At 41.6% G+C, this 68376-nt stretch overlaps 3 protein-coding genes across 3 annotated transcripts; 1 reads left to right on the top strand and 2 right to left on the bottom strand.

Annotated features, from left to right (window-relative positions):
- Positions 1 to 25225: 25225 nt before the first annotated feature.
- Positions 25226 to 31369, bottom strand: LOC135543504 (zinc finger protein 723-like). Its single transcript, XM_064970820.1, has 2 exons — positions 31100 to 31369; positions 25226 to 27325 (listed from the first exon to the last, which is right to left on the bottom strand). The coding sequence occupies exons 1-2, from the start codon at positions 31290 to 31292 to the stop codon at positions 26328 to 26330; spliced, it is 1191 nt and encodes a 396-aa protein (XP_064826892.1). The 5' UTR covers positions 31293 to 31369; the 3' UTR covers positions 25226 to 26327.
- A 606-nt stretch (positions 31370 to 31975) lies between these two features.
- LOC135543505 (zinc finger protein OZF-like) lies at positions 31976 to 40040 on the bottom strand. The gene is made up of 2 exons (XM_064970821.1): positions 39579 to 40040; positions 31976 to 34049 (listed from the first exon to the last, which is right to left on the bottom strand). The coding sequence occupies exons 1-2, from the start codon at positions 39874 to 39876 to the stop codon at positions 33211 to 33213; spliced, it is 1137 nt and encodes a 378-aa protein (XP_064826893.1). The 5' UTR covers positions 39877 to 40040; the 3' UTR covers positions 31976 to 33210.
- Positions 40041 to 44186: 4146 nt separating this feature from the next.
- LOC135543506 (gastrula zinc finger protein XlCGF46.1-like) lies at positions 44187 to 58412 on the top strand. Its single transcript, XM_064970822.1, has 2 exons — positions 44187 to 44441; positions 47989 to 58412. Exons 1-2 carry the CDS (start codon positions 44303 to 44305, stop codon positions 49110 to 49112), a joined length of 1263 nt encoding a protein of 420 aa, XP_064826894.1. The 5' UTR covers positions 44187 to 44302; the 3' UTR covers positions 49113 to 58412.
- Positions 58413 to 68376: the final 9964 nt, after the last annotated feature.

The following is a 68376-nucleotide window of genomic DNA, read 5'->3' on the forward strand; positions in this document are numbered from 1 at the left end:
GCTGGCTGGCCTATCTTCAAAGAATCATCTTCCAGAGCGAATGGAAGAATAACAGTAGAAGAGACAGGTGGGGACTCCTTTTGGACAAATGCCCAGCACCCTATCCAAGAAGGCCTGATACCGACAGAAATCCATGAAAAACCAAGACATTTACACGTAAATACATTCATGATTTCTTACTTCAAAATGGGCGGCGGTTCATGTGCAAAGTATATGATAACTGTGAGAGTAGTTTCTAAATGTACCAAAGTATTATGTCTCTGACCCCCCCCAATCTCTTTTGTAACAAGCCACCATATTGCGTCACTCCGCTAGGGACCTGCTTTAATGTATTAAGTGTGTATGTTTATCCTGTGTTACCATTTAGTTAGTTAGTAAATACATAATTAAACCCATTTGTGTAGTACTGAATCATAAGTAAGGCTCGGGTTTTTGCAGATGCAGGAGGTTACAACTGTTCAGAATTGTGAAATTATATGATTACTGGTTATGGTTATGGTTATGATTAATACGTTGACTGTTTTTATGGATGTGATAGGTTTAATTCAGGAGATGGTAACTGTTTAAACAACCCCAAATCCTAATGAGTTTGTTGTGTAGCCTAGTGGTTAGAGCATTGGACTAGTAACCAGAAGGTTGCGAGTTCAAACCCCCGAGCAGACAAGGTACAAATCTGTCGTTCTGCCCCTGAACAGGCAGATAACCCACTGTTCCCAGACCATCATTGAAAATAAGAATTTGTTCTTAACTGACTTGCCTGGTTAAATAAAGGTAAAATTAAAAAATATATATTTTAAAACATGAATCATTTAAAAATCGGGTAACAATTAAACATAGTTAGTTGATTTGATAAATAACAGCCATCAGATTAATGAAAGTAAAGTCACGACAGCCAATTAAATCATTGTGAATGACCTTGGTCCAAGAGTAGACCCATGTCAGGATTTGGGGAAAAATAAATAAATAAATAAATAAAATAAAATAAAAAAAATCGCCAGTTTGGGACAATTTATATTTAACTTTGGGACAATTCTGGGACGGTGGAAGAAAAAAGTCAGTCTTGAGCCCTGCATGTCACAACCTAGCTAGCATTGGCCAGAAAGTCAGAGGAAAGAGAGAACTGTGTACAGTGGAGCCGAGGTGAGGACAGAGAGGAACCTATTAACGCCATTACTGACTGTTCAGAGGGATGGAAGTCTGCAGCCACACATGAATTTAAAAACAATTATGAAATAAAAGACAAAAAGGAAACTGTTGGAGCTTTTGGATTTCTATACTCTAGTTGAAAATAAGATTATTTTAGAGCAATGTGCCTTGTATTAATACCATTTTAAACGAATGTTCTTAAGAAAAGAAACATACATTTTAACCATTCACTATCACGAACCAATAACAAAGGGCGAAATGCAGCAAACAAGGTAAAGCAATTGGATTTAGATTGTCATTATGGAGACACACATTAGATAAAGGTGGCAACTCCTCTCTTGCTGCTGGAGCTAGTTTTCAGTAGTCAATAAAGTGCTAATGGCCTCAAAGACGGTGTTTTGGAGGATATATTGGCACGGTGTTGCAAACCATTATCACCTTTATACAACGGGTTACCCAACATATTCAAATAATGATTGACGTATTTTCATTAAAACTTTACTTTTAGAGACACGACCCAGTCGATCAGTCTTTTTGTTCTGCATCTATGGACGTGACCCAGTTGTTTGTTCTAAATGTTCCATTGCCATATGTTCTTATCCCTTACTTGCTAGCTAACCAACTAAGGCTAATTTACAGTCATGTCAAAAAAAGTGCAGCCAGATTAACAATAAAGTAGCAAAATTTGCATTTGTTTAAGCTGTTTTCTTGTGACATTTATTTGGATGCAGCCATAATAATTAGCTGAGGCACAATTTCGCCTGGCATAGAAAATATACTCACTTGTCAAGACACTTGTTCAGAGATGCTAGCCAACAACACAGCAAACACAATCACTTCAAACTGAAGCTGGAAAGACTGCAAACTAGCCGCCCTTGTTTTGTTTTATATTTTTTCATTTTATATTGTTTTGTATATTTATCCAGAAAAATGATGCCAGCTGATTCATGATTTCGACTGACTGAGAAACACTGCCTGCCTGTCTGTCTCATCCCAACATGCTCATTACTATGGGACAGCAGGAGATCAAATTTGAATATTGAAACAATTTTGCAAATGTGGAGAGAGGTATATACAAATATCCGCTGTTCAAAACTAAATGTTAGTCTAAAAGAAATGTGAGATAATGTCTAGATGCTTTTTATAGTGTAGATCAAGTTAATAAATTGCCTGGCTGGGCTAATGAGACAGTGGATTGCGCAGTCAGATGGAACAGAGTAACAGAGTAGGCATTTTAATGTCATATATTTAGCCGGTGACAATTTGTGGATTGGTGTAAACCCTGAATGCTGATTGGCTGACAGCCGTGATATATCAGACAGTATACCATAGGTATGACAACATGTATTGTTACTGCTCTAATTACATTGGTAACCAGTTTATAATAACAATAACGCACCTCAGGGGTTTGTGGTATATGGCCAGTATACCACGGCTAAGGGCTGTATCCTTGCACTCCGTGTTGCGTCGAGCGTAAGAACAGCCCTTAGACGTGGCCCTCTGGCTTTATTGCTTAAATAGACACCGGCCGGAATGCACTTTTAACCAATCAGGATTCAAGATTATACACACCCGTTGTATAATCTGGCAACCCTGAAGACAGTTACAAATCGATAGCCCACCTTCGTCTTCAGCATCAGCCGCGGGGGAATTGCCCGAAGGACTGTTGGTTCTCAATGAACCACAGGTAACAAACGTCTGCCCTTCTATGCCACTCACCGACCTGTACCTCGACTCAGTCAGGCTGAGTTGCTTCTCTAGCATTTTGATTTGCTCTTTGCTTTGAAAGACTTCTACACTTAACGCTCCACAGCAATCCTCTACTAATTTGCAAATCTCTGTCACGGCAGCGGAGGCTAGAATGTCCATGACGGAGCTTATCCGTTGATGCAAAACGCTCGTCTCCGACATTTTTTCAACCGGTCACAATTACTTAATCTATTTAGATTCTAAACTGTTTTTTTTCCAGCAGTTTATTCACGAAATAATACTATTTGCAAAGAATATATGGCTTTTTGTTATCAGTGTTTCGCCATCTTTGATAACTGTGTTCTTGCGAGCGCATCCGGTCAGATTTTAGATGGACAAAAAGCTAGAAAGCGCCACCTACCGCGTGGAGAATAGAAGGCGCCTTACTCCGAATTAAATCTTTGAACACTGATTGGATTTGGTGTATCCTCTGACTGCATGATTTATTCCTATGGTTTACAGAATCATTGTTTAATAATTGAGTAAATCATGGTTTTTATTATGGTTGTTGGTTATCAACTTGAATACAGGATTTAGCACTGGAGTAATCTTAACCTCAGACAAACTGAGGTTGTAATCGTCTCAAGATCTTGAGAAAAACGTAATTAATATTGTTCATTTCTAGTACATATGCTTGTTTTTACCATAGATATAGAATATGGTCCGTTTTTTTGTACACCATATCTTACTGGAAACCCTCTTATCCAAATAAGGCTGTAAAAACATTCCATGTAAAATGCCTCCTCTAAACACACCCCTATATCCAGTCCACACCCATTACTGTATTTAACAGAGCCTTAGCCGAGCCAAAGACCGGTCTCGGTAAACAGGTAAATTGAGGCTCAATAAATAAATGGAGGTTTCTATAGACTTTCTGTTCTCATCCCATTTTATGCTGTCAACCAAAAGCACCATATCCAATGTTTTTTGTTGTCATATTGTTCCAAAGATGATCGTAGACATTAGTTATCTTCCTGAAAGTACTAACCCGTACAATGTTTATATATATATATATATATATATATATATATACACATATACACACACTTAAAAAATGTTTTACTTGAAAACAATACCAGTTTAAGTATATAGAAATACATTTTTATTAGAAATTACAACATATTTAACCCATTGGTGAACACTTATTTAAAGTAACATACAGTAAAATAATGCAAATGTTCAAAGCAGTTAGAAATCTTATTGCACTGAATTGTGTGTTGCTAAGAAGATAGTCAACATTGTGAAGCATCTTATGGTCTAACATTGCTCAAATGAATGGGTACGACTTGATTAGTGTAGTGTCAACATCGCAGCCACTGCCAGCTAGCCTACTCCAGCAGTACTGTATCATTTCAATCATTTTAGTCAATAAGATTCTTGTTACGTAAGCTTAACTTTCTGAACATTCGAGACGTGTAGTCCACTTGTCATTCCAATCTCCTTTGCATTAGCGTAGCCTCTTCTGTAGCCTGTCAACTATGTGTATATCTATCCCTGTTCTCTCCTCTCTGCACAGACCATACAAACGCTCCACACCGCGTGGCCACCCTAATCTGGTGGTCCCAGCGCGCACGACCCACGTGGAGTTCCAGGTCTCAGGTAGCCTCTGGAACTGCCGATCTGCGGCCAACAAGGCAGAGTTCATCTCAGCCTATGCCTCCCTCCAGTCCCTCGACTTCTTGGCACTGACGGAAACATGGATCACCACAGATAACACTGCTACTCCTACTGCTCTCTCTTCGTCCGCCCACGTGTTCTCGCACACCCCGAGAGCTTCTGGTCAGCGGGGTGGTGGCACCGGGATCCTCATCTCTCCCAAGTGGTCATTCTCTCTTTCTCCCCTTACCCATCTGTCTATCGCCTCCTTTGAATTCCATGCTGTCACAGTTACCAGCCCTTTCAAGCTTAACATCCTTATCATTTATCGCCCTCCAGGTTCCCTCGGAGAGTTCATCAATGAGCTTGATGCCTTGATAAGCTCCTTTCCTGAGGACGGCTCACCTCTCACAGTCCTGGGCGACTTTAAACTCCCCACGTCTACCTTTGACTCATTCCTCTCTGCCTCCTTCTTTCCACTCCTCTCCTCTTTTGACCTCACCCTCTCACCTTCCCCCTACTCACAAGGCAGGCAATACGCTCGACCTCATCTTTACTAGATGCTGTTCTTCCACTAACCTCATTGCAACTCCCCTCCAAGTCTCCGACCACTACCTTGTATCCTTTTCCCTCTCGCTCTCATCCAACACTTCCCACACTGCCCCTACTCGGATGGTATCGCGCCGTCCCAACCTTCGCTCTCTCTCCCCCGCTACTCTCTCCTCTTCCATCCTATCATCTCTTCCCTCTGCTCATACCTTCTCCAACCTATCTCCTGATTCTGCCTCCTCAACCCTCCTCTCTTCCCTTTCTGCATCCTTTGACTCTCTATGTCCCCTATCCTCCAGGCCGGCTTGGTCCTCCCCTCCCGCTCCGTGGCTCGACGATTCATTGCGAGCTCACAGAACAGAGCTCCGGGCAGCCGAGCGGAAATGGAGGAAAACTCGCCTCCCTGCGGACCTGGCATCCTTTCACTCCCTCCTCTCTACATTTTCCTCCTCTGTCTCCGCTGCTAAAGCCACTTTCTACCACTCTAAATTCCAAGCATCTGCCTCTAACCCTAGGAAGCTCTTTGCCACCTTCTCCTCCCTCCTGAATCCTCCTCCCCCTCCCCCCCCCTCCTCCCTCTCTGCAGATGACTTCGTCAACCATTTTGAAAAGAAGGTTGACGACATCCGATCCTCGTTTGCTAAGTCAAACGACACCGCTGGTTCTGCTCACACTGCCCTACCCTGTGCTCTGACCTCTTTCTCCCCTCTCTCTCCAGATGAAATCTCGCTTCTTGTGACGGCCGGCCGCCCAACAACCTGCCCGCTTGACCCTATCCCCTCCTCTCTTCTCCAGACCATTTCCGGAGACCTTCTCCCTTACCTCACCTCGCTCATCAACTCATCCCTGACCGCTGGCTACGTCCCTTCCGTCTTCAAGAGAGCGAGAGTTGCACCCCTTCTGAAAAAACCTACACTCGATCCCTCCGATGTCAACAACTACAGACCAGTATCCCTTCTTTCTTTTCTCTCCAAAACTCTTGAACGTGCCGTCCTTGGCCAGCTCTCCCGCTATCTCTCTCAGAATGACCTTCTTGATCCAAATCAGTCAGGTTTCAAGACTAGTCATTCAACTGAGACGGCTCTTCTCTGTATCACGGAGGCGCTCCGCACTGCTAAAGCTAACTCTCTCTCCTCTGCTCTCATCCTTCTAGACCTATCGGCTGCCTTCGATACTGTGAACCATCAGATCCTCCTCTCCACCCTCTCCGAGTTGGGCATCTCCGGCGCGGCCCACGCTTGGATTGCGTCCTACCTGACAGGTCGCTCCTACCAGGTGGCGTGGCGAGAATCTGTCTCCTCGCCACGCGCTCTCACCACTGGTGTCCCCCAGGGCTCTGTTCTAGGCCCTCTCCTATTCTCGCTATACACCAAGTCACTTGGCTCTGTCATAACCTCACATGGTCTCTCCTATCATTGCTATGCAGACGACACACAATTAATCTTCTCCTTTCCCCCTCTGATGACCAGGTGGCGAATCGCATCTCTGCATGTCTGGCAGACATATCAGTGTGGATGACGGATCACCACCTCAAGCTGAACCTCGGCAAGACGGAGCTGCTCTTCCTCCCGGGGAAGGACTGCCCGTTCCATGATCTCGCCATCACGGTTGACAACTCCATTGTGTCCTCCTCCCAGAGCGCTAAGAACCTTGGCGTGATCCTGGACAACACCCTGTCGTTCTCAACCAACATCATGGCGGTGGCCCGTTCCTGTAGGTTCATGCTCTACAACATCCGCAGAGTACGACCCTGCCTCACACAGGAAGCGGCGCAGGTCCTAATCCAGGCACTTGTCATCTCCCGTCTGGATTACTGCAACTCGCTGTTGGCTGGGCTCCCTGCCTGTACAATTAAACCCCTACAACTCATCCAGAACGCCGCAGCCCGTCTGGTGTTCAACCTTCCCAAGTTCTCTCACGTCACCCCGCTCCTCCGCTCTCTCCACTGGCTTCCAGTTGAAGCTCGCATCCGCTACAAGACCATGGTGCTTGCCTACGGAGCTGTGAGGGGAACGGCACCGCAGTACCTCCAGGCTCTGATCAGGCCCTACACCCAAACAAGGGCACTGCGTTCATCCACCTCTGGCCTGCTCGCCTCCCTACCACTGAGGAAGTACAGTTCCCGCTCAGCCCAGTCAAAACTGTTCGCTGCTCTGGCCCCCCAATGGTGGAACAAACTCCCTCACGACGCCAGGACAGCTGTGTCAATCACCACCTTCCGGAGACACCTGAAACCCCACCTCTTCAAGGAATACCTAGGATAGGATAAGTAATCCTTCTCACCCCCCCTTAAATGATTTAGATGCACTATTGTAAGTGGCTGTTCCACTGGATGTCAGAAGGTGAATTCACCAATTTGTAAGTCGCTCTGGATAAGAGCGTCTGCTAAATGACTTAAATGTAAATGTAAATGGGTATTGTGTGCCACATGCGAGGTTCCTCCAGCCCTGGCCCACTACAAAAGGAAAAACAAAAATGTGCTATCTTAGTAGTTTAATCTGCCATATTTGAATCTGTCATACAGTTCTGGGACCAGGATACCTGCCATTCATTTCCAGGTAACATAAATAAAGGTTAAATAAATAAAGTAGTTGCAGTGCTCTGGCTGTGGTTGTAAATTCCTGAACGGTCGACCCACTTTTTTTTGTTGTCATTTAGCAGATGACTTACAGGAGCAATTAGGGTTAAGTGCCTTGCTCAAATGCACAACGGCATATTCTTCACTTAGTCAGCTCGGGGTTTTGAACCATCTACCTTTCAGTTGCTGTTACTGGCCAAATGTTCTGAACTGTCCGTTCTTAACCACTTGGTTACTTACAGCTGCACTACTGTTCCTTACCACTTACAGATCTAATGTCATGCCTAGCTGCATGAGTAAAATATCAGAACTATTTTTGCATGTGACCTGAGTGAAAAACTCTGGGTTAAAAACGTTCTGCTCACGCCACGTTGTCAGGGGAGCTTTTCTCTCACCTCGAGGTCGAATCCAGCGATCCAGGCGGTGGCTCTGTTGGCTGTTCTTGTTATCTGTTGCAGGTAACAATATTCAGACGAAGAGCCGGCGAAGGCCAGGCTGGCGCCCAGTTCGTTGCAGTGTTACTGAAAGGAGAGGGGGAGATGAGACGTGTGTGTGTGTGTGTGTGTGTGTGTGTGTGTGTGTGTGTGTGTGTGCACATGAAAAAAAGGTTGAGCACCCTCATAGTGACTATTTCAGTAAATACCAACAACAACAAAAACGCACAGACATTTTGAAAGTCCACAATTTGCTATCATATTAATAAATTCATGTCAAGCGCTCAGACACTAAATTGGGAAGTGCATTATATAGATGACTACACTCAACTCCATGGTGAATGAAGTTTCTGATTAACTCCAACAACGGAGTTGAGCAGAGACCAGGCTTTGTGGAATTCAGCTCCGACAAAATCGATTAGCCTGAGGTCAATGCTTTAAAAAAAAAAATGTAAATTATGAAACGCTTGCCTTGTTTGTCCTCGTGTAGTTCTTCGTTTCCTGAAATCTATACTTTTTCAATAAACGTTAATCAAATACAACCACCAAATGTTTGCTCATTGCTGTTGCTCTAAGATGTCAACTCAGAGCAAATGCATGTGCCAATCGTTTAAAACCGGATGTTCTGTCATGGTCCCCTGGAGGTTTTTGTTTATTTTCCAGCATGTTTCTGGGACGTCTTTGTTTTTTAGGCTGTCACCTGATGGTTCCAAAGAAATGTTGTCTCCTCAAAAAAACAACATTTATTTCCACACCATCCATTGTTACTGTGGCCGAGCCAATCAAGGCCCTAATTGGTGTACCACTGATCTATTTAAAGCTCTTTGTCTGTTGGCAAGGTTAGGGACACCCACACACACAGTGCTTTGAACATACAATGTTTTCAACTTACAAATTTGACACACATGATTACATTGTGGGTGTTCATTTATACAGTAATTATAATTAATTATGTCCTGACCTGGAATTTGAACTCGCAACCTCTTGGTCCACAGCGTTCCGATCTTCCTGCTACACATTTGATGAAGTTTTGACCTTGGGAGAATCAATGTAGTTGATGGAGTTCATCAGAAACTTCCTTCACCATGGAGTTGAGTTTAGTCAGCAAGAAACGGGAGTGTTCACAAACATGAAACACTTGGACTGGTAGCTGAACCATCCGTCAGGGCAGAACCTGCGTGGTGCTGTGAAGGCGACGATCAAACATAAAAATGAGTTGATATCTTAATACCAAGGAATTGATATTGGCAGGAGCATGACCTTGCTGAAGTACAACGTTTGATCTCATAATGTAAAATATGAATATTTATTTAGTCTTTGGTGTTTTTTTGCCCCCTACATGTTGACAGATCCAAATTACACTTGTCTTTCGTTATGTGGCCATGTATTGCAGCACGTACCAAATCAGTAATAGTAGAACAAGTAACAGTAGAACCAGTAACAGTGATAGTTGTGACTTTTATATCATTCACAATGAAGTGTCAATATACCTATAGGTTTAGGTTCAACAGCCTCAGCCTGTACTTCCTCCTCTGGAAAAGCACAAACAATACACGTAATCAGAGAACAACATCATTATTTTGCCACCAGCAAATCACTATGACAGGGAGTTATAGATACCATATAAATATATGTTTGTTTTCATGCCTTTAGTATTTTATAGTTTACATGTAGTTTAATGCATTTGTTTCATACCAATGTGAAGTCTCACTAAAGGGAATCCCTAAACTATAATTGATCAGGAAAAAGGTACATAATAGACAGTGATGCTCCTGCTTGATGAAAGCCCATAGAGACTAACTACCTGCCCTCCAGGACACCTACAGCACCCGATGTCACAGGAAGGGCGTTAAAGATCATTAAGGACAACAACCACCCGAGCCACTGCCTGTTCACCCCGCTATCATCCAGAAGGCGAGGTCCGTACAGGTGCATCAAAGCTGGGACCGATAGACTGAAAAACAGCTTCTATTTCAAGGCTATCAGACTGTTAAACAGCCACCACTAACATTGAGGTGCTGCTGCCAACACACTGACTCAACTCCAGCCACTTTAATAATGGGAATGGATGGAAATTGATGTAAAATATATCACTATCCACTTTAAACAATGCTACTTAATATAATGTTTACATACCCTACATTATTCATCTCATATGTATATGTATATACTGTACTCTATCATCTACTGCATCTTTATGTAATACATGTATCACTAGCCACTTTAAACTATGCCACTTTGTTTACATACCCTACATTACTCATCTCATATGTATATACTGTACTCGATACCATCTACTGCATCTTGCCTATGCCGCTCTGTACCATCACTCATTCCTATATCTTTAAGTACATATTCTTTATCCCTTTACACTTGTGTGTATAAGGTAGTAGTTTTGGAATTGTTAGGTTAGATTACTCGTTGGTTATTACTGCATTGTTGGACTAGAAGCACAAGCATTTCGCGACACTTGCATTAACATCTGCTAACCATGTGTATGTGACAAATAAATTTGATTTGATTTGAGACTTAACTGACCTGGGGCTTCACCCAGCTTCTCTCTGGTGCAGGAGCCTCAACCCTTTGGTATTTTAGGGACTCTAGTCAGTAGACTGGACCCTGGTTTTACAGTAAGCATCATAAGTATTCACCCCCCCCCCTGGATTGTTTTCACATTTTGTTGTTACAAAGTAGGATTTAAATGAATTTAATTGTGATTTTTTTTTTGTCATTGATCCACACAACATAGTCCATAATGTCAAAGTGAAAAGACAATTTTACAAATGTTTACAAATTAAATAACAAAGATAATGTAATTGCATAAGTATTCACCTCCTTTATTTAGGCAAGCCTAAATTAGCTCAGGGATTAAATTTGGTTCAACAAATCACATATTAAGTTACATGGACTCATTCTGTCTGAACTAATAGGGATTGACATGATTTTTGAATGACTACCCCTTCCTCTGTCCCCCCATACGTATAACATCTGTAAGGTACCTCCGTCAAGTATTGAATTTCAAGAACAGATTCAACTACAAAGACCAGGGAGCTCATAAAGCCTCATAAAAGAAGGGCAGTGATTGGTATATGGGTAACATAAAAAATTAGACATTGAATATATATTTAAACATGGTCACGGTAATGGTAATTATGCTGTGGATGATGTATTAAACCACCCAGACGCAACAAAGACACAGTCGTACTTCTGAACTGAGCTGCAGGAAACTACTCAGGGATGTCACCATGAGGCAATTAGTGGTTTTAAAACAGCCACAGAGTTCAATGGCTGTGATGGGAGACAAATGAGGATGTTTTTTCCACAATAATGACCTAAATGACTGTGAAAAGAAGAATACAAATATATATTTAAAAATGTGCATCCTGTATGAAACAAGGCACTAAAGTAATACTGCAAGAAAACACGACAAAGGAATCAACCTTTTTGGACTAAATGCAAAGCCTTACGTTTGTGGAAAATCCAACAAAACCCATCACTGAGTAACTGCCTCCTTATTTTCAAGCATGGTGGTGGCTGCATCATGTTATGGGTGTGTTTCCCAATCCTGGAAGAGGGGCCTGAGTGAAAAGGTTTGGACACAAGGCCAAATCTACACTGCCCACTGGGCAAAAACTGGTTGAGTCAAATTTCATTTCAACAACAATAATTAAATGTGATAACGTTGAATCAACATGGAAAACTGATTGGATTTGCAATAAGGCATCAACGTAAGATATATTTTTTTACATAACCTTTAACCTAAATCCAATGACATGGTGACAATATTTGTTGATTTCACGTTAGTTGACAACTCAACCAAACCAGACATTGAACTGACGTCTGATACCAATGACATCTATAGTGCCACCAACTGGTCTGGTGCCACCTAAGGTTGGTTCTCATGAAATATACATAAGGTTTATATACCAAATATATATACCAACTTATCATTCTCAAATTCATTAGAGGTTGAATTCATTGAGTCTTTATAAAATAAAATCTGGAGTCAATCTGACTTCTGGTTCATGAGAGTATTTTTAGCATTAGCATATGTGCTAACGTGCATCTATAGGAACAGGGTGGGCATATTTGAAAGCAGCAACAATTGTTTTATCAAAACCATTAAAGATGGATATAATGAGTCAAAATACAACATTTTGGAGTGAATCTGAAGTGAGGTTCATGAGGAAATTATTTTGGGCATTAGCGTTACATGCAAACAATGAGGTGTTACTAGTTTCCTTGTTTTTTTATATATCAGTAACAAATTCAATGTGGTTCATGTTAGTTATGTCCATGATAGTGATGACAAGTTTCAAGTTCATAGATGACTGCGGAGTGGATTTACAGTGGTTTAAATAGGCACATAAAATTGGACTCAGACATCTTTTGACCAATCCCTTAACTTTTCTCAAACTAAGTTAAGACATGTACCATGGCCTCCCGAGTGGCGCATTGCATAGCAGTGCCGCTAGAGATTCTGGGTTCGAGTCCAGGCTCTCTACCAATTGGATACCATGATATTGGAGACATAAAGGGGTAAAAAAAAGACATGTACCATGGGCCTACATTCCAAATATTTTTTTAAATATATTTTGCATATTAGCGTATGTACTAATATGCATCTACTGGCTTTCTTTGAATACATCAAAAGATTGTCATCTTTTGTTTCCACGTCATTTCAACCAAAAAATGAAATGTGATGATGGGGATAAAATACGCATTTCTTCAGTAAAAAGACAACTCTGGTCAAGCAGAAAAGGCAGAGAACACCTGAAGGGTAAGAGTGGCTTGACCGTGGCCCGACCTGACTCGCCAGTCCACTGACCACCCATAACCCATAGCCTGAAGAGGAGACGACGGACTGCAGGCCTTGAGGCGAGTAGAGTGCGGCCAGGGTCAAGCCTTATTCCCTCTACCCTTGGCCTGCAGCCATCCTCATCTGCCATTTTTTACCCATCTGCCCTCCTCAGGCCACCAACACCAACCAGACCAGGACCAGCTGACCGCCAACCACCCAGAGCAAACCAGACAGCATCTCTTCCAGAACCAGAAGAGCGGAGGAAGAACCAAAGACACCAACCTACGCCTGGAGTGAGCAGACCACAGGAGAGTCCCCCCCATTGACCTATGGGTCACGGGCTTCCAGGTGTGTCTGCCTGCTGTGAGGTCCTTCCTCCCTCTGCAGGATCACAGACCCCCCTAAACAACACCACCACCCACCTGAACAAGATGACCAGGATGACCCCAGGACTGATGTGCCACTACAACATGGTGAGGCTGAGGCTGATGCTAATCCCCAAGAGGACACTGTAGAGTATGGAGCCAACAAACACCGGGGAGCAGCAACAACAACCGCCAGACCAGAAACCATGGATTTCAGCAGGGTAGTTCTCTAGTGAGGTATGGGATTTGTGCAGTCTTACCTGAACTGCCTGATGAAACCCCCAGGGCCACAGTAATCATTTGAAGCCAGTTTCAAGACCCTGTAGTTACTAGAACAGTTTTGGTCTAAATTCAGAATAAAGACTCAGCACTGTTTAACAAACTCAGAGCCTTTCTGACACAGAATCCAAGGTAGTTACTGTACAGTTTCACAATGAATGCATCCAGGACTATGACATACAAGTTTGGTTAAGCAGGTTTGCCACCCTCAAGTCAGTGGCTAGGAGGGACCTGGACGAAGACAACGTCTGGACAGGGGCACGAAAATGGCTAGTAATGTTAAGACTGGATCCAACCAGAGTGGGCAGAGTCCCCAGCACCATAGCACTGGGAAACAACAGATGCTACATCCACTACTACGGCATGCCCAAACTGTGCAGGAACTGCGGCCAACTGGGCCATCTGGTCACAGCCTGCACCACCATCATCTGCAAGATCTGTAAAGACAATCATCCCACTACAGACTGTACCCCTGCAACCTGTGCGAGAAAGCACTTCTTCAGAACCCAGTTCCTACGCCAGCAGGAAAAGGGCCATCGTCAGAACCCTCAGACTCAGCACCATCGACTACACTGTCCACTATTCCTAGGACACCCCCACCCACCAACCAGTGCCTTCAGAAAGTATTCAAACCACTTGACCTTTTTCACATTGTTACATTACAGCCTTATTCTAAAATGGATTAAATAAAACAATTTCCTCAACAATCTACACACAATACCCCACTTTTTTAGACATTTTTTGGAGTGAAAATGTATTCAAAATAAAAAAACAGATACCTTATTTACATAAGTATTCAGACCCTCTTCTATTAGACTCAAAAATGAGCTCAGGTGCATCCTGCTTCCATTAATCATTCTTGAGATGTTTCTACAACTTTACTGGAGTCAATCTGTGGAAAATTAAATTGATTGGACATGTTTTGGAAAGGCACACACCTGCATGTCAGAGCGAAAACCAAGCCATGAAGTCAAAGGAATTGTCCGTAGAGCTCCGAGACAGGATTGTGTAGAGGCACAGATCTGAGGAAGGGTACCAAAAGATGTCTGCAGCATTGAAGGTCCCCAAGGTTCTTCTGACAGAGCTCTAGATTTCCTCTGTAACGATGGGAGAACAAGGACAACCATCTCTGCAGCACTCCACCAATCATGCCTTTATGGTAGAGTGGCCAGACAGAAGACACTCCTCAGTAAAAGGCAAATGACAGCCCACTTGGAATTTGCCAAAAGCCATCTAAAGACTCTCAGACCATGAGAAACAAGATTCTCCGGTCTGATGAAACCAAGATTGAACTATTTGGCCTGAATGCCAAGAGTCACATCTGGAGGAAACCTGGCACCATCCCTATAGTGAAGCATGGTGGTGGCAGCATCATGCTGTGGGGATGTTTTTCAGTGGCAGGGAGACTAGTCAGGATCGAGACAAAGATGAACAGAGCAAAGTACAGAGAGATCCTTGATGAAAACCTGCTCCAGAGCACTCAGGACCTCAGACGAAGGTTCACCTTCCAACAGGTCAACGACCCTAAGCACACAGACAAGACAACGCAGGAGTGGCTTTGGGACAAGTCTCTGAATGTCCTTGAGTGGCCCAGCAAGAGCCCAGATTTGAACCCGATCTAACATCTCTGGAGAGACCTGAAAATAGCTGTGCACCAACATTCCCCATCCAACCTGACAAAGCTAGAGAGGATCTGCAGAAAAGAATGGGAGAAACTCCCCAAATACAGGTGTGCCAAGCTTGTAGTGTCATACCCAAGATGACTTGATGCTGTATTCGCTGCCAAAAGTAAAGTGTCTGAATACTTATGTAAACGTGATATTTCAGTTTTTAATTTTTAATAAATTAGCAGAAATGTCTAAAACCTGTTTTTGCTTTGTCATTATGGGGTATTGTGTGTAGATTGATGAGGGAAATAAAACGATTTAATGAATTTTAGAATAAGGCTGTAACGTAACAAAATGTGGAAAAGGTCAAGGGGTCTGAATCATTTCCGAAGGCATTGTACAAGACGTGGAGAGATTTCGCTTTTAGGACAGATATGCCCACAACAGGGCTGGCATCCTGGAAGTAGAAGGACACCATTGCCCACCTGAGCCAGCTCAGCCGTAGATCCGCAACAGGTTAAACTTCAATCCCCACGGCATCACAAACAAACAGAAAGATATCTCATGGATGGCAGTTCATGGTTGCCTACCCATTAGGGTATTAATGTATAGTCGGTACATACCATGTACAGAGAACTGCCCCCACGGATGCACTGACATTGAAAACATCTACCACCTGTTTGTTGAGTGCACCATGGTCAGGCGGCTATGGGCCCTGTTTGTTCCCTCTGTCTCCCTCAACAGTTTGCTAACCCTACCTCGCTTGACGGCGGAGAACATCCTGAACGGTCCTCCCGGTGGATGTAGCAACACCTATCTCCACCAGCAGTGGAGGATCACCGGCACAATCAAGCAGGTCCTGTGGGAGACAAGGAACATCAGAGTCTACCAACAACAAACCGTGGAAAGAACGACCTTGAGGAGGAGTAAAACCTTCTCAGGAATCACGCCATCACAGATTTCCATAGAGACCCGAACCAGGCGAAAGCGGTATTGGGGGTGGTAAGATGGAACGACATCAACATTAAACCGCCACCCCGAGCTGCCCAGACCAAGACAAACCCCAGACCCGTCCTCCGGTCTTCAGTGTCCAGCCTCGCCGCCACATCGCTCCTCTTCCATACCCCATGCCACTGACCACGCCTCCAGCACCAACCAAACCCGATAGACGAATGATCTACCCTCCCCATTTCTCCGTACCTCCCACTTTCACTCTCACAGAACCGGCACCAACTCAGAACTAGGAAACCATCCACCACCACAAGAGGGCAGAGGGGGGACCAAACACCAGAACTTCTCCCAGAGAGAGCGGACCAATAGGGGAGTGCCATCATTGTCCCCTGGATCTAAGGCTCCCTTGTTTGCCTGCTAGCTCCTCAAGTTGTCCTTCGTCTTGATTGTTACATGTTATTTGAACAAATGCATTTGTTTTTGGTAATTGTTTGTTCTTTTGATTCGATTAACTTAAGTTGGATTTATTTTTTGGGGTTGATTTTTTTTATTAAAAAAAAAAAGTTTCACTAAATTTTATTTGAAATTTTAACATGTAATGAATTTTGAAAAAACAAATAAATGGACCTTTAGTAAAAAGACAGGTGCTGCTGATAATTCTGCCATCGTCATCAGTGTGTGTAGCCAATGTATCTGATGCTGTCTGGTCAAAAAGTATGGCATGTCATAGTCTTTTTTGGGCCAGACAGCATCAGATACGTGGGTTACACATAGTAAGATAGAGGGCCGCTGTTTTGCTCGCTCGGATGCTTTCTCCGGTGATATAGTTTCAGCAACATGCGAATTGAAGGAAAGTTGGCGGATGCTGGAATTATTTTACATGAACATGCGAAGGTAACCTACTTTTTGAAGTGATTTGCGTGACAATCAGATGAAAACATCATGACAGGTTGTGTTCATGGCACATTAAACGGTAATACATTTTATAGTTAAATTGTGTTTACTATAAAACCCATTGTAGTATATTGGAGGGGCGGGGTGTCGGATCTTGGCATCATTAAAGTGAAGACTGTTATTTTATCAAATCAATTCTCTGTAATTATTATTACGTGATTAAACAAATCATGTAAATGTAATTAACTAGGAAGTCGGGGCACCAAGGAAAATCTTCAGATTACAAAGTTAACATTTTCCAACTATAACTTTTCAGATATTTTAATATCTAATTAATTAGTCTTCTAATTAATGAATTATTCTTTACCTCACGTTAGTCTCATTCCAAATGTTGTAAATTGATGGTTATCTGCACAAACCCAGCCTTCACTATGAATCATCCATACATCATTTGTCTTAATCATTTATTTACTAATTAACTAAATAATCACAGAAATGCATGCATAAACAAACAAAGTAGATATGGTTACAAGGAAATGATAGGGGATGTGCCCTAGTGGGCTAAACCGATATGACGCTTGGTAGACAAAGGGACTGAGAAGGGCGTGAAAGACAAAAGTCACTACACAGTTGATAATTATAATAATTGAAATGCTAATCCTTTGCACATGAACACTCACTCATTCAGGAATAATTGCAATCAATATATATATATATATATTTACGCTCAGTGTGTCGTCATGATCTGTGTTGGAATCGCCAGTCATTTTGTTGGAAAGTTCATCTGAACTTCTCTTTGCGTCCCTGGAGTCTTTTGTGGTTAGAATGGATACTTCAGAGTCCCATTCAGAAATGTTCTTATAGAATAGATGTTTTGGCGGTTGGCGGTCTTCGCATTCAGTCGACATAAATTCTAGCTGCAGACTAGTAATTAGTATCGAAGATTTGCTCTTATTCTGTCAGTATCGATAGTCTGAGTTGAACCATTTCCACCAGTGTAGCCAATGCTCCGAGGTTTGGTCAGGAATTTAACAACCGAGGAATGCATGGTCTCTACTCAAACCTTAGCCCTCTTGGTAATCGAGGTACGCTTGGTCTCTACTCAGACCTTAGCCCTCTTGGTAATCGAGGTACGCTTGGTCTCTACTCAGACCTTAGCCCTCTTGGTAATCGAGGTACGCTTGGTCTCTACTCAGACCTTAGCCCTCTCGGTAATTGACGTACGCATGGTCAATAGTGGGCTTCTCTAGATGGGGTTTATATTCGGAACAGCAGTAAAGGGCTGTCCCATGATGCCAGATCAATGTCTGTGCTCATGGGGCGGGCCAATGACTCAGTTAAACTTTAAAGGGAATTGGATTCTCTTTCATTAAACAGTTTAAAATCACATTACATAATTTCAGAAATAGTTTAATCTTTACTCATTCATTTTATACATTAATTAGATGCAAAACTCATAACGGAGACTCTTGTATAAACAGAATTATGGTAATGTGGCTGTATTGTCTCATGAGGTCACAAACATTACACAAAATGGATCGGTCGTAGCTGGATTCTCCACCGACGTTTACACATTCTCCAAAACATGGACATTGTTCAGTTCTCAAGTTCTGTGAGGTAGAATAAGTTCCTTTGTTCTACTGTGAACCCTCTCTCTATATTGCATGAGAGAGTCTCCTCCAGTAATTTATGACCTGAGATAACAGAAGCTAGGTGTAAGACGGAGAGCGGGGGAAGGCACTCGCTATACCCAAAGAGGGCCACGTCATGACAGGGGGTTTAAACTTTACACTGCCTGGGGCCTCCAAATCACTAAGTCCGCCCCTGGGTGCCCCAGTGTACTACCAATATTACAAGTTATTTCTCGTGTAGGCTTCTACATCCGTTTTTTGTCTTGTATCGACAATGATCTATTTCTGGGAGATCCATTTGAGGTCATGAGGATGGTTAATTAAAACTTATTCAGGATCGGTGTCCCGTCTGTGGGACGGTTGAGCAAACATAGGCTAATGTGATTAGCATGAGGTTGTAAGAAACAAAAAAAAAGATTCCAGGACATAGACATTTCTGACATGGGCAGAAAGCTTAAATTCTTGTTGATCTAACTGCACTGTACAATTTACAGCATCTTTTAGAGTGAAAGAATACCATGCTATCGTTTGAGGAGAGTGCACAATTATGAACTTGAAAATGTATGATTAAACCAATTAGGCACATTTGGGCAGACTTGATACAACATTGTGAATATATATTCAATACTTCACTGGAACTCTGAAACTTTGCACATACGGTGCTACCATCTATTGGCCAAAGTCTAAATTGCACCTGGGCAAGAATAATTATGTCCTTTCTCTTGCATTTCAAAAATGGTTAAAAAAAAAATATATATGTATATATATATATATATTTTTTTTTTTTGCATTATCTTTTACCAGATCTAATGCGTTATATTATCCTACATGCCATTCACATTTTCACAAACTTCAAAGTGTTTCCTTTCTAATGGTATCAAGAATATGCATATCCTTGCTTCAGGGCCTGAGCTACAGGCAGTTAGATTTGGGTATGTCATTTTAGGCGAAAATTGAAAAAAGGGTCCAATCCTTAAATTAAGGAGGCATTAGGAAAGGTAGAGTTAGTCAGAGTGTCCAGGAGTGGTTATGTTTCAATTTTCAGTTTATCGAAAGAGCATAAGGAGAAGGCATTGTGGCTGCCTGTATAAATGGATTAGGATTTTCAGAGCAAAGCACCGATAAAAGCTCTGGAGTCTCATTCCAGTTGTGACTAGTTATCTGACGAAGCAGATTCCAGGAGAGATTGGAGCAGGTCGTCTAAACCATGTCGTAGACAATAGTGTAAACATACTTTAAAGTATTAGTTAAGTAGATTTGGGGGGGTATTTGTACTTTAATATTTATATTTATGACAACATTTACTTCACTATATTCCTAAATAAAATGATGTACTTTCTACTCCATACATTTTCCCTGACAACCAAAAGTACTCATTACATTTTGAATGCTTAGCAGGACATGAAAATATTCCATTTATGCACTTAAGAGAACATCCCTGGTCATCTCTACTGCCTCTGATCTGGCAGACTCACTAAACACAAGTCTCATTTGTAAATTATGTCTGAGTTTTGGAGTGTGCCCCTGGCTATCCATAAATGACAAAAACAAGAACATTGTGCTGTCTAGATTGCTTAATATAATGCATTTTAAATGATTTATACTTTTGCTTAGGCCCTAGTTCTAGTGAAAGGCAATCTTAACGGTACAGCATACAATGACATTCTAGACGATTCTGTGCTTCCAACTTTATTTAAACAGTTTGGGAAGGCCCTTTCCTGTTTCAGCAAGACAATGCCTCCATGCACAAAGCGAGGTCCATACAGAAATTGTTTGTTGAGATCGATGTGGAATAACTTGACTGGCCTGCACAGAGCCCTGACTTCAACCCTATCAAACACCTTTGGGATTAAGTGGAACGCCGACTGCGAGCCAGGCCCAACCTCACTAATGTTCTTGTGGATGAATGGAAGCACGTCCCCGCAGCAATGTTCCAACATCTAGTGGAAAGCTTTTTTTGTGTGCTGCAACCAAATGTCTCATTAGTTTTACAGATGAATCATATGTTTTGAAATAGATTTTTGATATAAAAAATAGAAGATAGTTTTTAAATGATTGAATTGGAATTTCAGTTGACTTCTGGAATTTACTGTCTTAAAGGGGCAATCTGCAATTTGTACATTTTTAAAAAACTTTCTAATTATACACTGACTGTACAAAACATTAGGAACACCTAAATTATACACATTTTCATGACAGATTGACCAGACAAATCCAGGTGAAAGTTATGATCCCTTATTGATTTGACTTGTTAAATCCACTTTATTCAGTGTAGATGAAGGGGAGGAGACAGGATAAAGGATTTTTAAGCCTTGAGACATTTGAGACATGGATTGTGTATGTGTGCCATTGAGGGTGACTGGGCAAGACAAAAGTTTTAAGTGCCTTTGAACTGGGTAGTAGGTGCCAGGTGCACCGGTTTGTGTCAAAAACTGCAACACTGCTGGGCTTTTCACGCTCAACAGTTTCCTGTGTGGACATCCAGCCAACTTGACACAACTGTGAGAAGCATTGGAGTCAACATGGGCCAGCATTCCGATGGAATGCTTTCAACACCTTGTTGAGTTAATGCCCTTACGAATTGAGGCTGTTCTGAGGGCAAAGGAGGTGCAACTCAATATTATGAAAGTGTAACGGATGTGAAACTGCTAGCTAGTTAGCGGTGGTGCGCGCTAAATAGCGTTTCAATCGGTGACATCACTTGCTCTGAGACCTTGAAGTAGTGGTTCCCCTTGCTATGCAAGGGCCGCGGCTTTAGTGGAGCGATGGGTAACGATGCTTCGAGGGTGACTGTTGTTGATGTGTGCAGAGGGTCCCTGGTTCGCACCCGGGTATGGGCGAGGGGACGGTCTAAAGCTATACTGTTACAAAAGCATTCCTAATGTTTTGTACACTGTATATATACCCATTGAATCTTGAAGAATATAACTAACCCTAATATAATGCATCATAAGTTTACTTCAACTGTCGTACCCCACCAGACCCCCAAATATAAGCTTGTTTTACCACAGAGTTTCTAAACAATGTGATTGTTATCAAAACAGTATAGCCTTAAAACATGGTTAAAACTATCATTTTTAATGAGCCCCATCCCTCAGCTCTAAACCAAAACAATGACGGGGTGTCGGCTTTGTTATTGTTTGAACTACAGATTGCCCCTTTTAATTGGAATTCGCCCCAACCCTGATGTGTAAAGACTGTATAACCTCTACTCCTCATCTCCTTCCCTCCAGACTTCCTGCAGCTCTCTCCTGCTGTCTCTGAAGGGGAGGTTCTCCCTGGGCACTGTGAGCAGGAGCGGAGCCTTCGTCTAAGACAGGAGAACACTGAGCCCACACAGATTAAAGAGGAGGAAGTCGGGACCAGACAGGAGGAAGAACCGCTTCAACAACTCTTTGATACCAAATAATCCATATTCGCTCCTCCCTGTCTGACAGGTGAATGTGATCAGGAGGAGCCACTTCAGTCCTTGATTCTTCCTCAAATCCAGACTGTGGAGAACAGAGTGTGTGCCCCTAAACAAGTGAATCTCACACCTTTTGGTACTGTGACTCCGCTTAAGGCTCTCAACATTCCCTGTGACCCTCCAAATAATCAAAACAATGCATCAAGCCACAGCACAGCTGAAAGCAGCGACTCAATAGGACTCGACAGCAGCCCGACATTAGATCCCAGCCCACCATTGGATCACAACTCACATTGGAGAAACACTGTTTCAAACCCAGCAACACAGCTATAAAAACTCTCCGGTGCTGTGACTGTAGTGAAACGTTTGCTCTAAAATCTGACCTGCAGATGCTTGTGACTCTCGCCAAGAAGAGACCCAGTGAATGCCAATTTTACCTGTAAACTGAAGGCCCATGTCAGACTGTGTCTCAATGGGAAAACCTGCACCTGCCCCTTTTGTGGCAAGACCTTCAAACTCAAAGTAGATCTTTCCAAGCACATGATGATTCACACAGGAGAGAAACGATTTAGCTGTGGTGACTGTGGGAAGAGCTTTAATCACAAAGGGAACCTAACCCAACATGTTGGAACTCACAAAGGAGAGAAATCATTTAGCTGTGGTGACTATGGGAAAAGCTTCAGGGTCAAGGGGAACCTAACCATTCACAAACTGACTCACACAGGAGAGGAATATGGCCGCTCTGTCTGTGGGAAAAGATTACGTTATAAGGCTCAGCTGTTAAAACATGAATCATGTCCACAAAGAAAGAGAACAGGATTAAAACAGAATAAAAAATATTTAGACAAAGATCTGTCAGAAGAGCCGGTTGACGTTTATTGGGTTGAGTATGGTCCTTGAGGAAGAATGGAGCAATTTCCGCTAGATGAGCCAGCTGCGAAGTCAGAATTGGCTATATTGAAAAAAGGAATTAAAAAATGTTTTTGCTTTTTGGTCTTAAGTTAAGGTTAGGGTCAAATCAGATTTTATGACTTTGTGGCTGTGCGAGCTAGTGACCACTCTACAGAACTGCCTCCAGAACAAGATTCGGAACGAAAAACTCTGAACCTGCATCAGAAGATGGAAATTAAAAGGCAGGGTTTGGACAACTGAAAAAAAAAGTTAATTAAACTCTGGATAATACATGCTCTAGAAGTGTGAAAGATTGACTTTTGTAAACATTATATTGGGCTAATTCAGACCTGAGTTAGGCAAGTAACTCTTTTTTTACGTTACGCATAATTCCCTTTTTTTTTGCATTGCTCTCTATGGGTATTCTGAACGCTTTAATTATATGCTACGACATTTCCTGTTTCCTACTATTTGTTTTCTGTCAAATGTTATTCGCCGCTATATAGGTCGTGACCGTCAGTATTAACCACACTTTTTTAACCCTTTTAGTGTTAGTTCCCTTTAGTTGGTACACAACATTTCGTATAATTCCTTTTATTGTTTTAAATTAGCCTACCTTAATATGTTTCCTCTGTAAACGCTGTCACGTTCTTGTGGTTTTTACTGAGGGTCGACTAGTAATAGTGGATATTATTCAATGAAGGCCTCGTATAAATCGGGAAAACAATAATGGAGTCCAGACCTAATCATTATAGTCTGAACTTTGCATGCAGCGCACGACTTAGTTCCATGATCAGTGCGGGCAATCAGGGTTAATTTATATCCTACTAATGTACACACCATAGTTTTATTTTATGCATAAAAGCTCTCCAACCCTATTTTTTCCCCTTGAAGTAACCTAGGATTCATGAATACTTACTTTACCATAAATGTGTAATATCAGAGGGTTTTAATCTACCCATGGGATCTGAAACAGACAAATATTCCTTTGTTTGTATGGCCATCTTTCATTGATCTCCATATTCTGAATGCATTCTCCGTAGGCTAGATTAGTCCTGATCAAATTAAAATTAAAAAAAGTACACATTATTTAAAGGGATCGCTTTAGATACATGAACAGACATTTTTATTTCGAACACATTACATGATCAATTCAGTCTGCCACTCAGTGGGTGTGCTTTCTGGGGTTGAACAAAATGTATTCAGTGCACGCAAGGGAGCCACACCCAGAAATCTCATTGCTCACCTACATAAGGTTAGTCTGAATACCAACTCCTGAGAAGTGCATAGCAAAGGCCTACATTTTTTAAGTGAATCGGCCCCTAAGTGAATCAAGTTTGATTTGAATTATGTCATTATTAAACAGTACAGAGTACTGTAGGAAACTCACGGCTCTGGTTCCAATTCGGTTTTCAAAGTTATTAAAACCTGGGATTCCGGTTTGTTTTGGAACTTCTCTCAGGGTGATTAGAGAATCAAAATTATGTTATTGATACATTGAAAATACATACTTTCCAGATAATAGTGCCTTCCTTCTGTCCAAGACTATTTCTCATTCATTTTGACCTAATGCTGTTCATTAATGATATTGATTGAATCTTTTGGGAAGTAAATCACCAAGTCGGCCTTCTTCCACCTCAAAAACATATCACGACTGAGACCCTCTCTTACTGACCCCACTGCTGAAATCCCCATTCACGACCTTTGTTTTATCCCGCCTGGACTACTGCAACACCATTTTTCTACGGACTCCTTGCCAAAACATGGGACAGATTTCAAAACTCTGCACACCCAAGTCTGCTCCTCTGGCATTGGCCTCCCCATCATCCCTCATACCAGGCTCTACTTCATGGGTGACCATGCTGTTAGAAGTGCAGCCCCCCACCACACACATTCAAGTTCACACAGGCTTTACTGTTGTCACTTTTATTTCCTGTCTAGTTCACTTCAAATGATTAGTCTGTCCTTATGTTGTTGTTTACTTTTATAAAGGTGCTTCTTTTAATGTGATTTTATAGCTTAAAAAAAAAACTTGCTGATTCTCTCTTTATGCAACTAATCAGTTACATTACCAGCAAAAATATTGTAATCAGATACTTCTGAAAAACTGGATGACTTTTAAATTAAGAACTGTGGCATGTCTCCACTCAACAGGTAGAAGTTACAAAATGTGCCTCAATCTTCTGTGATGGCCTTCCCCCACACAGGACACAGTCATGTTTCTCTCCATGTGTACTCTTAAGCCCATGATACAGTAGCAACATTACCTCAACAAATTCCAAGTGTATCATGGCCTTGAAGGCTCCAATGAAGATGTCAATGTGAAAAGAGAAGTCAGGTGGCGGTCATCAAGTTCAGAAAAAGTATTTAATGGCGCAAACAGTAGGACTACTGGGAGATCGCTCTGCAAAGTCAGCAACCTCTTCAAGATACAACTGCTAAAATGGCAAAAAGGCAAATTATTCTTCTGAGTGACAAGAACAGTAATTCTGAATGAGACATACATGCATCATTATAGACGATGGGTGATATTTAACAATGAAGCACACAAATTGGTTTCTGGAAGAGATGGGCTACACAATTAACCACAAGTTCTGATCTCAGTGGAAAAAATAGATTCACACTTAATGAAAGTTACTGCCAATACAGAATGGAAAATGACAGATTAAGCAGAACATGTCCTGATTATGGCCTTTAATAGTTATGCATAGATTGTGCCGACAGTCATGGCATCTTTGCTTCTAGCTAAGCAACTTTGCAGAATTTTTTGTGTGTGTGTTACTTCTTACATTATTAGCCCAGCATTTGTGTGTGTGTTATTACATACAGCCTGAAAGTACTTTTAGATATCAGAGCGGCGGTAACTCACCAGCAATACGAACAGTATTACAACTTTCCCAAATTGGATCCTTTGTTCCAAGGCATTTTTTAAATTGTTATATACCACTGCACGGTCGGAGCTAGGAACAAAAGCATTTTGCTACAATCGCAAGAACATCTGCTAAATATGTGTATGTGACCAATACAATTTGATTTGAATAGAGATCAGGCTTCAGGGATACCAGAGTAAAGGTCAATCAAGTGTGTCCTCGGGTGAATCTTTCGGCTTTGAAGGTTGTTCTTTGCTGTGTGTTCTCTGATGACTATTCAATGCACTTCTGGCACTAAAGCATTTTTCTACAGAAAACGTGTAATGTGTGAATGTCTCATACGCAGTGTCAAATAAAAGGCAGTTGTGAAAGATTTGCCAGTTATGGTATTAATGTGGTTCCTCCCCTCTGTCTCCCCAGACGATTCAGATTGGAATGAGTGAACCATTTACAACAATCCTGACAGCAAAATAGTTTATTGCTCATCTGATTATCTTCATATGCACTCATATACATTGTGTATATGAATATGACTGTCATGTGACTGCCAGTGCTTAAAGATCTGCTACTATAGCAACAATTATCTGATTTTCCTTGTGTGAACCCTCATATGCGCTGTCAGATTACCTTTATGACGAATATATTTGCCACAATAATGACAGTTACAAGATGTCTCTGTGTGATTCCTCATGTGATAACTTAGAGAAGTCTGCTGATTATAACATTTTCCACAGAACTGGCAGCGATATGGTTTCTCCCCTGTGTGAATCCTCATGTGAATATTCAGATCCATAAATTTATAAAAACATTTGCCACAATCATGGCAGCGATGCGATTTCTTCTCTGTGTGCGACCTCCTATGATAATTCAGGGATCCAGTGTTAGAAAAATATTTGCCACAATCACCACAGCAATAAAGTTTCTCTCCTGTGCGATCCTTCAAAGTGTTCAAGGAGGGTTCGAAACGGTCAGACTGAGTGAATATTTTGCCACAATTCACCCTTGTGTGAATCTTCATATGAGAATCCAGATATCCCCACTGAGCAAAACATTTGCCACATTCATCACAGCGAAACTGATTACCTCTGGAGTGTATCATGATCATATGAGAATTCAGTTTTCCCATCTGAGTGAAACATTCACCACAATCACTACAGCAAAATGATTTATCTTCTGTGTGATGCCTCCTTTGCACTGGTGATTTCAGATCCATTGATTTTCTACCCTTGGAGCTGATAAAGCTTTTTCTATTTTCTGTCAGTGTCCTCCTCGATTTGGGCTGGGGCCAAGAGCCACGGGTTGGCTTTGAATAATCCACTCCCTTAGGTTTTGTTCTGTCTTTGTACTCTTCACTTTGGGTTTGTGTGGACTGAGTTGAGTACTGATCATATTCACTTTTCACACAGGCAGGAGTGAATACAGAGTCTTCCTCCTCCTGGATGATACTGAATTCCCCCTGTTCCTCTTTAATCTGTATGGGGTTCCAGTCATCTTGCCCCAGATCGGGGCTCCACTCTTGTTCAAATTGCTGCTGCTCAGGGGGAAACTCCACTTCAGAGACAATGAACTGCTCAAAATCTGAAGGGAAAGACAAAATATGAGTTAGAATTCATAAGCTGATGAGATAAGGAGTCGTTGCATCTTATGTCAGGCAGCGCTTCATCCTCAACTGACAGTGGAGATAAATTCTGACATAAAACAATAGGGTTCCTGTTGAAGTACGAGTTCAGCCTTTTTCACAATGTAATATTAGTTGGTTCTTCACCTTGAAAGTAGTCTATGGGCCAGGGGAGTCTTTAAACAGTCGCTCCGAATGTTGGCAAACCTCAGCCACAACTAGGAAAACATCTATGGAAGTGATAAGCAACTGTGCAATGTCAAATCAAATTAAGGCTGACCCCAATTAATGGACTGGTCGATTGTTTGGTCGTTAGGCTGTTGGTCGACCGAGATTGTTTTTGTCGAGCAGTAACAAATATATATTTGCGCCACCTCTGTGAACTAATCCATTGCGGCGGCCTAGACTAAAAGCCGATTTAAGCTTGATTCTAAAATGTGGTCGGAGGCTCCATATGGAGGGTGTGACAGAGGCATGCAGAGGTCAAATCGATCTCTGTACCGCATCGCCATGCGCCTCTCAAGTTTTGTAACAATGCGGAGGTCTCTGTATAGCTCCACATTGACATGATTGGTTGACAGTAGGTGGGGGCGGTACATCCTGTATAAACACAAACTCACTTCCTTGATATCTCTGCACTGCTCTGGGAAACGCAAGAAGAATGAATGCCCTGACTTCTGCTGAGGCCATATCACCATAAATGATGCATGGCTAATGCATACGTCAGATTGAACATGCGCCCAGACCAGAATGCGCCCTCTCCTGCCAATTTGGGCACAGTCATTGTTTCATAACTTAGTGTGAATAGTTTGCTTTTGATTGTTAGTGTATATCAATTCCCCATTGCATACACTACCGGTCAAAAGTTTTAGAACACCTACTTGTTCAAGGGTTTTTCTATATTTTTTTACATTGTAGAATAATAGTGAAGACATCAAAACTATGAAATAACATATATGGAATCACTTAGTAACCAAAACAAAGTGTTAAATTAACTTAAAGCGCTTTTCCAACCGTCTTGAAGGAGTTCCCACATATGCTGAGCACTTTTCCTTCACTCTGCGATCTGACTCATCCCAAACCATCTCAATTTGGTTGAGGTCAGGGGATTGTGGGAGCCAGGTCATCTGATGCAGCACTCCATCACTCCCCTTCTTGGTCAAATAGCCCTTACACAGCCTGGAGGTGTGTTTGGTCATTGTCCTGTTGAAAAACAAATGATAGTCCCACTAAGCCCGAACCAGATGGGATGGCGCATCGCTGCAGAATGTTGTGGTAGCCATGCTGGTTAAGTGTGAATTCTAAATAAATCACAGACAGTGTCACCAGCAAAGTACTCCCACACCATAACACCTCCTCCTCCATGCTTTACGGTGGGAAATAGACATGCGGAGATCATCCGTTCACCAACACCGCGTCTCACAAAGACACGGCGGTTGAAACCAGAAATCTCCAATTTGGACTCCAGACCAAAGGACAGATTTCCACCAGTCTAATGTCCATTGCTCATGTTTCTTGGCCCAAGCAAGTCTCTTCTTATTGATGTGTTTTAGTAGTGGTTTCTTTGCAGCAATTTGACCATGAAAGCCTGATTCACACAGTTTCCTCTGAACAGTTGATGTTAAGATGTGTCTGTTACTTGAACACTGTGAAGCATTTATTTGGGCTGCAATTTCTGAGGCTGGTAACTCTAATGAACTTATCCTCTGCAGGTAACTGTGTCTTCCAATCCTGTGGCAGTCCTCATGAGAGACGGTTTCATCATAGCACTTGATGGTTTTTGCGACTGCACTTGAAGAAACTTTCCAAAGTTCTTGAAATGTTCCGTATTGACTGACCTGCATGTCTTAAAGTTATGCTGAACTACCGTTTCTCTTTGCTTATTTGAGCTGTTCTTGCCATAATATGGCCGTAGCCCTATTTGGTAAAATACCATCTTCTATATACCACCCCTACCTTGTCACAACACAACTGACTGGCTCAAACGTATTAAGGAAAGAAATTCCACAAATTAACTTTTAAGAAGGCTCACCTGTTAACTGAAATGCATTCCAGGTGACAAACCATCAAGGCAAAGGGAGGCTACTTTGAAGAATCTCAAATATAACATATATTTTGATTTATTTAACACTTTTTTGGTTCCTACGTGATTCCTTGTGTTATTTAATTGTTCTGATGTCTTCACTATTATCCCACAATGTAGAAAATAGTAAAAAAAATAAGAAAAGCCCTTGAATGAGTAGGTGTTCTAAAACATTTGACCGGTAGTATATAAATCACCAATAGTACATTTACCATTAATTACTAATCTACAATGATTGTTACTTTGGTTATGGTCATTTCTTTTAATGCATTTAATATTATTCATCCAGTCTTCCTGTTCTCATCATCAGAGTGGACACATTGTTTGCACAGTGTGCAACCTATACTACACTTGTGAGAAAGAAGTTTTAATTTAATTCCATTTCAGTTCTGTCAATTTAGTCAGTCATTGTGTTTTGTTTGGAGTGCTGCTGTCAATGTTGAGTGAGGATGTGCACGCAGAGAAGTAGTTCTGTAGGCTACCTGGCCTGCGAGCAAATGTAGGCCATTTTGAGGTCTGATAGTATTTCTGATTGGCTTAACGCACCACCACTAATGACCTGTGGAGCTTTTCAAAGTAATGTTTTCTTCACCCTAAACAGTGAGCAAACAAAGTCTGTTCTTACATTCATTGAGAATTACAAAATCTTTCCAGCTCTTTTTCAATAACCACTCGGCGTGAAAGGGGAAAATGTCATGTTCTGATCCTGTGGAAACCTCATAAAAATAGGCTTCTTATTAGTGCTTGACTTGGACTGAAATAGGTTCCGGTACTCATTTTGGGTCATGATACTGCTTATATTTAGGTGCAGGAGCTCCACAATTATTTTTGAGCAAATATTCTATAAGAGGAACAGGAGCTCAAGCAGTCGAACATTTGAGGTGTTGGTACTCAGCTCTGGAGAGCTCCTGCCAAAGTCAAGCACTGCTTCTTATCCCTTGTACAAATAGCCTACAGCTGTGTCTGTCCCGAGCTCACTATATTTTATACAATGTTACAAGTATGCTTGCACAAGCCTCCAGCTGGACCCAAGTTAATATAATGGTTCAAGCTTATTGCAGACAGGCAAAACGTAGCCAGTGTGATTCATTTAATATTTATTTTTAAAATCAGGGTATTTTCAACCTGTAGGCTGCAAGGAGAAACTAAAACCTATCTTCCAGCTCCGTTGCTCTTAAAAATAATAATATTTGAGACTATATCTAATGACGTTCTACTCAATATACGCGTTAAACTAATTTCCTGTATCCCCTCCTCCCTCATTCGAGATCTCAGCCTCTCTTTCCCTGATTCTGCAATACATGCTCCACGGTCTGTCAGTCATAAACCCCGCCTTTTCTACAATTTGTATTCTTAAAATCTGATTTTAAACCTAACCCTAAACACAATGCTAACCTTATACATAACCTTTATTACCAAAAACAAATGTTTGTTTTCATTAAATGTTACGATAGAGCCGAGTGTGGCTGTGGTAACTAGTGACAACCCCTGGTCATGTGGAACTGCAACTCAACATGGCTGCCGAGTTTGCTAGCTGTAGGCACATCAAAAGGTTTTATAGCCACGTTACCTAGGCTAGCTTCCTGCTGCATTGAATTCAATTCCCAACATTGCAAATGTTTATAAAATGAATACGGAGAAAGTAACAAACCTGCTCTATACAACTTTATCTCAGGTTTCAGGATGACGTCAAGCAGCCCCTGTAGACGGCCGTTGTCCTCTTTCGATAGATTAACGTTGTCCTGGTACTCTGATATCGTTTTTGCAACGGCTCTGAATATCTCATCTGCAGCGCCTGTACATCGCTGGTTAAAAATCACTCTCAACAACTCCAATTTAGACATTTTTTTTCAGAGAATGCCAATGGCTAGCTAAGCGTGTGTTGTGTTCCGTCACCGGTGAAGCCAACAGTAATGAAGAACTTCCGGGGCAAGTTTTTTTTAATCCTTCAAAGTAAGAGTAATGTAACATGAAACTGTAAAATTAATAACCAAGGCAAAAATTATATTATACTAGTTATAAAACACATGGATCGCTTGAAGTAATATATATATATTTTTTTAAACAGGGTTCCCAATCTTTTCAAGAAATCATTCCATAACTTTTCCATAAAATGTTTTATCATAACTTCAAAAGGAAGAAAGTACTCAATAGTGGGTAAAAAGTGACCATCCAAAGTACAAACTTATTTTTATGCTCTTTAGTGAACAAGATGTTACTTAGTTTTCAGTACTAATTTTAGGTCAATAAAGTTTTTCTGCAATACAATGAAGGCAGACTGAAGTTCAGATATTGCTTCCACCCTGTTGACCAGGCTCTAGCATACACAGCAGTATCATTGGCATACAAGTGCAGGTTACAATTTTTTTACAGACAATTTGATATTGTTAATATAAATAGAATCAACCCGAAGGACACCTTTTCCTAATATCCAGAAAACCTGATTTAACACCATCAGGAGATATACATTGAGTTATATCTGTCAAGTAACTTTTAAACCAGTTACGTGCAGCCTGGTCTAGGTCAATTGAAAGCCTCTTTATTAGCAGTGAGTGATTAACAGTACTGAAAGCCTTTGACAGGTTAATGAAGAGGGCAGCACAATGTTGCCTTTCATCGATACAGCTAACCACATCATTTATAACTAGGGATGGAGCAGAGATAGGGCTATGACCTGGTCTAAAACCCGACTGATGTACATTTAGAAAACATTTCAAAGACAAAGTTCTTAGCTGAGAATTAATCAAGTATTCTAATATTTTAGCGAGGCAAGAAAGTTTATAAATAGGCCAATAAGTATTTAGGTCACAAGGGTCACCATCTTAGTGAAGGGGGAGTACATGGGCCGCCTTCCAAACTTTAGGGGTAGTACCAGATATATAATCGTCAGGTTAAAAATATGGGTTAATAATACAGCAATCAGGGGGGCAGTGAGCTGCAGCAAAAATGTATCAAGAATATCAGTTACAGGGGATTTTTTTTAAAACATCAATTTTAAGAAAAGGCATCTAGCACGTCACAGATAGTAAATTGTTGAAATGAAAACAAAAGATTCACTATAAGTTGACAGGTTAACCATCGTGTCAGCTAGAGGCTGTAGTGGACTAAATTGCCAGTCCACTACAGTCAGTTTTCCTTGGATTGGCCCAGGTCCGACTTCTAATCTGAAAGAGCTAAACTGAAAGCCAAGGGTTGGATCTATCTTTGACTTTGAATAGTTTAAAAAGGGGTGTGTGTGTGTGTGTGTGTGTGTGTATCTGCCAGAGGAGTACAGTTGCAAGAAAAAGTATGTGAACCCTTTGGAATTACCTGGATCTTCCTCTAAGTCACAACAGTAGACAAACACAATGTGCTTAAACTAATAACACAAATTGTATTTTTTCTTGTCTATATTGAATATATTATTCTAAACATTCCAACATAGGTTGGAAAAAGTATGTGAACCACTAGGCTAATGACTTCTCCAAAAGCTAATTGGAGTCAGGACTCAGCTAACCTGCCATCCAATCAATGAGACGAGATTTGAGATGTTGGTTAGAGCTGCCCTGAAATAAATAAACTCACAAAATGTGAGTTTGCTATTCACATGAAGCATTGCCTGATGTGAACCATGCCTCGAACAAAGGAGATCTCAGAAGACCTAAGATTATGAAATATTTGCCAGTCATGGTAGCATGTGGTTCCTCACCTCGGTCTCCTCATATTCTAACAATTAGTGAAACATTTACAACAATCCTGACAGCAATATACTTTAAAAATCGCTCATGTGATTGTCGCCAGTGGTGAAAGATCTGCTACTATAGCGACAATATTACTTCCCCTTGTGTGAATCCTCATATGCGCTGTCAGATTACCTTTATGACGAAAATATTTGCCACAATAATGACAGCTGTAAGATTTCTCTGTGTGAATCCTAATGTGAGACCTCAGATTACTAGGACGAGCAAAACATTTGCCACAGACCTGGCAGCAAAGTGGTTTTTCCCCTGTGTGAATCCTCATATGAAGTGTCAGATCACCAACTCTAAAGAAACATTTGCCACAATCATGACAGCGATGAGGTTTCTCCCCTGTGTGCGTCTTTCTGTGATAGTTCAGATACCCAACTTGAGTAAAACATTTGCCACATTCACCACAGCGATGCTGTTTCTCTGCTGTGTGTGCCTTCCTATGAGCATCCAGTTCTCCCATCTGAGTGAAACGTTCCCCACAATCACTACAGCAAAATGGTTCCACTTCTGTGTGTCTCCTTTCCCCTGGTGATTTCAGATCCATGGATTTTCTACCCTTTGAGTTTTGTCCTTTTTCTGTCCATGAATCATCTTCCTTAGGTTCTCTTTTGATCTGTTCAGTCGAGTCCATTATGTCTTTTTCACTTTGGGTTTGTGAGGACTGAGTCGAGTACTGATCATAGTCACTTTTCACCCAGGCAGGAGTGAATACAGGGTCTTCCTCCTCCTGGATGATACTGAATTCCTTCTGTTCCTCTTTAATCTGTTTGGGGTTCCAGTCATCTTTCCCCAGACTGGGGATCCACTCCTGCTTACAATGCTGCTGCTCGGGGGGAAACTCCACTTCAGAGACAAAGAACTGCTGAAAATCTGAAGGGAAGGAGAAAGGATGAGTTAGTGATGAGTTACTGAAATGCTGATTAGCTGGTTTTAGCAACGCTAGTATTTACACACCAGCAAGTCGAGGAATTAGATGAAAATATAAGTCTGCCAGAGAACAGAAGTTTTAAAAAAAATTCAATTTAAACGTACTCTGCCGATTGTCTGTAGGCTTGACCCTTATGCATCTAATAGAACATAAATTAAACAGACTTTCCAAGAATGAGTCTGTTGTAGACCCACTTCCTCTTCACTTAACTCGTGTAAAAATAAAAAGTCCTTTACCTGCGCCATACCTGCACACAAAAAAGCAAGAACTTGTGGGGAACTTTTATTTTGACATGAGGTAAGCAGAGGAACTGACCTCGCTGAGGAACTGCATCGGTCTACAACAGACCCATGTTTGGAAATTCTGTTTAATTATACAGTACCAGTCAAAAGTTTGGACACACCTACTCATTCCAGAGTTTTTCTTAATCGTTTACTATTTTCTACATTGCAGAATAATTGTGAAGACATCAAAACTATGAAATAACAGATATGGAATCATGTAGGAACCAAAACAGTGTTAAACATGAGGTAGTCACCTGGAATGCATTTAAATTAACTTCTTATGGGCAGGTGGGACGGTAGTGTAGAGTGCAAGATTGCAGAGCGCAAGATTCAAAACGACAGATTTATAAATATTAACTTTCATAAAATCACAAGTGTAATACATCAAAATAAAGCTTAACTTCTTGTTCATCCAGCCGCTGTATCAGATTTCAAAAAGGCTTTACGGCGAAAGCAAACCATGTGATTATCTGGAGGACAGCCCCCCGTATACAAAGACAATGGAGTGGAAACACTACAGCTGAAATGGGAGCCACCTAGAAAACTACAATTTCCGGCTTATTTTACCAAAAACTGCAGTTCCTAGGGCTTCCACTGATGTCAACAATCTGGGAGGACTTCTGATAGCCATTGAAAATAAGGGTAGACTGATGTTTTTTTGTGGGGGGGGGGGTGTTGCATGCCATATCAGTTCTGTTATACTCACAGACATAATTTTAACAGTTTTAGAAACTTCAGATTGTCTTCTATCCAAATTATATGCATATCCTAGCTTCTGGGCCTGAGTAACAGGCAGTTTACTTTGGGCACACTTTTCATCCGGACGTCAAAATACTGCCCCCTACCCAAGAGAGGTTAACAAGTGTGCCTTGTTAAGTTAATTTGTTGAATTTCTTTCCATCTTAATGCATTTGAGCCAATCAGTTGTGTTGTGACAAGGTAGAGCAGGTATACAGAAGATAGCCATATTTGGTAAAAGACCAAGTCCATAATATGGGAAGAACAGCTCAAATAAGCAAAGAGAAATGACAGCCCATCATTACTTTAAGACATGCACACCAGTCAATACAGAAAATTTCAAGAAGTTTAAAAGTGTCTTCAAGTGCAGACTCAGAAACGTCAAGCGCTATGAAACTGGCTCTCATGAGGACCGCCACATGAAAGGAAGACTCAGAATTAACTCCGCTGCAGTTACCAGCCTCAGAAATTGCAGCCCAAATACATGCTTCAGAGTTCAAGTAACTGACACATCTCAAAATCAATTGTTTAGAGAAGACTGCGTGAATCAGACCTTCATGGTCAAATTGCTGCAAAGAAACCACTACTAAAGGACACCAATAAGAACAAGAGACTAGCGTGGGCCAAGACACACAATCCATGGACATTAAACCGGTGGAAATCTGTACTTTGGTCTCATGAGTCCAAATTTGAGATTTTTGGTTCCAACTGCCGTGTCTTTGTGAAACGCAAAGTAGTTGAACGGATTATCTCCGCCTGTGTGGTTCCCACCGTGAGGGCATGGAGGAGGTGTGCTGTTGTGGGGGTACTTTGCTGGTGACACTGTCAGTGATTTATTTACAATTCAAGACACACTTAACCAGCATGATTACCACAGCATTCAGTGGCAATAGGCCTTCCCACACCCCCAGGCTGAGTAAGGGCTATTTGACCAAGAAGAAGAGTGATGGAGTGCTGCATCAGATGACCTGAATGCCATGCCAAGGTTGTGCAAAGCTGTCATCAAGGCAAAGGGTGGCTACTATGAAGAATCTCAAAATAAGAATCTCGAAACTACATTTCCATTTGTTTAACACTTTTTTTTGGTTACTGCATGACTCCATATGTGTTATTTCATAGTTTGGATGTCTTCACTAACGTGTAAATACTAGCGCTGCTAGCACAGATACACACTGATTAGATAGCGCATAAGCACCTATCTGACATAACAGGGTCTAGGATAGGATAGCCCATGATTTTCTTTTCAAGATAGCCCATAGGAGAGTTCAGGATTTTGCACTTATATGTACTGTTGTCGATTGACCAAAACAGTTGTTGAAGTGTATATTAATGGGCAATCATTTTACCAGCAGTCGCAATCTGACTTGACTGATTATAATGGAAACGGTATAGCTCAATACTGGTATAAAACACCACCAATGCTCCATTAAAATTTTAAAAAAAAAAATAAAAAAACGCTGATCAGCTGCTCGATTAAGTTCTGGATCCATACATGTTAAGAGAAAAGATGAAGATGCTAGAACGAGGAGCGGATCATTTATTTAGATGTAAAATTATTGATATCGACTGGATTTGTGACGCAAATTCTTTCTTAATTTCTCTCACTATATGAAACCTGCAGTATTGATCGTAGAGTTAGAATCCTAGAGTGGACAAAGCCCAAACCCCCGATCAAACCACAGACATTTCCAGTCAAATATCAGGAGGGAGGTTTACCTGACGACTCATCCTGAATGTAATTCCACTGCTCTATCGACAGCGCCATACATTCAGTCAAACTGTCACCAGGAGCGATCAGCCCACGAAGTTGGAAATCCCAATCAGACTACATTAAAATGATGGAAGCCCTCAAAAGTGTTGCCCATGCTAATAGTCCCTTTCAGCCACAATCATTCTTTATGATCCAGACTCATCGTGGAGGAGAAATGTCAGTGGGCTTGGTGTTTGGGCGAAACGATGTGGATGAGTCGTCAGGCTAGCGGGAGGTAGGATGCTGCTGATTAACAGCGGTCTACACTTGAGGGGCTGTAGTGCACAAGGCCCACAAACAGCTGCCATAGTGGGTCTGCAACTGTATTCTGCAGGCAGCATTATTCGATTAAATACATCCGGAGTGAGAATAACTGATTTCTGTTTATAGTCAAATAAATTCATTATTGTATTTAGTTCAAACTATGTAACAACATTCAAACATTGTTTAGCATTATGATTCCATTATTTGTATGCATCAGTTTCAAGACAGGACTTTTCATTGGAAGGTCAAACATCCAATGTCACCATCTTTACCCATTGTTTATGTTGCTCACTTCGGTCATAACGCTAGCGGCCCAGTGACAGCTTGCAAGTCATAAAAATCCAACTAGACTAGACGTTCATTACTACTTCTCTTTCTCGTCGGAATGGTGCTATGCCACAATCAGGACAGTGTGGAGCCGGCGCGGGATATGGCTCAGAAAACGTACCGCAATCCCATTATCCCCACTGAGAAATCAAGAAGATTGAAATACTGCTAGCCTAACAAGCTGACAAAAAATACAATTTCAAACATCTTGATTTGTCAGTGGGGATAATGGGATAGAGCTCGCCAGCTTGTAGGCCTTAAAGACGGAAATGATTTAAATCTGGTTCGTTCAGCCATTCCTAAGAGGGAAATTAATAGGGAAAGAAAGGGGTTTTGGGATAAATACCAAAAATAAGGTCTGAGGTAAACAACCTTAGGATATCATCATCATCATCATCATCTTCTTCTTCTGTGGGTTTTATGGCAGACTACAACCCAAAAAGGAGTATTACCGCCACCAACTGGACGGGGTTGAAAAAACCCAAGCTCAAAATAAAACCCATACGTGACAGAGAAAACTAACTTAATCCACCCACAATAAAACAAAACACCACATTGACAAAACCAAAACTCCATATCTGCCTTCTCAGGCTCTATGACCTGAGAGGGTGGTAATGGCTTGTGACGATACTCCATGAAACTCCTTCGCCCAGAAGTCTACCTGTCCCAGGAATCGTTCCGCCGCATCCACAATGATATCTATTTTCCTGGACTTCCTCTCCACCTTGGCAGTGCCATTAATCACCGTAGATATAAAAGGCCACATTCTTAAACTGTAACATATCTAGGTCTTTCTTGCTGTTGAACGGCAACCCCCGCAGCCTTTAGTGAAGGCCTATCCAACACCATGGACTCTTCAGGAGCGCCAATCGAACCTTTTAACAGTCGCTGCATATGAAATGCTCTGGACAGCACTGTGGCCACTGCATTCTCTTTCATTCATCGTTCCCACCCCAATTGCAACATGTCCCATTTTCATCACTTTAAAAAAAAACATCACACAAACGTTTTCACAACTTGAACATCTCGGCTTTTCCCTTCAGCAGACACTTGAAACATGTCCAAAAACTTTACAGTGATCACAGTGCATTGGTCTTGGAACAAACGCTCTGACTGTGGTTTATATTTCCCAACTGCACTCGAGTAGAGAGAGACTCCACATATTAAAAAAAATATAAAAAAGGAGGATACTCGTCTCTTTTTCTTCATTCACCACATGATTCATCCGATGGGCATCGATCACTCTAGGAATATTTTTCATCTGTGCAACATCGACTCCCCACGAACAGCCAGATATTACCCCCTTCGGTGTCTCTTCGGGAACAGGACACATCAAACTTCTAAAAATCGGGTGAGATGCAACCCACTCTCCTTCTTATCCTCAGAAGAACAAAAAAAAAAATGTAAACAAGCCTGCCTCTCGTGATCCTCATAGCCTTCACTTTACCCACAGCTCTCTCTCCACCAGTTTGGTTATATCAAATGGATTCGTCAAAATTGATCATCCAAATCAGCTGCTCCTCATTAACAAAACATACTCCTACAAGTTAAAGGACATTCTCATCACTGTTTGCAACTTTGATCCGTTTTCTATTCTTTTGGACAATATTCAAATTCTCCTTGAGTCCCCCGCCATTATATTCACGCTCTACATCAGCGTTCGCTTCTGCCATCTTTTCGCTGTCAGGGTGAAAAGTTACTTCAGGAACACCCTTCAAAAACAACTACTCGGCCATAGTTATGACAGCTACGCCAAATATAGCATTAACTACCTTGATCTACGTGCGTATGGGTGGAGTTGGATTTTGTCTTTAGGAGATCTTATACATTTTGATCTATGAGATAATATCCGTCAGTTAACATTACCTTTGAATTCGTTGTGCTTGTTTTTATTAAATGAACGCTTCAGAATTCACAAAAGGTTACATTAGCTGATGAAGATTTTCTCAAAACGTATAAAATCTCTTAAAGTACTTTACACCACTGCCATTACTATTGCTCTCTATTAGGAGTACGAGTACAGCGCTACAAGTTGACCATTGCTTTGTTTACAATGATTCACGTGAGCTCGAAGGCTGACAACAGCCCGTTACAAATTGGTAGCCAACCTTCGTCATCGTGAGTGTCGTCCGCATCATCTTCATTGTCCGCAGGGGAATTGCCCGAAATACTGTTATTTATCGGTGAGCCGCTGCTAACAGGCATCTGACCTTCTTTGCAACTCGACTCAGCCAGGCTGAGTTGCTTCTGTAGTATTTTGATTTGCTCTTTGCTTTGAGAGACTTCTGCACGTAATGCTCCACAACAATCTTCTACTAACTTACAAATCTCTGTAACCGCAGCGGAGGCTAGTATGTCCATGATGACAGTGTTTATCCGTTGATGCAAAACACGCATTTCCGACATTTTAAACCCTTTGCTTTTGTGAAACCGGTGATAACTAACACTATGAAGATTAAAAACGTCCAACAAAGTTATTTTTTGCCAGTTTGTTCAAGAATTAGTAATATTTGTAAGAATATCTGGTTTAATGTCATCAATATTCCGCCATCATTGATAACTGTGTCCTGCCTTACGACCACATCCGGGTCGAGTTAAGATAGCTAGAAAGCGCCACCTACCGCGTGGAGACTGAACTCCTTGAGCGCTTAATGTTGTATTTGGGGTATTCTCTTACTGTGGGAGTTATTCCTATGCTTTGTAGAATCATTGTTTAGTATTGAGAAAACCATAGTTTTTTAGTGTTTATCATGCTATCATATTGAATAAAGGATCTAGCACTGGAGTAATCTTAAATTCAGACAAACTATATGAGGTTGTATTAGTCTCAAGATCATGTGCAAAGCAAAATGCAGAAATCCTGGAGAAGCATAGGCAAAACCTGCGCAATTCCTCCAGAGGCCCAAATTCCTGTGGGATTCCTCTGGGTCTTTCCTTGTTTTCCTAGTTAACCATCCTAATATCCATTCATCATCCATCCTAATATCCATTCATCATTCATCCTAATATCAGTTCATCATTCATCATTCATCCTACAATATAATTTCATGTATCAAACTGCAATAATAAAACGGCACCAGACCATTCAACTGCAATCCTCCTCTCTGTTTTAATGACAACAACCACGATAGCCCCAACTCATACCAGCAACAGTTACATTAAGATACAGTCCTTTACCACCACAACTCTGATCATTTTTGTTTTACAATGAGCCATGACTAGAATACAGTAAAACAGTATGTCAACACTATTAAAGTGACCCTTGTTCAATGACTCTATGTACATAGGGTGAAGCAGTCTCCAAGGTGCAGGATAGAAAACCGGGTGGTATCCGGCTAGTAACGGTAACTAAGGTTCAGGGCAGGGTACTGGGCAGAGGCCAGCTAGTGTTGACTTTTACAGTCTGACTGTCTGGAGATTGAAGCTGTACTGTCTCCTCCTTCCAGATGGTAGCAGGAGGAACAGGTGGCTGAAGTCCTTTATGATCTTCTTGGCCTTCCTCTGACAAAGAAAGTGTGCCTTCGACAGCACCACCCTCTGGAGAGCCATGCGGTTGCAGACGGTGCAATTGCTGTACCAGGTGGTGAGACAGGCCGACAGGATACAGTATACTCTCAATGGTGCATCTGTAGTTTGTGGAGGCCAGATGACCTGGCCTCCTTAATCACCCAACCTCAACACAATTGAGATGGTTTGGGATGAGTTGGATTGCAGAGTGAAGGAAAAGCAGCAAACAAGTGCTCAGCATATGTGGGAACTCCTTCAAGACTGTTGGAAAAGCAATCCAGGTGAAGCTGGTTGAGAGAATGCCAAGAGTGTGCAAAGCTTTCATCAATGCAAAGGGTGGCTGCTTTGAAAAATCTCAAATCTCAAATATATTTTTATACATGTTTAACACTTTTTTGGATACCACATTATTCCATGTGTGTTATTTCATATTTTTGATGTCTTTACTGTTATTCTACAATGTAGAAAAATAGTACAAATATAGAACAACCCTTGAATGAGTAGGTATGTTCAAACTTTTGACTGGTACTGTAAGTATTCTTACATAGGTATTTCTCTTGTCCAGGTGGGATAGGGCAGTGTGCAGTGCAATAACTTCATCTGTAGATCTGTTGGGGCGGTATGCGATTTGTAGTGGGTCAAGGTTGTTGGGTAAGGTGGTGATGATATGATCCTTAACTAGCCTCTCAAAGCTCTTCATGAAGACTTAAGTGAGTGCTACGGAGCGATAGTCATGTATGTCAGTTACCTTCGCTCTCTTGGGTACAGGAACAATGGTGGATGCCTTGACGCAAGTGGGGACAACGGATTGGGATATTAGAGATTTAATATGTCCGTAAACATCCAGCCACCTGGTCTGCACATGTTCTGAGTACGCAATTTGGGATGCCGTCTGGGCCGGCAGCCTTGCAAGGGTTAACACGCTTAAATAACTTACACGCGTCGGCTACAGGAACAAGAGCACGCAGTCCTCATGAGCGGAGGGGGCCGGCGTTCGGAGGCTCAATGTTTTCCTCGAAGTGGAAAAAGAAGATGTTTAGCTTATCTGGGACCAAGGTGTCTGTCCGCGACGTGGTTGGCTTTGTGTTTATGATCCATATTTGTCTGGAGTCCCTGCCACATACACTACCTGACCAAAAGTATGTGGACATCTGCTCATCGAACATCTCATTCCAAAATTATGGGCATTAATATGGATTATGTCCCCCTTATTCTGGGGAAGCTTTCTACTAGATGTTGGAACATTGCAGCTGGGACTTGCTTCCATTCAGCCACAAGATTATTAGTGAGGTCAGGCACTGATGTTAGGCTTGGCTCGCAGTCGGCGTTCCAATTCATCCCAAAGATGTTCGATGGATTTGAGGTCAGGGTTCTGTGCAGGCCACTCAAGTTCTTCCACACCGATCTTGACAAACCATTTCTGTATGGTCCTTGCTTTGTGCATGGGGGAATTGTCACGCTGTTGACCGAGGCAGCTCTAGCAGGGCAGAAATGTGATGAACGGACTTCTTGGAAAGGTGGCATCCTATTATTGTGCCAAGTTGAAAGTCACTGAGCTCTTCAGTAAGGCCATTCTACTGCCAATGTTTGTCGATGGAGAATGCATGGATGTATGTTCGATTTTATACACCTGTCAGCAACAGATGTTGCTGAAATAGCCGAATCCACTAATTTGAAGGGGTGTCCACATACTTTTGTGGAAATATAGTGTATATCTCATGTTTGAGCAGTTGAATTGCGACTTCACTTTGTCCCTTTACTGTCGCTTTGCCTCTTTGATTGCCTTACGTAAGTCAGAGCTAGTCTGTTTGTACAGTATATGTCCATGTTCCCAGTCACCCTGCCATGGTTAAATGCGATGGTTCTTGCTTTCAGTTTTGCTCGAATGCTGCCACCTATCCACAGTTTTTGGTTTGGATAAGTTCTAATTGTCACAGTGGGAACAACATCCTCTATGCACTCGCTGATTAACCTAGTCACAGAGTCAGTGTATATTTCAATACTATTCTCAGAGGCGGCCAGAAGGCCATTTAAGCATGGGCAGCGCCATTGAGGGCTTCCGCCATGCTTCCTTCATTTTAAAGTGGTCAAAGTACTCAACTGAGTGGGTATTCCTATGGGTAGTAGCCTCAATGCACTGCCCATGCTGTCACAGATGCCATAATGGCACAGATAAAGATGAGTCCTCTATCTATCTCTATGGTTGTTTGACATTCATTTGAATGCAACAAGAGTTTCAAAGCACTTACAGGTCACATTTCTTTAATCCTTCAAAATAAGATGTCCTGTAAACTGTGTAAAATTAATAATACAGGCAAAAAATTATGGGACATATGCACAATAAAGTATACAAGCTTTATAGCTTTACTAACACATGGATCTCATTAAGTAATGATGTGATATATTTAGTATTGATGGCAATGAAGCAAAAGTGACATTTAGGTTCCTAAAGGAAGAATAATAAATGTATTATTTTTATGTATGTAGCTAGATACATTATAAGCAGTATATTTTATTACTTCCATGAAACATGATCATGTTCCTCATGGTGAATATAATAAATATCAATATCGTGTTCAAATGAGGACCACTTTGGAAACAAGCATTTTAATTAATACTATTGAGTGACATCCTCTGGGTCCACATTGTACATTTTGTTGTATATGTCTGTTACCCCAAATAAACAAATAAATGTTGGAGATGCAGTGTTCTGGCCCAAACAAGAATAAATCAAGTAAGTTAGACTTCAGTCCCCCATGAAATAGCACCATATATAGATTCTACAGCCCCTAGTGAGTAATCCCAACCACACTTTTATTTTGACACCTAGAATGTTTTTTTTCTCTATAAACCAATATGTGATTTATAGGTGTGTTGTGTATTGCATTTGGACCAATGGAGAGGGTGGAATAGAAAGTGTTGCTGGGCACATAGACCTCAGTCACTCATGAAATAACACCATATAAATAGTACTGGTACTTTAGATTTTACAGACCCTAGTGGGTGATCCCAACCCCACTTCTACTTTGGCACCTAGAATATTTTTTTCTCTATAAGCCAATATGTATTTCATGTATACAGTGTATTGCATTGGGGACATTTATTTGACCTTGGAATAATGGTTTAAAAACCCAAATGTAATGCAAATGGACATTTCCGAACTTCCGTGACCCGGAAATACTTGTTTTATTGTTGCTGGCGAGTCGCTTGTAGCGTTGACTCAGTATATCATCTTTAGAGCGGATTTTGTTTTGTTTGTGATCAACATCATTTTTACGTGGACAAAGCCATATTCGTTGAATCTTCAACTCTCAATCGATTGAAAATGTCTCAACTACAGTTGCTGCGTGAGTTTTTAAATGAGCGTGTAATGGCTGCTGCTGTCGACATTTTTGGGGCAGTTGAGAAAACGGTAGCTGAGTACCAAGAGGAAAATGATCGTCTACGGAGACTGCTGCGGATAGGTTCGTATGTACAACACGTCAGTGTTTAGAAATCTATTCTTTTCAACAGTGTTATTAAGCCGCCAATGTTTTGTGATTATTGGTGTCGTAAACATGTTAGCTAACTGGTTAACGTTAGCATTTAGCATGTTTGACATTTCTTTGGAAATACTAATTACTATTATCGGGTATTTTGATGTGGTTTAGCAAAATTAAAATGTAATCGGCATTTGGTCCCCAGTTAGTGGCCACCTTATTATATCCATTTAATTGTGTTAAAAAATAGACTTAAAGTCAGCAAAAAAAATAAACATCCTCTCACTGTCAACTGCGTTTATTGTCAGCAAACTTAACATGTGTAAATATTTGTATGAACATAAGATTGAACAACTGAGACAAACTGAACAAGTTCCACAGACATGTGACTAACAGAAATGGAATAATGTGTCCCTGAACAAAGGAGGGGGGGGTAAAATCAAAAGTAACGGTCAGTATCTGGTGTGGCCACCAGCTGCATTAAGTACTGCAGTGCATCTCCTCATGGACTGCACCAGATTTGCCAGTTTTTGCTGTGAGATGTTACCCCACTTTTCCACCAAGGCCCCTGCAAGTTACCGGACATTTCTGAGGGGAATGGCCCTAGCCCCACTCCCCGAACGAACAGGCCCAGACGTGCTCAATGGGATTGAGATCTGGGCTCTTCGCTGGCCATGGCAGAACACTAACATTCCTGTCTTGCAGGAAATCACGCACAGAACGAGCAGTACGGCTGGTGGCATTGTCATGCTGGAGGGTCATGTCAGGATGAGTCTGCAGGAAGAGCACCACTTGAGGGAGGAGGATGTCTTCCCTGAAACGCACAGCGTTGCGATTGCCTGCAATGACAACAAGCTCAGTCCGATGTTGCTGTGACACACTGCCCCAGACCATGACGGACCCTCCACCTCAAACGATTCCGCTCCAGAGTACAGGCCTCGGTGTAACGCTCATTCCTTCGACGATAAACGCAAATCTGACCATCACCCATGGTGAGACAAAACCGTGACTCGTCAGTGTAGAGCACTTTTTGCCAGTCCTGTCTGGTCCAGCGACGGTGGGTTTGTGCCCATAGGCGACGTTGCCGGTGATGTCTGGTGAGGACCTGCCTTACAACAGGCCTACAAGCCCTCAGTCCAGCCTCTCCCAGCCTATTGGGAACAGTCTGAGCACTGATGGAAGGATTGTGTGTCCTTGGTGTAACTCGGGCAGTTGTTGCCATCCTGTACCTGTCCCGCAGGTGTGATGTTCGGATGTACCGATCCTGTGCAGGTGTTGTTACACATGGTCTGCCACTGCGAGGATGATCACCTGTCCGTCCTGTCTCCCTGTAGCGCTGTCTTAGGCGTCTCACAGTACGGACATTGCAATTTATTGCCCTGGCCACATCTGCAGTCCTCATGTCTCCTTGCAGCATTCCTAAGGCACGTTCACACAGGGAGCCTGGGCATCTTTCTTTTGGTGTTTTTCAGAGTCAATAGAAAGGCCTCTCTTGGGTTCTAAGTTTTCATAACTGTGACCTTTATTGCCTACTGTCTGTAAGCTGTTAGTGTCTTAGCGACCGTTCCACAGGTTCATATTCATTAATTGTTTATGGTTTATTGACAAGCATGGGAAACAGTGTTTAAACCTTTTACAATGAAGATCTGTGAAGTTATTTGGATTTTTAGAATTATCTTTGAAAGACAGGGTCCTGAAAATGGGACATTTCTTCTTCTTTTTTGCTGAGATTAGCTCTTTTCTTATAAGCGTTTAATTTGATAACTGGCTAGTTGGTTTGCTTTTTGGTTTAAAAACATTTACTGACCTGTCCACCCTGCTGCGCTCTCCTGTTGACTGACTGGCCTCACCAACAGCTTTTTCAGTGTTGGAACCAAATAATGGCTTATTTTACTTATTTACCGATGTATCTTACGTTTTGACAAAGTAGATACTAGTTTAATGCTAAAATATATAGGAATATGAATAACAGACATTAAATAAAACATTCATTTCAGTGATGTGCACTGACATGAACAGTAAAACACTGTGTTGGTGTTGCAGTGATACACTTGTAATCTCAGTGAAGGAAAAACACGACATGGGATGAATAAATATATAGATATTAGATTCATAAATATATACATAAAAGCAAACAAAACAACAACTACATCTCGAACTCCATCCCTATATTGTCACACACATCACATTAAAAGTCCAGCTCCACCACCCCCTCTGGGTCTCACAGCACACAACAGCAGTGGGTGCAGTGCTGGCAGAAGTCGCAGCACACACATGGCACCTCCGACACACGCTCCTGAGGGGGGCTTGCAGGTGGATCACGCTCCCGCAGCGGGCACATCAGATAGTGTTTTCAGCTACTTGTATTTGAAAAACAAAGTCAAATTGATGAACGTAGAGATATTACAACAACAATAGTATATGATACAACCCGAGAGACGATTATGAAGTACCTGAGGGTGGTGCTATCGGTGGCGTGACAATTTTCTTTTCTCGTTAGTGTCTTGGCAAGAACCAAAACGCGGATCGGCTTTAAAACTTCTTAATGAAAACCGACCTAATGTAAACAACTTGTTAGAAACAAACGCATCATTATATTTTCATCCAGATTCACATTTCTGTATTTTCCAAGCTACAGCACACAATATTTTACATACAACAGGTTGTTAAAGGACCAAAGTATTTTGTCTGCTTCGTGTTTTGTTTTTTTTGCCATTGAAAAAACAGCCCTATTAGGCAGAGCATGTTTCATGAAAAGCATTGAATGTTTTTACATCAATATCTCTAGAGGAAGCAGCTTTTTGAAGGAGGTGGAAACTGGTGCTATAGATATATAAAGAAAAACAATAGTGTTAAAACATAGCAGTCTATAAAACACAGGCATAAGAGTAACTATTTAATAATTTAACATGTTTACCTCTGGAGGTGGTGGTTTACTAGCATGGAGAAAAACTGACTGTCACAAAAACCTGGAAGTGATTTGAATTTATAATAAATATAAATTTACAAACTTTTGAAATAAATCACTTTTTCTCTTTGGTTTATTGAGAAGTAATTGAAAATAGATTCTAGATTTTTGATCATTTGAATTGGAATTTCAATTTACTTCTTGAATTTACTGACTTAAAGGGTCAATCTGCAATTGGTACATACCTTTTAAAATGAATAATATACCTATGGATTCTTGAATATAATTTATGGATGTCTTGTATCCCAACATAACCCCAAATATATAAGCTTGTTTTATTACAGTGTTTCTAAACAATGTAATTGTAAACAAACCCTTTATTGCCTCAACATGTTTAAAACTGTCATTTTGATATTATAACTGGTCAGTCCTTACACCCATAGCTCTGTCTTTGAATTTCAGAGTGGTTGCATTTAGCAAGCCTCATCCCTTTACCAAACAGTGGTGGGGTACCTGCTTTGTTATTGTTGGAACTGCAGATTGCTCCTTTCAATTCAAATTTATTGTAATCCTGATGTCTAAAGACTGGATAACCTTAGCTCCCCCCCCTCTCATTCCCTCCAGATTCCTTGCAGCTCTCTCTCGCTGTCTCTGAAGAGGAGGTTCTCCCTGAGCATCAGCATTGTGAGCAGGAGTGGAGCTTCAGTTTGGGACAGGAGAACACTGAAGCCACACAGGTTAAAGAGGAAGAGGAGCAAATCAGTCAAGAGGAAGAACGGCTTCAAGAGCTCTTTGATACCAAAAATGCCACTTTCACTCCTGCCTGTGTGACAAGTAAATGTGATCAGGTGGATCCCTTGACTCCTCAAATCCAGACTTTGGAGAACAGAGAGTGTGACCCGAAACAAGAGAATCTCACACCTTTTGGTACTGTGACTCAGCTAAAGGCTCTCAACATTCTATGTGACCCTCCAAATAATCAAAACAATGCATCCAGCCACAGCACAGACCCAAGCAGTGACCCAATAGGACTCGACAGCAGCCCAACATTAGATACCAGCCCACCATTGACTCACAACCCACCATTTAAGAAACACAGATCCAAACACAGCAGCACAGCTATAAAAACTCTCCGCTGCTGTGACTGTGGTGAAACATTTGCTCTAAAAGCTGACCTGCAGATGCATGTGACTCTTGCCAAGAAGCAACAGAGTGAATGTCAATTCTGCAAAAATTTATACAGATCTACCTGTAAACTGAAGGCCCATGTCAGACTGTGTCACGATGGGAAAACCAGCACCTGCCCCTATTTTGGAAAGACCTTCAAACTAGAAGGAGATCTGTCCAAGCACATGATTCACACAGGAGAGAAACGATTTAGCTGTGGTGACTGTGGGAAGAGCTTTAATCGCAAGGGGAATCTAACCCAACATACACTGACTCACACAGGGGAGAAATCATTTAGTTGTGGTGACTGTGGGAAAAGCTTCAGTCTCAAGAGGAACCTAACCGAACATGTTCGGACTCACACAGGAGAGAAACCATTTAGCTGTAGTGACTGTGGGAAGAGCTTCAAACAGAAGGGACACCTAACCATGCATAAACTGACTCACACAGGAGAGAAACCGTTTAGCTGTGGTGACTGTGGGAAGAGTTTCAATCGCAAGCAGCCCCTAAACATGCATAAACTGACTCACACAGGAGAGAAACCTTTAGCTGTGACGACTGTGGGAAAAGTTTTAATTTGAAGGACTCCCTAAAGAAACACAAATTTACTCACACAGGAGAGAAACCCTTTAGTTGTGGTGACTGTGGGAAAAGCTTCTATCAGAAGGGGCACCTGAATGTGCACAAACGGACTCATACTGATTCACACAAGAGAGAAACCATTTAGCTGTGAGAAAAGCTTTAGTGTCAAGGGGAACCTAACCATGCACAAATTGACTGCTGCTCAGGCTAGGATTCCGTCGTAAGTAGAGGTCGGCCGATTTATGATTTTTCACGACGATACCGATTATTGGAGGACCAAAAAAAGCCGCTGCCGATTAATTGGCCGATTTTTAAAATGACACATTTTTTTACTTAAAAAAAAACATTTATTTGTAATAATGACAATTACAACAATACTGAATGAACACTTATTTTCACTTAATATAGTAGATCAATAAAATCAATTTAGCCTCAAATAAGGAAACATATTCAATTTGGTTTAAATAATGCAAAAACAAAGTGTTGGAGAAGAAAGTAAAAGTACAATATGTGCCATGTAAGAAAGCTAACGTTTAAGTTCCTTGCTCAGAACATGAGAACATATGAAAGCTGGTGATTCCTTTTAACATGAGTCTTCAATATTCCCAGGTAAGAAGTTTTAGGTTGTAGTTATTATAGGACTATTTCTCTATACCATTTGTATTTCATATACCTTTGACTATTGGATGTTCTTATAGGCACTTTAGTATTGCCAGTGTAACAGTATAGCTTCCGTCCCTCTCCTCGCCCCTACCTTTGCTCGACCTTCAATGTTATGTCATAATTACGTAAAATTCTGCCAAATTAGTTCACAATGAGCCAGGCTGCCCAAACTGTTGCATATACCCTGACTCTGTGTGTATTGAACGCAAGAGTGACACAATTTCACCTGGTTAATATTGCCTGCTAATCTGGATTTTTTTTTAGCTAAATATACAGGTTTAAAAATATATACTTTTGTGTATTGATTTTAAGAAAAGCATTGATGGTTATGGTTAGGTACACATTGGCGCAACGACAGTTCTTTTTCACAAATACGCACCGCATCGATTATATGCAATGCAGGACACGCTAGATTAACTAGTAATATCATCAACCATGTGTAGTTAACTAGTGATTATGATTGATTGTTTTTATAAGATAATTTTAATGCTAGCTAGCAACTTATCTTGGCTTACTGCATTCGCGTAACAGGCAGTCTCCTCGTGGAGTGCAATGTAATCAGGTGTTTAGAGTGTTGGACTGGTCAACTGTAAGGTTGCAAGATTGAATCCCCTGAGCTGACAAGGTAAAAAATCTGTCCGTTCTGCCCCTGAACGAGGCAGTTAACCCATAGTTCCTAGGCTGTCATTGAAAATAAGAATGTCTTCTAAACTGACTTGCCTAGTAAAATAAAGATTAAATAAAGGTGTAAAAAAATAAATATATTATAATAATAATAATAATCGGCCAAACCGGTGTCCAAAAACACAGATTTCCGATTGTTATGAAAACTTGAAATCGGCCCTAATTAATCGGCCATTCCGATTAATCGGTCGACCTCTAGTCGCAAGGTTCAGCTGCTGAAACATATGAATAAAGTCCACAGGGAAAGAGAACAGGACTAAAACAGAAATAAAATTGGGAGAGCTCTTCTGTTGACATTTATTTGGATTACAATTGTCCTTGAGGCAGAACTGAGCAATTTCCTCTAGATGGGCCAGCTGCAAAGTCAGAATTGGCTATATTGTAAAAATGTATGAAAACAAAAATGTAAGGTTAGCTTTAAAATCAGATTTTATGACTTTGTGGCTGTGCCAGCTAGTGACCACTCTGCAGAGCTGCCTCCAGAATAAGATACATGATGGAAAAAACACGAACCTGCATCAGAAGATGGAAATTTAAAAGTCAGTGTTTGGTCACAGAAAGGAAATTAAACTCTGCATAATACACGCTCTAGATGTGTGATAGATGTACTTTTGTAAAACGTTCTATGGGGCTAATGAGAGCGAATAATTCGAAACAAAACAAATTGTTTTAAATAGGCTGTGTAAATACACTTTACAGGCACCATAATTGCTTCCTGTGTGCATATAATATTAAAACAAAGCTGACTATCGAGAGTTTTACGTACATACGCACTTTTCACAGTACCTGGACAAAGATCTAATAAAAAGGGAGCTTGTCCATTCACCATTTTACTGCTTCCAAATATAATGTTTTATACACAGTACCAGTCAAAAGTTTGGACACCTACTCATTCCAGGGTTTTGCTTTATTTTTTACTATTTTTTTTACAATTGTAGAATAATAGTGAAGACATCAAAACTATGAAATAACACATGGAATCATGTAGTAACCAAAAAAGTGATAAACAGATCAAAATATATTTGAGTTTCTTCAAAGTACCCACCCTTTGTGCAAAGCTGTCATCAAGGCAATCTTGGCATTCTTTCAACCAGCTTCATGAGGTAGTCTCCTGTAATGCATTTCAATTAACAGGTGTGCCTTGTTTAAAAGTCAATTTGTGGAATTTCTTTCCTTAATGCGTTTGAGCCAATCAGTTGTGTTGTGACAAGGTAGGGGTGGAATACAGAAGATAGCCCTATTTGGTAAAAGACCAAGTCCGTATTATGGCAAGAACAGCTCAAATAAGCGAAGAGAAATGACAGTCCATCATTACTTAAAGGCATGAAGGTAAGTCAATGCAGAAAATTTCAAGAACTTTGAAAGTTTCTTCAAGTGCAGTCGCAAAAACCATCAAGCGCTATTATGAAACCGTCTCTCATGAGGACCGCCACAGGAAAGGAAGATCCAGAGTTACCTCTGCTGCAGGTGGTAAGTTCTTGAGAGTAACCAGCCCCTGAAATTGCAGCCCAAATAATTGCTTCACAGAGTTCAAGTAACAGACACATCTCAACATCAACTGTTCAAAGGAGACTGCATAAATCAGGCTTTCATGGTTGAATTGCAGCAAAGAAACCACTACTAATAGACACCAATAAGAAGAGACTTGCCTGAAACATGAGCAATGGACATTAGATCATTGGAAATCTGTCCTTTGGTCTGATGAAACCAAATTTGAGATTTTTGGTACCAACTGCTGTGTCTTTGTGAGACGCAGAGTAGGTGAACGGATGATCTCGACATGTGTGGTTCCCACCAAAAAGCATGGAGGAGGTGTGATGGTGTGGGGGTGCTTTTCTGGTGACACTGTCTGTGATTTATTTAGAGTTCAAGCACGCTTTCCCTGCATAGCTACCACAGCATTCTGCAGTGATACGCCATCCCATCTGGTTTGGGCTTATGTGGGAACTCCAAGACTGTTGGAAAATCATTCCTGGTTGAGAGAATGCCAAGAGTGTGCAAAGTAGTCAACAAAGCAAAGGGTGCCTATAATTTGATTTGTTTAACACTATTTTGGTTACTACATGATTCCATATATGTTATTTCATAGTTTATGTCTTCACTATTATTCTACAATGTAGAAAAGAGTACAAATAAAGAAAAACCCTTGAATGAGTATGTAAGACTATTTTAAGATGATACACAATGCAGAGGACTAGAGGTCAATAGGGAATTAACGATCAATGGAAATAGTTGTTTTTCAGTTCAACATCTGGTTAGAATCTGGCAAGATCTCATTGGTCTGAATTGTCTATACATTGAGCCTGAAACAGGATGCTTGTTATTTGGCCATTGGCCCAATTTTACTGCAAGGAATTCTAATTGGTCAACCACAGACTAGGGTTGGGGTTATAAATGACATCCTGTCCCTTTTTTGTTCTGTGGAGAGTCACTGAGGACAGGGAAGAATGATCATCTACTTCTCAGCATAACAACCATGATTAGTTCTCTTTGAATAAACCTATTTTTCCTCCCTCCCCCTGATTTGCTTTGGGGTCTGTGTTACTGAAGAGTAACATCAACTGCTAACAAGTAGGTGTCCAAACTTTTCACTGGCACTGTACAAATTGGAGCCATCTGACAGATCGCATTCACACTTCTCCAGAAGTTTAATCATTCTAATAAGTTTGCTTGTATTTTTTTTTTTAACTTTGGTTGTAATAAAAACTTTTTTTTTCAACAACAATAAATACATGTAAAATGTAACGATGTCCTAAAATCGGCAGCATAAAAAAAAAGACGTGACGCATGTTGCTGTTGAACCAGCCTTCGTTATAGTAGGCCTATGGTAAGGGTAGCCTACGGAGGGCTTGGGCTTTAAAAATGTTAAACGGAAAATAAACAATTGTTGCAGGAAAATACCCTCTAAACACGAGGTTCACATCTAGTTTCACGATGGGCATGGAATAGATCATATAGGCGTTTTCATGCAAGTCCAAAGCATGGCTAAAATAACGTAGGCCTGCCTACAATACATCGCTAAAACGGGAATGCCAGCTCACTGTTTTGCTCCTCTGAAATTAGGTATTTTAATAAAGCTTTGGTGACGTAAGATTGATTTTCCCAGCGGTCTCATGAGCGAAAGACTTTATCGGAGGTCTTGACTAACTTAATTGGTTACATTGGGCAGGACAAAAAAGAAACAAACTTCACTGGAGGCTATGTTTGTGTTTTAACCAAATAAAACGAAATGGGGAAAAAAAACATGATTTATGTTTCTAAATACGAAGTATACGCAAATCACCAAATATCATATTGTTCCATGTGCATTTGGAAAGTATTCAGACCCCTTGTACTTTTTCCACATTTAGTTACGTTTCAGCCTTATTCTAAAATTGATTAAATCGTTTTTTTCATTCTCTTCAATCTACACACTATCCCATAATGACAAAGCCAAAACAAGATTTTAGAATTTTTGTCAAATGTATTAAAAATAAATAACATTTCACATTTACATAAGTATTCAGACCCTTTACCCAGTACTTTATTGAAGCACCTTTGGCAGCGATTACAGCCTCGAGTATTCTTGGGTATGACGCTACAAGCTTGGCACACCTGTATTTGGGGAGTTTCCCCCCATTCTTTGAAGATCCTCTCAAGCTCTGTCAGTTTGAATTGGGAGCGTCGCTGCACAGCTATTTTCAGGTCTCTCCAGAGATGTTCGATCTGGTTCAAGTCCGGGCTCTGGCTGGGTCACTCAAGGACATTGAGACTTGTCCCGAAGCCACTCCTGCATTGTCTTGGCTATGTGCTTATGGTCATTGTCCTGTTGGAAGGTGAACCTTTGCCCCAGTCTGAGGTCCAGAGCGCTCTGGAGCAGGTTTTCATCTAGGATCTCTTTGTACTTTGCACCGTTCATCTTTCCCTCGATCCTGACTAGTCTCCCAGTCCCTGCCGCTGAAAAACATCCCCACTGCATGATGCTGCCACTACCATGCATCACTGTAAGGATGGTGCCAGGTTTCTTTTAGACGTGATGCTTGGCATTCAGGCCAAAGAGTGGCTTCCGTCTGGCCACTACCATAAAGGCATGATTGGTGGAGTGCTGCAGAGATGGTTGTCCTTCTGGAAAGTTCTCCCATCTCCACAGAGGATCTATGGAGCTATGTCAGAGTTACCATTGGGTTCTTGGTCACCTCCCTGACCAAGGCCCTTCTCCCACGATTGCTCAGTTTGGCTGGTCGGCCAGCTCTAGGAAGAGTCTTGGTAGTTCCAAACTTCTTCCATTTAAGAATGATGGAGGCCACTATGTTCTTGGGGACTTTCAATGCTGCATGTTTTGGTACCCTTCCCTAGATCTGTGCCACGACACAATCCTGTCTCGGGGCTCTACGGACAATTCCTTCGACCTCATGGCTTGGTTTTTGCTCTGACACGCACTGTCAACTGTGGAACTTATATAGATAGACAGGTCTGTTCATTTCCAAATCATGTTCAATGAATTGAATTTACCACAGGTGGAGTCCAATCAAGTTGTAGAAACATCTCAAGGATGATCAATGGAAACAGGATGAACCTGAGCTACATTTTGAACCTATAGCAAAGGATCTAAATACTTATGTACATAAAGTATCGTTTAAATATTTTAAATCTGCAAACATTTCTAAAAACCTGTTTGCTTTATAATTATGGGGTATTGTGTGTAGATATGTTTTAATTATTATTTGTGTATATACATTTTAGAATAAGGCTGTAACGTAACAATGTGGAAAAAGTCAAGGGGTCTGAATACTTTCCGAATGCACTGTATGTGCAGTGTGCATCACGGCTGGATAGGCTGAGTTTCCGCTGTCAATATTCCTGCCATAAACAATTGCATGACCACTAAAACCAGCTTTTGGTTGGTCTTAAATATCCCTAACTGAGATTAGCACTTTGGATCATGTTTTTAAGGACATGTCTCAAATATTGAAACCCCTCCAATCTGAGCCCAAGCGAGCTGATGTTAGACATGTAGATTACCTGGCGTTAGGGCTGGAAAATGCCATTGGGCCTGTTTTTATGAGGAAATTGCAAACTAAAGTGCGTTTTACGCTAGCTCCACCAGAACACCAGCCCAATATAGAGCCCTATGTGATAAAACAAGCAACGTATAGTGTAGAGAATCATTGTACCATCTAAACAGCTGTGAAATATCCAAAAATATTGTATTTTCAACAAAACCGAAAGTAAAATACACAAACTAAACTTAAGAACGGAAACATAGAAATAGCTTACATCTACCGCTTTTTAGACTAGCTTTCAATGAGTGACACATTTTATAACTCAAATTTCTATGTGAATTTGGTCGGGTCACCCAAAAAGTTAAATATTGCTGCTTTAATTTTTTTCTCCATAGGTATTTAGGGATCCCGAGTGGCGCAGTGGTCTACGGCACTGCATTTCGGTGCTAGAGGCGTCACTACAGACCCTGGTTTGATTCCAGGCTGGATCACAACCTGCTGTGATTGGGAGTCCCATAGGGCGGCGCGCAATTGGCCCAGCGTCGTTAGGGGTAGGCCGTCATTGTAAATAAGAATCTGTTTCTTAACCTTTAACTAGGAAAGTCAGTTAAATAAAAATGGCACCATTCTCCGTGCACTCTAATTTTATAAACTGGTAAGAGATATTGATCAGAGCGTTTTATGATTGCTGAAGACAAATGTGAAGCAAACTCAAAGCAAATCAACTTGAATGGTATTTCTGCCCCTTTCCATGGAATGCTGTGCCATTATGAGGAATTGTAATTGTATGCTCTTATAACTTACAGGCCTACTATAAAAGTACACTATTTTCCCTATTATGATTACATGGTACAATGCTTCAAACATTACCATTTGAAGAACTGAATGTGGTAACTTTTAGAATGACCCATTGTTTTCTGTTGTGCATAAAGGCTCTGCAACTGTATTTTTCCTTGACGTAGCCTAGGATTCATGAATACTTCCCTTAAGGGGTACACTCATACACTCCCAGCCGTTCACTGCGCTCCTCTGACACTGGCCTCCTGCACCCATACACTCCTACCCGTTCACTGCTCTCCTCTGACACTGGCCCCTCCCAACCATCCTTCGTACCAGACTTTGCTCCATGGAAGACCGACCATGCATTTAGTAGTGCAGCCCCCAATTCGGCAACTCCCTTCCTCTCCATCTCAGAACCTCACAATCCATACACACATTCAAGCCCACACTAAAGACATCTTCACACAGGCTTAACTGTTGTCTTAGCTTTTATTTCCTGTCTAGTTTAAATGGTTAGTTATTTTCTTATGTTTCATGTACTTTTATACACTTGCTTATTTTAAGGTGTGATTTTTTTTTTATTTTTATCCCTTTTTAAAAATGTGCTGATTCTCGCTATGAGCTCTATTCAATCCCTCTCGCTGAAGCGTTACAGATGGTATGATAGGCATTTAAAGGTAATTTCTGATTTGAGCCGACATCTGCAGCGTTTACCCTGAATGCAGTCGCCGCGAATCCGGGAACATTACCTTTACATTTCAATCACGCCGTAACGCTGAACTTCCGAAATAAGGATCAAATACAGCCCTATTTTAAAGTGAGTTTGGGTGTCTTGAAAAGCGCTTAAAATACAAATGCTGATTATTATGTAATGATTTACAGTCGACTCCTGTTAAGTGCATTTTGTATAAGTGCAAACTCAGGGCTCTATTCAATCCGTATCGAGGAAGTTCAGCGTAACAGGGCGATTGAAATGTAAGGGCAATGTTAGCTGAGACTGCGTTCACTGTAAATGCTGTATATGTCAGCTCAGTCAGAAATGACCTTTTAAAAGTATACCGCTTAATCTGTAAGACTTCGGAAATGCAGATTGAATAGAGCCCTGCCTTCCGTTTCAGTCACGTCTTTCAACCCACTCGTGTGGGTCAAACAAAAACACTCTAATTATTGGTTGACAAATAATGCTTTCCACAATGCAAATTGAAGTTGACTGCAGTCGAAACGTCATGACACGGTTGTTGTAAAGTTCCTGTAGGCACAAGTCTGATCCTTTTTGTCCCCATAGTGCAACACACTTTAAAAGGTTTGACGAAAGGTGACACGCTCGAAACGTGCCCAATGTGTTGTCTTTCAATTAAGTTCATGCAAGAAATGATCATTCTAGATCACCTTATTACAACTCTTTCCCACATGTAGTTATCCCCATTATCTCTGGTCTGTACCGTTTATAGTGCATGGGGACCAGAGGAGGCTGGTGGGAGGAGCTCTAGGAAGACTGTCTGTTCCATGAATTCCATTCCAGCCATTACAATGAGACAGTCCTAAATAGCTCCTCCAACCAATCTCCTCTGATGAGGATGCTGTGGTGTGTTCGTGGTCTTACCACCTACTGATACAAACAGAAAAAGAACACAATCCGGAAGTGAAACTGTCAGTTATAGAAGATGACTATACAACATAATCAAGTTTAAAAAACTATGAACAATAGTAATTGTATTTGAAGTATTACAAATAGCCAAAGGCATACAGCATATTATTCAGCCAAGATCTGGGTCTCCACTCACAGGTGGAAGTTACAAAATGTGCCTCTTAATCTTCTGTCTGATGCCCTTCTCCCACACAGGGCATAGTTTCATCTTTCTGGTGGGGCTACACAATGTTCTGATCTCAGTGGAAAAATAGTCACAGAATGGAAAATAACAGGTTATGTAGAATATGCCCTGATTATGACCTTTAATGGAGAGCGAGCCCCAGGGCTACCAAGGAAAAGGTCAATCAAGTGTTTCCTCAGGTGAGCCGTTGGGCTTTCGGGCTTTGTTTTGAAGCATTAATTTGACTTGTACGATTCCTCCTCTGTGTGTTTTCCGGTGACTATTCAATGCACTTCTGGCACTAAAGCATTTTCTACAGAAAAAGTGTAATGTGTAAATGTCTCATACGCAGTGTCAAATAAAAGGCAGCTGTGAACGATTTTCCAGTCATGGTATTTAATTTGGTTCCTCCCCTCAGTCTCTTCAGACGATTCAGATTGGAAGGAGTGAAAGAAACTATATTTCTATTTATCACGTCATTACCTCCAGTGCTACATAAGATCTCCCCCCCCTGTGTGAATCATATTGTGATACTTCAGAGAACTAACCTGAGCAAAACATTTGCCACAGACCTGTCGGCGATATGATTTCTCCCCTGTGTGAATCCTCCTATGACTATTCAGATAACAAACTCGAAAGAAACGTGATAGTTAAGATATCCAGCTTGGGAGAAAAAAACATTTGCCACATTCACCACAGCGATGTCGATTCTCTCATGAGTGTATCATGATCCTATGAGAATTCAGTATTCCAATCTAAGTGAAACATTCACCACAATCACTCCAGCAAAATTATTTCTCCTCATGGGCAAAATATGATTTATTGATTTAAACGCCTGCTACAATACTGAGAGTGATATGGTTTCTCTTATATGTGACTCCTTTGCACTAGTGATTTCAGATCCATGGATTTTCTACAGTTAGAGCAGATAATGAAGCCTTGTCCTTTTTCTGTCTGCAAAAGCGTCCTCTTTGATTTGCGCAGGGGCCGAGAGTCATTGGTTGGCTATGAGGAGTCCTCTTCCTTAGGTTCTGTTTTGATCTGTTCAGTTGAGGCCATTCTGTCTTTGTACTCTTCACTTTGGGTTTGTGAGGACTGAGTTGAGTACTGATCATAGTCACTTTTCACCCAGGCAGGAGTGAATACAGAGTCTTCCTCCTCCTGGATGATACTGAATTCCCCCTGTTCCTCTTTAATCTGTATGGGGTTCCCATTATATTTCCCCAGACTGGGGCTCCACTCCTGCTTATAATGCTGCTGCTCAGGGGAAAGCTCCTCTTCAGAGACAATGACCTGAAATCTGAAGGGAAGGAGAGTAAATTAGAACTGAAAAACTGATGAGTTGGTTTTTGCCACGCCAGTATTTACACACACGCTGATGAGATATGTCAGATAGTCCATCAACGCCTCATAGGGTCTCGGATAGGATATGTTCAGGAATTGGCATCTTACCTGTACTGTTGTTGATTGACCCAAACAGTTGTTGAAGTGTATATTAATGGGCATTCATTTTACCAGCAGTCGCAATCTGACTTGACTGATTTATAATGGAAACGGTAGAGCTCAATACTGGTATAAAACACCACCAATGGTCCATTTAAAAAAATGCAAGGGTAGTACAGCGAGCGACTTTGTCTTCAGAGGTTGTATATCATTTCAATGGTTTATTCTATTTACAATTAACATGATTAATATTGACTACATTTGTGATGATAATCACGATTGATATTCACTACATTTGAGACGTGTTCATTGATTTCACTATATGAAACCAGTGTGGAATGTAGTTAGAATTGTTAGACCCCAAACCCCGATCAGACCAGGGCAATTCCAGTCAAATATCAGGAGGAAGATGGCTTGATTAACAGTGGCCTGCAGTTGAAGGGCTGTGGCGCAGACGGACCACAAACTGCTGCCAGCTGCGGGTTCGGCAACTGTCTGTCGGAGACGGCACTAGTAAAGTGCATTAGCTGATGGAATAAAACGGCTCTCATCATTAGCCATTGACAACATGGTGCTATTTAGCCACAAGCAGCAGATTTTTTTGACCAACATTTACATGGCGATACTTTCTTCATTCTCAACTTGGAAGCAACCAGTGTCTTCTAAACTCCCATCGCTAGTTGCAGGTAAAACGTTTGAATTGAGAAAATGCTCCATTGTTAAATAAAATACATTTTTGCTCCATTAAGTAATTCAACAATGTATAGGCTACGCTGCCATTTTAGAGTATATTTGTCTTGTCTCATTGATCATTGAAAAACAACGCTTGATTTCTGAGTTGCATACATGAAGTGTAGCCATTGTTGGGAGGGGGGGATTTCTGGTCTGCCTAGTGTAAACTTGAATGTTGTGAAAATTCTGAGTTTACTGTGAACACTGAGGCTGTATCCACTTTAAGTTATAGTTTTCACAGTGGTCAAGTAGGCTACTGTTGCTATTTGATTGTAATGTAGGCCTACCAGAGTGGTCTACCATCAAAAACAACAGAGAAAATACATCCCATAACATTTTAACACGGAAATAACTGGTCGATCATTCAGCCTACAGTAGCAGACAATGTGTGGTGTTCAATGTAGGCCTATAATTCCATTAGACTATTGAAAAAAACATGCAGGTCTTGACATTAACCTGTTTCTCCACTTGTCCTTCAGACAAGGTGACTTAAAATGTTGTTGTTTGATGCAAGAAACCACTTTCCAAATAAAATGCATCATTATTCCCATACCATTATTACAGAGTCAGACAAATGATGCTACCCTTTGGCTACTTGTTGTCTACGTAGCTTATTCAAGCCGGTCTCAAAATGTAACACTGCCCCTTTAAGACAAAACAAATCTCTGTACCTTTTATCTTTTCAACCTAAAGATGACAACAAATCAGTTTTTGACAATCACAAAATGATTTATCAATGTGGATAATGTAGCTAGTTTGACCATATTGTCAATGTTAAGCAAGCTAGCTAACTTGTATTATTGGCAACGTTTGCTAGCTTATCTCGCTAGCTAAAATCGCATTGGTTGAAGAATTGTACCGACTTCAAAATCACCTGAAAACAAGCATGTTGGACAAGCAATCCAGTGATTCACCAAAGTGTGTCTGGACTCAGAGCATAGGACTGGGTAATGTCCAGATTACAGCAGGAGAGACACAGAAATACAATATCTTCAATTGAATATGCCACACTAGCAACACTCCACAATGACTGTCATCTGGGTCATGTCTAGAAATGATGCAGCTAATGGAAAAGAGATGTCAAAAGTTGCATGTTTGAGTTCGTCAGGGAGATTCCCCCCCCCCATTTTTACTAGATCAGCAAGTTCTCTTAACTTGTCACTTCTGACATTAGCGGCATCCCATCTATCCAAAGCCTGTCCTATTGGCTGGAGTCTTGAACTAGGGTGTGAAGGGAATATAAACACTGTTCGCCTCTGCACATGTATTATTGTTTTTGTTTCGTTTATAAGACGGAGCCGAATAGCATCATGGTAATAAAAAAAAAATCGCAATACATAGGCTACTGTACTGTTCTAATGCGCATGTAATTATGTGCAATGATTTCCGAGGGGGTGGGGGTGGGGGGGGGGGTGTTCGCTGTTTGAAGTAATGTTTATGTTGTAATATCGCGAACTGACGTAACCGTTTTACCATTACTGATTCCAGCTTTAAATTGCCCTGTGCCATCATGATCCCTCTCAAAACGTATTCCTTCCCAACCTTCAATCTCTCTCTATCTCTCTCAATTCAATGTCTTTATTGGCATGGGAAACATAGGAGACAAACAAAAGTTTATTATCGCTGTCTCTTGCGCTCTGTAACTCGTGGCACTACCTCTCCTTGCCACTTGGAGCCGCAATGGTAGAAGACAGCACATACAATGTGGATATGAAACTAGTACACAAATCAAATGTTATTGGTCACATACACTTGGTTAGCAGATGTTAATGCAAGTGTTGCGAAATGCTTGTGCTTCTAGTTCCGACCGTGCAGTAATATCTAAGTAATCTAAAATCTAAAAATTTCACAACAACAACCTTATACACACAAGTGTAAAGGAATGATTAAGGATATATACATATATGGATGAGCGATGGCTGAACTGCATTGGAAAGATGTAGTAGATGGTATAGAGTACATTATATAAAGTTGCATTGTTTAAGTGACTAGTGATACATTTATTACATTTATTACATCCAATTATGAATTATTAAAGTGGCTAGAGATTGAGTCTGTATGTTGGCCGCAGCCACTCAATGTTAGTGACGGCTGTTTAACAGTCTGATGGCCTTGAGATAGAAGCTGTTTTTCAGTCTCTCGGTCCCAGCTTTGATGCACCTGTACTGACCTCGCCTTCTGGATGATCGCGAGGTGAACAGGCAGTGGCTCGGGTTGTTGTCGTCCTTGATGATCTTTTTGGCCTTCCTGTGACATCGGATGGTGTAGGTGTCTTGGAGGGCAGGTAGTTTTCCCCCGGTGATGCGTTGTGCAGACCTCACTACCTTCTGGAGAGGCTTACGGTTGTGGGCAGAGCTGTTGCCGTACCAGGCGTTGATACAGCCCGACAGGATACTCTTGATTGTGCATCTGTAAAAGTTTGAGTGTTTTTGGTGACAAGCCAAAAACAGTGGTAAAGAAATTGCCCATTGTCATACTTGAGTAAAAGTATAGATACCTTCATAGAAAATCAAGTGAAAAAGTTAGTCACCTAGTAAAATGCTACTTGAGTAAAAGTCTAAAAGTATTTGGTTTTAAATATACTTAAGTATCAAAAGTAAATGTAATTGCTTAAAAAATTATTAAAAAATTATTTCAAATTCCTTATATTAAGAAAACCAGATGACACTATTTTCTTGTTTTTTTTATTTACGGATAGCTAGAGGCACACCAACACTCAGACATCATTTACAAATGAACATGTGTTGTTTAGTGAGTCTGCCAGATCAGAGGCAGTAGGAATGACAAGTGATGTTCTTTTCTTGATAAGTGTGTGAATTGGACCATTTCCTGTTCTGCTAAGCATTCAAAATGTAACAATTATTTTTGGGTGTCAGGGAAAATGTATGGAGTAAAAACGGCATCATTGTCTTTAGGGATGGAGTGAAGTAAAGTCGTCAAAAATAAAGTTAAGTGCAGATACCCCCAAAAAACAACTTTAATAGTACTTTAAAGTATTTTTTACTTAAGTACTTTACACCACTGCTAGTACACTTCTTCACACAACAGTCACACACACATCACTTTGTGGATGGAAAACTTACTTCATGATTCTTCTTATGTACTTCTAATGGATTAAGTCTTTCCCTAGGCACCCAAGCCATTCCAGAGTGTGCGTCCTGACATAAAGCACTTCTCTATTAAACTAACTTTGCTCACCCAGCTTTCGGACTGTGTCAGTGGAGACAGAGGACAGCATTAATGAAAGCAGGAGGTTTGGAAAAGTGTGTTATAACACTGCATTTGAAGAGCTACCATTGACAGAGGCAGACAGGTAAGTTCCAAATGGAAACCCACTCCTTATATAGTGCACTACTTTTGACCAGAGCCCTATAGCCCCTAATCAAAGGTAGTGCACTGTGTAGGGAATAGGGTGACTTATAGTACGCAACCAAAGTGAAATAGCACTTCCTGTCTGACAGCTCTCCGTTGGTGGAGGGTTCTCTTGAGTGGAGTGGAATGGCAGGTACATCCCCTGGGATGCCACTGGTCTAGCTCTGTTTCTTCTGGAGAGAGAGGGATGCCACTGGTCTAGCTCTGTTTCTTCTGGAGAGAGAGGGAGCCACTGGTCTAACTCTGTTTCTTCTGGAGAGAGAGGGAGCCACTGGTCTAACTCTGTTTCTTCTGGAGAGAGAGGGATGCCACTGGTCTAGCTCTGTTTCTTCTGGAGAGAGAGGGAGCCACTGGTCTAGCTCTGTTTCTTCTGGAGAGAGAGGATGCCACTGGTCTAGCTCTGTTTCTTCTGGAGAGAGGGATGCCACTGGTCTAGCTCTGTTTCTTCTGGAGAGAGGGAGCCACTGGTCTAGCTCTGTTTCTTCTGGAGAGAGAGGGAGCCACTGGTCTAGCTCTGTTTCTCCTGGAGAGAGAGGGATGCCACTGGTCTAGCTCTGTTTCTTCTGGAGAGAGGGAGCCACTGGTCTAGCTCTGTTTCTTCTGGAGAGAGAGGGAGCCACTGGTCTAGCTCTGTTTCTTCTGGAGAGAGAGGGAGCCACTGGTCTAGCTCTGTTTCTTCTGGAGAGAGAGGGATGCCACTGGTCTAGCTCTGTTTCTTCTGGAGAGAGAGGGATGCCACTGGTCTAGCTCTGTTTCTTCTGGAGAGAGGGATGCCACTGGTCTAGCTCTGTTTCTTCTGGAGAGAGAGGGATGCCACTGGTCTAGCTCTGTTTCTTCTGGAGAGAGAGGGAGCCACTGGTCTAGCTCTGTTTCTTCTGGAGAGAGAGGGAGCCACTGGTCTAGCTCTGTTTCTCCTGGAGAGAGAGGGATGCCACTGGTCTAGCTCTGTTTCTTCTGGAGAGAGGGATGCCACTGGTCTAGCTCTGTTTCTTCTGGAGAGAGAGGGAGCCACTGGTCTAGCTCTGTTTCTTCTGGAGAGAGGGGATGCCACTGGTCTAGCTCTGTTTCTTCTGGAGAGAGAGGGATGCCACTGGTCTAGCTCTGTTTCTTCTGGAGAGAGGGAGCCACTGGTCTAGCTCTGTTTCTTCTGGAGAGAGAGGGAGCCACTGGTCTAGCTCTGTTTCTTCTGGAGAGAGAGGGAGCCACTGGTCTAGCTCTGTTTCTTCTGGAGAGAGAGGGAGCCACTGGTCTAGCTCTGTTTCTCCTGGAGAGAGAGGGATGCCACTGGTCTAGCTCTGTTTCTTCTGGAGAGAGAGGGATGCCACTGGTCTAGCTCTGTTTCTTCTGGAGAGAGAGGGATGCCACTGGTCTAGCTCTGTTTCTTCTGGAGAGAGAGGGAGCCACTGGTCTAGCTCTGTTTCTTCTGGAGAGAGAGGGATGCCACTGGTCTAGCTCTGTTTCTTCTGGAGAGAGAGGGAGCCACTGGTCTAGCTCTGTTTCTTCTGGAGAGAGAGGGAGCCACTGGTCTAGCTCTGTTTCTTCTGGAGAGAGAGGGATGCCACTGGTCTAGCTCTGTTTCTTCTGGAGAGAGGGAGCCACTGGTCTAGCTCTGTTTCTTCTGGAGAGAGAGGGAGCCACTGGTCTAGCTCTTTCTTCTGGAGAGAGAGGGATGCCACTGGTCTAGCTCTGTTTCTTCTGGAGAGAGAGGGAGCCACTGGTCTAGCTCTGTTTCTTCTGGAGAGAGAGGGAGCCACTGGTCTAGCTCTGTTTCTTCTGGAGAGAGAGGGAGCCACTGGTCTAGCTCTGTTTCTCCTGGAGAGAGAGGGATGCCACTGGTCTAGCTCTGTTTCTTCTGGAGAGAGAGGGATGCCACTGGTCTAGCTCTGTTTCTTCTGGAGAGAGATGGATGCCGCTGGTCTAGCTCTGTTTCTTCTGGAGAGAGAGGGATGCCACTGGTCTAGCTCTGTTTCTTCTGGAGAGAGAGGAGCCACTGGTCTAGCTCTGTTTCTTCTGGAGAGAGGGATGCCACTGGTCTAGCTCTGTTTCTTCTGGAGAGAGAGGGAGCCACTGGTCTAGCTCTGTTTCTTCTGGAGAGAGAGGGAGCCACTGGTCTAGCTCTGTTTCTTCTGGAGAGAGAGGGAGCCACTGGTCTAGCTCTGTTTCTTCTGGAGAGAGAGGGATGCCACTGGTCTAGCTCTGTTTCTTCTGGAGAGAGGGAGCCACTGGTCTAGCTCTGTTTCTTCTGGAGAGAGAGGGAGCCACTGGTCTAGCTCTGTTTCTCCTGGAGAGAGATGGATGCAACTGGTCTAGCTCTGTTTCTTCTGGAGAGAGAGGGAGCCACTGGTCTAGCTCTGTTTCTTCTGGAGAGAGAGGGATGCCACTGGTCTAGCTCTGTTTCTTCTGGAGAGAGGGAGCCACTGGTCTAGCTCTGTTTCTTCTGGAGAGAGAGGGAGCCACTGGTCTAGCTCTGTTTCTCCTGGAGAGAGATGGATGCAACTGGTCTAGCTCTGTTTCTTCTGGAGAGAGAGGGAGCCACTGGTCTAGCTCTGTTTCTTCTGGAGAGAGAGGGAGCCACTGGTCTAGCTCTGTTTCTCCTGGAGAGAGAGGGATGCCACTGGTCTAGCTCTGTTTCTTCTGGAGAGAGAGGGATGCCACTGGTCTAGCTCTGTTTCTTCTGGAGAGAGAGGGAGCCACTGGTCTAGCTCTGTTTCTTCTGGAGAGAGAGGGAGCCACTGGTCTAGCTCTGTTTCTTCTGGAGAGAGAGGGAGCCACTGTGATTATGCAGGCAGCCCAATTCTGATATTTTTTCAACTAATTGGTCTTTTGAACAATCACATAAAAATTCTCATCACTTGGGAATTGAATTCACAACCTCTCAGTTGCTAGCAACCTGAATGTTATGCCACTGGATCTGTGGGTATGATAAAAACATAAAAGTTTAGAACCAATAGGCATTCATGCAAATGACGCTCTTAAATATCATATGCTTTTACAACAATTGCAGAACTGACAGTGTTAAAAGAGGTGCTTAACTTCTGACAACAACCATCAACCACTTAAACTGGTACAACACTGACAGTTGGCACAAATACACATATATTAGATTACACCCCCAAATATGATAATGAGCCCCACTGGTTCATTGTCCCCACCTAAATTTCAAAGCAGATGATTGTACATTTTATTAAAAGTATTGGGTAGAATTATTTTTACCATTATACTAGATTATCCACACATGTACCCTAAAAGGAACGGACCAGTTCCATGAGTTCCTATGTGTTCCTACCGTATGTGTACCTTTGACCTTTTTGAACCACAGGGAACAACACTGTACCCTAACTGTACCCTAATTTTGAAAGTACCTGGTGACAGTGCTAACACATTTATGTCCTTCCACCCAAAAGCTTGCAAGTTCAAATCCCCAAAGCATCTATGCACACTTTGCGTCAAATGTCCCTGAGCACTGCTATTTTTTATGTTGGTGTTGTCAGATAATCAGAAAATGATTTAATTGATTCAGGCCAACTTTTAGCAAAGAGCATACATTTATTTTTGCCATTAAATCTGTGATCAACCTCTGTCATGCCACAGATTTGATGGTGTAGCAGGAAATTCTATTCATTCGTATGCAAGCAGTTTTGGGTTCAAATCCCAAGTGAGGTATAGACTAGTAATCAGCATTCTGCAGCATACTGTCATTTTACAGCAATAAGACCTTATTTCAGCTATAAAAAAACAGTAACTTGTAGTTGTTTCCTTTACTTTCCCTGACAAAGAACCAATTTTTGTTTGTTTTGTGTATGCTGGTCCAGCATGCTCGAGCTCAGGGATGTGAAACTCCAGTCCTCAGGGGCCTGATTGGTGTCACACTTTTGCCACAACTAATTCACCTTGTTCCAATAATGAACTAATCATGGTCTTCAGTTTAGAATGAAATGAGTTTAATCAGCTGTGTTTGCTAGGGATGGGGAAAAGGTATGACACCACTCCGGTCCCCTGAGAATTGGTCAAGCTGGTCTGCAAAACCACACCCTTCATTATCATATTTCCCAGCATGGTCTATCGCAGTTTGATTATTTAGAATTGTTTGTTTCAACATCTGTGTTTTTGCATGTACATTGATTGATTCATGAATTAATTAATTTATCTTATGCTACACAAAGATGAAATACATTTGACTAAACTAATCCAATCGTTTAGTTGGACTTATTGCACTTATTGGTTCTTCCAGTTTAGATGGCTTAGCTAGTCTCATTCATCTATTTTACACTGGCAGTCATTCTGAATGCAGATTGTGGGTGAAGATAACATTCCAATTGTTGGTCATTGCCACTCAGGCTGGATTCCAATGGAAATTAGATATCACTTTGGAAGTCAGCATAAGGTGACTTGATGCTGGTTTTGTGGGTAACCAATTTATGTTGGTCACCAGCAAAAATACAGCAAAGACTGGTCACCATTGAAAACAAAAATGAAGGCTGGTTTATGCTGTTTTTTTCATCAGGGTTGACCAAGCTACATATAGGCTATTATTGGGGATGGGCCACTCAGACAGCAGGCTGCTGGTTGGGAAACTAGAGTAATGGTAGCAGCATCTCTCCCTCCCTGGGCTGTTGATGTAGAATTAGGAAGACAGGAAGGAGAACTAGAGAGTCTATATGCCTGGCAAGGGCACATCTGGCTCGAAGTTAATAAGGCATGAAACACCTATCTCTGAATGGCTTCTGGAAATGACCGTTATGTCTTCACATATGAAGGGACACTGAAGAGAATCACGGTCCATGTTTTTTAAGCAG

The sequence above is a fragment of the Oncorhynchus masou genome, chromosome 7 (genome assembly GCF_036934945.1).
Source record: "Oncorhynchus masou masou isolate Uvic2021 chromosome 7, UVic_Omas_1.1, whole genome shotgun sequence".
In the NCBI taxonomy this organism is placed as follows: domain Eukaryota; kingdom Metazoa; phylum Chordata; class Actinopteri; order Salmoniformes; family Salmonidae; genus Oncorhynchus; species Oncorhynchus masou.

Excerpts from the sequence above, each read along its gene's own strand:
- LOC135543505 (XM_064970821.1), bottom strand. The coding sequence starts at position 39,876 with ATGTCGGAAATGCGTGTTTTGCATCAACGGATAAACACTGTCATCATG. Across the intron at positions 34,050-39,578 it reads CGACACTCACGATGACGAAG|ATTTTCAGCAGTTCTTTGTC; the intron begins GTTGGCTACCAA and ends CCTTCCCTTCAG.
- LOC135543506 (XM_064970822.1), top strand. The coding sequence starts at position 44,303 with ATGTCTCAACTACAGTTGCTGCGTGAGTTTTTAAATGAGCGTGTAATG. Across the intron at positions 44,442-47,988 it reads ACGGAGACTGCTGCGGATAG|ATTCCTTGCAGCTCTCTCTC; the intron begins GTTCGTATGTAC and ends CATTCCCTCCAG.
- LOC135543504 (XM_064970820.1), bottom strand. The coding sequence starts at position 31,292 with ATGTCTAAATTGGAGTTGTTGAGAGTGATTTTTAACCAGCGATGTACA. Across the intron at positions 27,326-31,099 it reads GATAAAGTTGTATAGAGCAG|ATTTTGAGCAGTTCATTGTC; the intron begins GTTTGTTACTTT and ends CTTTCCCTTCAG.